Source organism: Hyperolius riggenbachi, chromosome 2, assembly GCF_040937935.1.
Source record: "Hyperolius riggenbachi isolate aHypRig1 chromosome 2, aHypRig1.pri, whole genome shotgun sequence".
Taxonomy (NCBI): Eukaryota; Metazoa; Chordata; class Amphibia; order Anura; family Hyperoliidae; genus Hyperolius; species Hyperolius riggenbachi.
The window spans coordinates 188788657-188860745 of NC_090647.1; positions in this window are offsets into that span (position 1 = coordinate 188788657).

Consider the following 72089-nt stretch of genomic DNA (forward strand, 5'->3'; position numbering starts at 1 on the left):
ACACACACACACACACACACACACACACACACACACACACACACACACACACACACACACACACACACACACACACACACACACACTGTATGCACACACACACACACAGATACACACACACACAGATACACACACACACAGATACACACACACAGATACACACACACCGTATGCACACACACACACACACACACACACACACACAGATACACACACAAACACACTCACACACACTGTATGCACACACACTCACACACACACACTCACACACACACACACACACACACACACACACACACACACACACTGTATGCACACACACACACACTCACACACACACACACACACACACGCACGCACACACACACACACACAGATACACACACAAACACACACACACACACTGTATGCACACACACACACACACACACTGTATACACACACACACACACACACACACACACAGTTCTCAATACTGCAGTGTGTGATTATCTTTCTGCCCTTTCAAAGCCCCCATTCCCCTCACCATACCTGCTTCTTCCCAGGCGACAACAGCTGGGTCTCTGTCCCTCCTGTACATTGATCCATGGGCAGGGTCAGCACTGCTGCCTGAATCCTAGCAGGGGGTCCCTCGTTCAGCTCACAGATTAACACTTGCATAATTATGTTATCCTGAGGCAACTCTGCACGAAGCTGACACCAGTTCCGTTCCAGCAGAAGTCAGCTTCCTGCTGTTGCCTAGCAACCTGATGCACATAGCCGTGCCTGTCATCTCTTTGATTGGAATGAAGTTCAATTCTTGGTAACGGCTGTTACACTTCAGGGCAGGAGGGAGCGCTCTGTTCCACATAGGAGGAGGACAACGAGGGGACTCGGAGAGATTAGTGGCCGGGGAGATTGCAGAGCAGGAGGTGAGAGAGCAAAGGAATGGGGCAGGCAGAGAGTGAAGAGGAATGTGCCCTCTAGGGGAAGCGCTAAGAGGCTTCAGCCTGTCCGGCCTCTGCCTTGGCACGGCCCTGGGCCCTAGACCATGATACATGCACTTGATACATACATAGACATATGACTATGGCAGGAACTAGATTGTGAGCCCCCTCTGCGGGACAGCTAGTGACAAGACAATATACTCTGTACAGCGCTGCATAATATGTTGGTGCTATATAAATACTTAAATAAAATAAATAAATAAAATATGACTTTAAGTCTGTTTCCCCATCAGGTCCACCTGTATTTTGAAGCCGGCTATTTGGGACTGGTTAATTTTTTGCTCGTGAGGGAAACACTGAAAGATGTTTGTTATGCATGTTATGGTTTTAAAAGAAACATATTATCCACTTTATATCCAGACCTTGTTTCCCCCTTATGGACCAGAGCAGTTTTGACATTTTAGCTATGTCTCTATTTAATCAGCAATAACCTTGGCCCTACCTATGACACCTAAATTAAATAGATATCTTTTTTTTTTCAAGACAACCTAAACTTTCATTGTATGGGATATTTTCCCCTAAAACTATTTTGTTTTCAATGCATTTTAATGGGAAAAAGTGAGAAGAATAGAAAAAAAAATATTTCTCAGTTTTACTAATTCCAGTTCATAAATAAAAACGCTAATTTTGTTTGGCTATTCCTCAGTTTATCGCAAATCTTGCATCATGTTCCTGTCACAATTTATGGTTAGGATATTTGATGTTGAAATAATGCTACAGTGTGTATTTTTCACAAAAAAAACTGAAAAAATAAAAATATTTCTTAATGGTGAAAATCAATCTTATTGGCTCAGCGGGCATATATTCCCCTTCCGAAATTAGTTTTGCTGCAGATAGTGCCAGAGGTATGCATGGAAGCAAGCCCCATCATGCACAGCTGTGCTTCTGCTACAAGATGTATATCTACACCCTCATGGCTTAGATGAAGTCAGAGAGGGCGTATACTGTAGCTGACACCAATGTTATTACAAACCAGAACAATCTGTTACACTTTTAATATTGCTTAAGGGTCAGTTCACACTTGTACAGATGCAGAACGGAATTGGTAAGCACATCCGTGTGGCTGATCTGTACCGTCTATTCTACATCCGCATGCAACAAATGTTCCGTCTGTTCCGCATCTTTTCCATGCCCCCACGTGCACAGCACTGATCACGTTGGCCCGTACACATTGTTGCTTGCCTGCCCTGCCGCTCGGTCCCTTCAACAACCTGGAGGCAAGCAGATACATGCAGCTCTTCATAGGCTGCAGCAGGCCTATTCTCCCTAGCAACAGGGAGCATTTTCGCATTGGCCTTTTGCAGCCCAATTGAGATCCTCCAGTCACCAGGCTGTTTTGAAGGGACCGAGAAGTGGCGATTGGCAGCGGGATGCTTGAGTATGACATCACAGTGGCAATAGGATGTGGGTGAAGCGGGTGACGTATATGCGGCGACTAGCCTAGTGAGAATGGACATTATCTGTAGTATCTGTTCTCATAGGCTTTCATTGGGCACGTTTTTTCCATTCGATCTAGGAAACTACGCCAAGTTGGGACCCTGCGTTTAAGCGATATGTTTTTACAGCAAGTGTTAACTGGCCCTTATTTACGTGCAGATCAAATACCTAATTATTTGATAGAAGAATTCTTCATGCAAGCTACCTATTACTGCTAAATCTTCTGGAAACAGCATCCTGTCTAGTCACGATGCACAGACCAGTGGTGGCTTGGTGGAATGTTTCTTGCCTGTGTGGACTCATCATACATCTTCCACATCCTACCATTGCAGGGAAGTGGAGAGGCAGAACTGTAATGCCCTATTAAACAACCGTCAGCACAATATCTGAACATTCACTGGGTTGCATCCCACAAAGCTAAACCCTGGCTGTTGTATAGCTATAAAACAACTTAAAAGAAAGCCTTAATGGCATGTTTACTGCAAGGAGGTCTCATTGAGTTTCTGTATTCTTTTCAGTAGCAATGTCCATAATAAATAAGTCAGTTAGAGGTTCAGAGCTGTCAGATTAGTAATACCCACTGTAAGTGCCAGCTACATAGGAAAAGCGTAATTTACTGTGCATATTAGTCGGGGACAAATATTCCTTTTTTTTTACGCACACGCGCGCGCGCGCACACACACACACACACACACACACACACACACACACACACACACACACACACACACACACACACACACACACACACTTATTTATTTTTTTACTGTGTTTTGTGATACTAGTCCTTAAAGAGAAACCGTTACCAAGAATTGAACTTCATTCCAATCAGTAGCTGATACCCCCTTTTACATGAGAAATATTTTCCTTTTCACAAACGGACCATCAGGAGGCTCTGTATGGCTGATATTGTGGTGAAATCCCTCCCACAGGAAACTATGAGGACCATGGTCCTGGCAGTTTCCTGTCTGTGAACCTCATTGCATTGTGGGAAATAGCTGTTTACAGCTGTTTCCAGCTGCCAAAAAAGCAAGCAGCAGCTACTTCCACTGACATCACCTGACAGCAGTAAAAATGTCATGTGATGTGATATGTGATAAATGTCAGAATGTAGATCAGGGAGAGAAACACTTTTATAAAGGGCAAACACTGACTAAATCATTTATACCAAATTTTTGTAAAAATGCAGCACTTTTTTTATTACATTATTTTCACTGGAGTTTCTCTTTAAGGCTGGGTGCACACATAAAAGAAACATTAGCGTTGCGTAAAACGCTGCATTTTTGCTGCTAATGGAAGTCTATGGGTCACAGGAAAAAATGCATATAAAGATGCATATGCGTTTTGAAACCTGCGCTTTTTCAAAAACGCTGGTTTTGTTGCATAGTATGCAGGAACGCTGCCAAAACGCACATAATGAAAGTCAATGGGAACACAATGGTATGCATATTTTATATGCGTTTTCCATGCTTTTTATATGTGATATATATATATATATATATATATATATATATATATATATATATATATATATATATATATATATATATATATATATATATATATATATTAGCTGTATTTTTGCTTTTTGTTGCTGCATAAATGGAAATATAAAAAACGCATGGAAAATGCATTCAAGACGCATATGTGTTTTGTATATGCAAACAGCAAACGCATTACAACGCATGCAAAAGGCATGAAAAACACATCTGAAACACACCAAAATGCAGTAAAAAGGCACAAAGAATGCACACACCATTAACATAAAACGTAACATAAAACGCAGCCTTTCACGCTATGTCATATGTGAACCGAGCCTTAATCTCTTCACATAATTTATAGGGTCTTACTACTTTGCAATCTAAACATCATGATTAAGAATCTGTGGCAACATTGCCCTTACATCACTCTTTTAGCCTACTAAAGCAGGCCATACACACATCAATTTTTTTGGGCAGTGGGGAAGCAGCGATAGATTAACAGCCATAGCATTGCACTGCATCAAACAGGGCAGCCTTGTGGTTCAATAGATTTTCAATAACTTTCACTATAACTATTGACAATCTATGCGCAGTGTGTGGAATGATTTGTCCCCTCTCCAAAGAGATTCAGGTCAAAAATGTTTGCCACATTGCGTGGTAATCTATGTGTCTGTTGTCACCTTTAGTATGCTGCCTAAGATAAGACTGAGACTTTTAATGCAGAAGGCTTTTTAGTTGCCCAAACCTAATTTTACACACACAGAAAGTATTTGATGTCTTTACTAAGTTATTAGATGGTACATTTAGATTTGTGCTTAGGGTTGGGCTTAAAAATCTGAAATTATTATCAATAAGTTTTATTTAATTTTCATTTTGAAGTGGCGAGTTGCGCTAATTTCTTTAGATGTACAATAAAAACACTGTGAGATGCTGGGGAAATAATTGGTTCCTCTTTTCTTCTCTGGTGTCATCCATCGGTATGGGCAAAACATTAACATTATAGCTTTAAACTCATATCAGATTTCTGTGATTTATCTAAGTGAATTTCGGTCTTCATGTACTTTATATATGGCTTACAGCTCCTAAAGCTTCACAGTAAATGCATTAAATTGATCTGCTTAACATTTCCTTTATTTTCTTCTTATCTTAATTAGGGATGGTCAGAAATTCAGATTTCCGATATTGCAGACATTTTAATTTCTGCCAATGCCAATTTCCAATTTTCTGAATTCTAAGGGCCCGTTTCCATTTGCAAATGGGAGCCGATGCGGCTTCGCATCACTTCTGCTCCCATTTGCGTCACTTCCGCATCTCCAGATGCAGAAGTGTATTGGAGGAGACAGTGGGCAGATGCGGCTGTGCGAGAACCTGCAGCATGCTGCAGATCCTCAGATCACTCTGCACCGCTCTGCAAAAACAGCAGACAGTGGAAACTGTTCCATTGCCCTGCATTGGTTACAATGCAACCGCTGTGTGATGCAGCTACATAGCTTGCAGTGGAAATGTGCCCTAAGGTGTCTTGTTTTGGTCTTTTTTTTTTTGCATTCTATGATTGTCTAAATACTTTTGAGTTGATTCGGAAGTATTGGACCATACACAGAATGCAGATTTTTACCATGTTAATTGGAATACCACACAAATTTTAGGCCAATCACAATACTCAATACTAAGACTGCTTAGTAGTACTTAAGTCTTGTGATTGGTCTAAAAGGACCATGGTAATCCGATAAACTGCATTCTCTGATTGGTCCAATGTTTCCAAGTTCTGTGATTGGGCTAAAATTACCAAGTTGCAGTAAATCGGATTTCCATTTTATGAGCTCCGATCAGAGCTGCCAATTGAGGAATCTAAATTAGCACCTCTAATGTCAATGAGTTCTCTTAATGGCTTTTCTACTGAAAATATGTCTATGTGCATAGAGCTATGGTAAAATATGGTTAAAATATCATTTTAAGTGAAAAGGATCTAATAAAATACATAAAAGGACCTTATTTGTTTCTTAAACAAACACTGCTGAAACCATTGGATAAAAATATGAAATGTAACATTTATGAGTTTTTTTTAATCCCATGTACTTTTGTGCATTCACAATATCGTTTAAAATTATGCTGACATCTTCCGCCTTTGAGGGTGTGTAAAATCGATTTATTTAGACAGAATGACAAGATCTTGAACTAAAGCTAAGACATGAAAACCTCACATTTTTATAGCAATTATGCTCATGTGAATATGTTTTTGTGAAGCTCTTTTCATCTTATCTCGTTCTCGGGTTACAAATATGTGTACAGCTACTTTCATTGTATTGTCTCTTTCTTTGCCTTGAAAGAAGTGATAAAAACATTGCTGACACATTATGCTTGATAGCAGAAAGATATATTTTGATAAGGTAGCCATGGACAACCAGTTTTTAAATCACAAATCATGATGAGGAATTATACAGAAATAGCTAACAAAGTGAGGCAGTGCACAGCCTTGTGGATGTTTGCAGGTACGTGTTCAACAAGACAGTGTAACATGCAGAGACTATCGTAACAATGAGATAACTTACTTGACAGCTCTGGCTTGAAGCCCTACGTGTCACAAAGCCAGTCTTGTCAATCTGCGTTTTCTATGGATAGATTACAGAAACATACAGGTATTGTAGCCTCAAGTCATGTAGCAGTGGTTAGGAAGGGTGTAGAGATTGACTGCATGCACCTCCCCTGCTGCCACGTAATAGCATTATTATATGAAACTGAAGTCTCCTTCTTAACTATCTGGGGACTGCCTAACGCTGATGGGCGTGGCCACGATGGCAGCCCCAGGACCGTCTAACGCCAATCGGCGTCAAGTCCTGGGGCTGCAGTTTGCAGGAGATCGCGCGCAGGCTGCGTGCGCATCTTCTGCTCGGGGGGCGGAGCTCTGCCCCGCCTTCAGTCTCTGAGCAGCGATTGCTGCTCGGGAGACTGTTAGACAGCGTAACCGCCGTCTATTTACAAGTACAGCGCTGCAATGAACAGCACATTGCAAAGCAGAGAAGAACTGACCTCTTGGTACACCTTTTGCAATATTGCAATTTGAAATATATTTACAAGTTTAAGACTAAACTTGGGAAAGGTTCTCTTGTCCTACAGAATAACAGTTTGTGATTGTTATCTGTGGATGGGTGCAATTTGCATTTCCTAACAGTAATAGTGGAATGCTGAGCAAAGTGTTGCAAATTTATAAACAAAAGATAATGATAGCTAATAATAATGGGGGGGTGACTTTGGAGTAGGTGACCAGTTATTAAGTTGACCTTAATAAAAAAAAAGTATTGCAATCTTATTGACAAGTTCTTATTGTTTGGATATAGGTTTGGTATTTGTATGCTGACTTCCAATCTCTTGAACAATCGACTGGAAAATGGAAATGTTGTGATGCTAGATCAGAATGATTGTTTAGGCCCACCAATGGAGGGGAAAATGATAATCCAATCAGACTAAAAGAATTGTTTTAAGATTCAGATCAACAGAATAATGGTTTGTCATCAATTGACACCAATGAATGTACCTGATCCTATCGATTGGACGGTCCATCATTTGAGATAGATTGTACCATTAGTGGGCACCTTACATATGTGGCTGCCTATCAGTGCTATCAGTATAAACAGTCAGTTCTAGTTCAAAAATCAGGTTACAGAAAGAGAGATACATTATGGGTGGATATGTGAAATGCATAAAAAGTTGTTTTTATTTTTCATTTTCTAAAAGATAACAATACAAACAGCTGTTTCTCCTGCCTTCCCATGAGCTGTCCTACACCTCACAGTTCCCGGATCTGCTTTCTCCTCTCCAGATTCGGCTGATGCTTCATAGGAACCGATCCCTCATTCAGAAGCTCAGGCTGACAGGTTATGCTAGTGCCATGAGCTTGAACTCGAAAACGTGGGTCGGCCACATAGGATACTACCCGGTTTACTGTCCACCTACAATGCAGGGGTCAGAGCTTCTTCCCGCTGCCAGGCTGGCTGTCACCTCCCTGCATTGCCACTTGTACAATTATGCGGCAGGGAGGAGAGAGGGCGCAATAGACTGTAGCCGGCAGGAGATGCTGCTGAGCTCCCGTGGTTTAAAGATGAATATTTCATTTTTCAGCACAACCTGGCACCTGCTCACAGTGCCAAAACCACTGGTTAATGGTTTACTGACCATGGTATTACTGTGCCCAATTGGCCTGCCCACTCTCCTGACCTGAACCCCATAGAGAATCTGTGGGATAGTGTGAAGAGAAAGTTGAGAGACGCAAGACCCAACATGCTGGATGAGCTTAAAGGAGTTCTTTCGCGAAAAAAGTAGGCAGTTAAAAAAATGTGACAGATGACAGGTTTTGGGCCAGTCCATCTTTTTTAGGGGGATTCTCAGGGCTTTCTTTGTTTTCAACAGCATTTCCTGAACAGCAGTTTAACTGCCAAAATAGCAAGATACCAGCCGGCCTCCCTAATCACTTGCACACTATTATGTCAGTTAGATTTTGCAACTGTTGTTCAGGAAATGCTGTTGAAAACAAGGAAAGCCCCGAGAATCCCCCTTAAAAAGATGGAATGGCCCAAAACCTGTCATCTGTCACATTTTTTAACTGCCTACTTTTTTCGCGAAAGAACCCCTTTAAGGCCGCTATCGAAGCATCCTGGGCCTCCATAACACCTGAGCAGTACCACAGGCTGATTGCCTCCATGCCACGCCGCATCGAAGCAGTCATTTCTGCAAAAGGATTCCCAACCAAGTATTGAGTGCATAACCGAACATAATTATTTGAAGGTTGACTTTTTCTGTTTTAAAAACACTTTTCTTTTATTGGTCGGATGAAATATGCTAACTTTTTGAGATAGGAATTTTGGGTTTTCATGAGCTGTATGCCAAAATCATCAATATTAAAACAATAAAAGGCTTGAACTACTTCAGTTGTGTGTATTTGAATCTAAAATATATGAAAGTCTAATGTTTATCAGTACATTACAGAAAATAATGAACTTTATCACAATATGCTAATTTTTTGAGAAGATCCTGTACAGTATATTATTGTAATAAAATCATTCTTCAGTTCTAATGGTGTTAGCCCGGTTATTTTCCAAGCGTACCACAAGGTGGTACCGGTTGCTCACAAGTTTAAGTGTTGGTTTAGTTCCTCATTTCTGCTTTTTCCATCAGTATCTTTTCAGCCACTTTGAAAAAATGGGCTGAGCCAAAGATGTAAATTTAATTTATAAAACCCTTCGGGGTCTTAGGGTGGTGCCTAACCCAAATACCCGAAATAAAAAATCTTAAAAAGAATGTAAAATGATAAAAAAATATTAAATTACATTTCAATACGATAATTAAAGTAATTATGATTCTAAAAATTAATGTAAAATTGATTAAAAAAGTACAATATCAAAATACTGAAACATTAAAATAATAATTTAAAAAAAATTATGAGTGTAAAAACAAATTTTATAACGATATTTTCCGTTTTAGTATTGTAAAAACTATAAATAACAATAGGTGCAAAACAGTTTAACCGATATTTAACATTAGAGTCAATGGCGGTGCCCGATTTGTTCACTTCTCATATGCACCCGATTTTCCTGCTTCCCTCTGTATTGAAGAGCATACTCTTCTTAGTTGTAGCTGTATATTGCTCATGCCTGAAACTGTCTCCCTAATGACTGGGTTATAATTACTATGAAAAATTTTATTGTGCCTCTGTACACACTTTTATTTACCTTAGTATAATACCATTTTTTTTTGTTTTTTTAGATAAAGCATACTGCTGGCAGCAATCAACCTAAAGTGACTCACCAATACAGCTGTTTCATGCATTTGTGATTTATTCATTTATTGTACACATTTATTATACAGCAGTGAAACATTCTTTGAAGCACTTTACAGAAAACATTGAACTAATAATGTTATTTACTGTCCCTCAATGAGGTTTACAGTATAATATTCTAACATATACACAACCAATATAGACAGCCAATCTGGAGAAAGTCAATTATCTTATTAGGTCTCTGACTGTTAAAAGAAATCAGGGCACCACTAGAAAAACCTGCACAACCTGTCTTATGTCTTCCTAAGCATGTCTAAAGGTCCATCAGATTCAAACTTTTGATGCAATTTTTATGATCCAATCGTATAGAAAACTACACCATGTGTGGCACACATAGATGTGAAACAATTCTTTGGTCGATTGGAAAAGGAAAAAATATTGATCCAAAAGATGTATTTTATGACCGACTCTGAATATAAAACCTTCTTAAATTGTTGCATTTATGGGAACAATCCATAATTGCCATCCAATTAGTTGCAATCATTAAAAATCACATTGAAATTTCAAATCTAAAGGAAAATTTGTACCATTGATAGGCACCTTAAGAGACGTGGACAGTGCAATACATATGTTATGTAAGTAGAGCAAGTATGTATCTACTATAAATGTGTTTATTTTTTCTGAGATAGTATGGCTGACAGCTCCTCTTTAAAGGGAACCTGAAGAAGCATATGAAGATTGCCATTAGGGATGAGTGAGAATGTCTGTGGTAGTCTCTAGAACGTTTCCTCAAACTTCAGGTGGTTCCACAAATTTTTGCTGAAATAGTATCATGAATTGCATTGAAGTCAATGGTGTCAAATTTGACAATTAATAGCAAAGCCCCCGCTACATACTATAATTACCAAATTTGCTACGTATGTTAAGAAGGATACTAAGAATAATGAAAAAAATGAAAGTTTGCAATAGGAATTTTTTTTTTAAATGCAGTTAAATAACAGATAATATATCTATCCATTGGTATTGAAAATGTACCTTTATCTCTAGAAAGCTGCAGCAGCAAAAGCATCTTTAAAATTACCACTGTGGACATTCCCATTGGTTATTACACTGACCAATGGGATCCCTACATTTGCCTCTGGGGTTTCCCTTTGGTTATTACACTAACAAATGGGATCCTTCCATTTTAAGGGATCCCATTGGTCAGTGTAAACATTAATGAGAAACCCCAGCAGGAAGTTCAAAGATGCTTTGCTAGGGTTTACTTACTAGTGTAGTAGCGGTAAGTGGAAGTGAGCAAATTTGTAAGCAGTGCAGTTGGTTCAGGGGTGCCCATGAGTGATGGGGTATTGTTGGTTTGGGCAGGGAAAGCTTTTGGCAGAGAATGCTATGGGTGCTTTTGTGGAAAGCAGAGGGTGCCAGTGGAGATCATGCTGGGCCTGGGAGGATTGCTTTACTAAAGTTTAGCAAGTCCCAGAAAAGCATCTTTAAATGTCCCACCAGCTCCCAGGGCCTGGTCAGTAATGGCTTCCCGGCGGCTCCCGGTGATACTGGGCCCGAGTGTCGGGCTTCTCTTCCTGAAAGGTGACGTCAGTACTCGTCACCACGCCGGCCGCCTCGCGTCATCACAGCGCCTGGCATGATAGTACTGCGCATGCGCGGTTTAATCGCCCATGCGCCGTACTGTCACGCCGGCCGCCGTGATGACACGAGGCGGCCAGCGTGGTGATGTCACCTTTCAGGAAGAGGAGCCTGACACTCGGGCCCAGTGTCACTTGGAACCGCCGGGGAGCCATTTCTGACCAGGCCCTGGGAGAAGAGCCAGATGGACGTCGAGAGACCTCCAGACCTACGGTGGGCTGGAGAAAGCCCCAGGTAAGTTCAGATTTGGATTTTAATTAGAGCTCGGAACTCCTTTAACAGAAGGGGGTTACCATTGATCTGGGAGCCCCATCAGCACATTTAAATTTGCTTTGCCAGGGTTTGCTATGCTTTAGGATAGTGAGTGCTGGCAGTGGGAGGCTGGGAGCAATATATGTAGCATTGTTTGGCAGAGACCTTTATTCAAGTTCTTAGAGGATACTGGCATGGGACATTTCCAAAGTGAATGATCCCAAAAAGAATTAAAATGTTTTTTTCTCATTTTCCTATATATTTAAAAAGGAACGATTCCCAACTATATTACTACTGAACATTTCCAAAGGGAACAGGCATCTGGGGGTCTCCTTGTTAAAATACTGTACACCCACAGGCATGGGAGTAGATAGCCCTTACACCCACAGGCATGGGAGTAGTTAGCCCTTACACCCACAGGCATTAGAGAGGTTAGCCCTTACACCCACAGGCATGGAACAATTAGCCCTTACACCCACAGGCATGGGAGTAGTTAGCCCTTACACCCACAGGCATGGGAGTAGTTAGCCCTTACACCCACAGGCATGGGAGTAGTTAGCCCTTACACCCACAGGCATGGGAGTAGTTAGCCCTTACACCCACAGGCATGGGAGTAGTTAGCCCTTACAATCACAGTCATGGGAGAAGTTAGCCCTTACACCCACAGGCATTGGAGAGGTTAGCCCTTACACCCACAGGCATTAAACAATTAGCCCTTACACCCACAGGCATGGGAGTAGTTAGCCCTTGCACCCACAGGCATGGGAGAAAGTAGCCTTTACACCCACAGCCATGGAAGAATTAGCACTTACACCCACAGGCATGGAAGTAGATAGCCCTTACACGCACAGGCATTGGAGAGGTTAGCCCTTACACCCACAGGCATGGAAGAATTAGCCCTTACACCCACAGGCATGGATGGGAGTACTTAACCCTTACACCCACAGGCATTGGAGAGGTTAGCTCTTACACCCACAGGCATGAAACAATTAGCCCTTATACCCACAGGCATGGGAGTAGCTAGCCCCCCTCACACCCACAGGAATGGGAATAGCTAGCCCTTACACCCACAGGCATGGGAGAAAGTACCTTTACACCCACAGCCATGGAAGAATTAGCACTTACACCCACAGGCATGGGAGAAGTTAGCCTTTACACCCACAGGCATTGGAGACGTTAGCTCTTACACCCACAGGCATTGGAGACGTTAGCTCTTACACCCACAGGCATTGGAGAGGTTAGCCCTTACACCCACAGGCATGGATGGGAGTACTTAACCCTTACACCTACAGGCATGGAAGAATTAGCCCTTACACCCACAGACATGGGAGAAGTTAGCCCTTACAACCACAGGCATGGGAATAGGTAGCCCTTACACCCAGAGACATAGTAGAAGCTATCCCCATCTTCTCCTGGGAATAGAGATGGGTATGAGCCCCTTGTCCATGTTATTGACAAGGGATTTGGGGAAGAGGGAAAGCTCTGTTGCAAAACTCTTTTAGAGCACCTCCATATCATGACCCATGTGGGCTGGAATAGCTCAAGGTGCGAAAACCCATGTGGTCCAGGCTCCAAATTCTGGCTATAGCAGCCTGCATGGATGGCAAAGGGTTAAAGAAACACAAAGATGGAGACACAGAGATCCCAGTATGCACTGGTAGTATGTACTGGTAGAGTGGATATGTAAGGTAAGTATGCAGATATACTCACAAACATGGGTTACCATCCAGGTAACCACTATATTAGCAGGTGGGAAGATTAGACCTGTCCCCACTCAGGATTAAGAAGTCACTCTCTGTAGATAGGAAATACGGGGCAACAACCCTCCACCAAGGGTGGACACAGGAACTGTATATGCAGACTGAGGCGCCAAAAGAATAAAATGTATTAAAATTGTTAAAATGAAAGGAGGCAGAGGTGGACTTACCTCCTCCAAGCAGACTCACAAAGAGACTGTTGTATATATTCAAAACAACAAGGATTTATTTGTATACTCCAAAAAGTGCAAGTGCAACGTGTTTCACAGGCATCTCCTGCTTCATCAGGCAATACAAAATGGAGCATGTAGTCATACAGGTCTGTGCCTGTAAAACGCATTGCACTTGCACTTTTTGGAGTATACAAATAAACACTTGTTGTTTTGAATATATACAACAGTCTCTTTGTGTGTTTGCTTGGAGGAGGTAAGTCCACCTCTGCCTCATCTCATTTTAACATTTTTAGTAAATTGTATTCTTTTGGCACCTCTGTCTGCATATACAAAAGGTTAAAGAAGCTTTGGAGGGGGTGATCCCACATTTATATATATACTAGACCTAAGGCCTAATGGGTGCTAAGCCTCTCCCCTAACAACCCCTCCTCCCCTCCCACCCCTGTCGATACCGCCGCAGGCCAGCATGCATGCGTGCGCATGGCTGCAATGTGTACCTGTGCACGCCCGCCCCCCTGGCCCTGTCCTCCTGTTGTCCCGACCTCCGCCCGCGTGCCACGCATGCTTTGTAAGGGAAAAGCACGGACACAGGGACAATGGAGGATGCAGGGACATAGGGGGATTATTATAGAGGATTTTTTTTATTATTATTTATTTTACTGGCAATAATTGGTATATTTACCAGGGACCATTATACATCAGTATTGCAGCTGTGCAATGATCCCCGGCAAAAGTGTTGCAACATGGCGCGGGGTCTCCTGCAGGAAATTCTGTGCTGTTTCTGAGTAGTGTTGGGCGAACAGTGTTCGCCACTGTTCGGGTTCTGCAGAACATCACCCTGTTCGGGTGATGTTCGAGTTCGGCCGAACACCTGATGGTGTTCGGCCAAACCGTTCGGCCACATGGCCGAACTAAGAGCGCATGGCCGAACGTTCCCCGAACGTTCGGCTAGCGCTGTGATTGGTCGAACGGGTCACGTGGTTCGGACCCGAACGCGCTCTGATTGGCCGAACTGTCACGTGGTTCGGGTAAATAAATACCCGAACCACATCATATCTCCGCCATTTGTCTGTGGGTTTAGCTTTGGGTAGGCAGGCAGGGTAGTTCGCGCTCCAGCCACGCTAGCCAGGGTCCCCCCAGTCATTGTGTCGCTGCTGGGAATAGTAGTACACCGCTCGCTCAGCCACACTATATAGCATTCTGTTTACTGCCACTCTGTGTACCTCGCTTAGCCACACTATATAGCATTCTGTTTACTGTTCTGTGTCTGCTGGGAATAGTAGTACACCGCTCGCTCAGCAACACTATATAGCATTCTGTTTACTGCCACTCTGTGTACCTCGCTCAGCCACACTATATAGCATTCTGTTTACTGCCACTCTGTGTCTGCTGAGAACAGTAGTACACCGCTCGCTCAGCCACACTATATAGCATTCTGTTTACTGCCACTCTGTGTACCTCGCTCAGCCACACTATATAGCATTGTGTTTACTGCCACTCTGTGTCTGCTGGGAATAGTAGTACACCGCTCACCCGCCACTGTATAGCATTGTGCTCTGTGTCGCTGCTGGGAATAGTGGTACACCGCTCACCCGCCACTGTATAGCATTGTGCTCTGTGTCGCTGCTGGGAATAGTGGTACACCGCTCAGCCACACTATATAGCATTCTGTTTACTGTTCTGTGTCTGCTGGGAATAGTAGTACACCGCTCGCTCAGCCACACTATATAGCATTCTGTTTACTGCCACTCTGTGTACCTCGCTCAGCCACACTATATAGCATTCTGTTTACTGCCACTCTGTGTCTGCTGGGAATAGTAGTACACCGCTCACCCGCCACTGTATAGCATTGTGCTCTGTGTCGCTGCTGGGAATAGTGGTACACCGCTCACCCGCCACTGTATAGCATTGTGCTCTGTGTCGCTGCTGGGAATAGTGGTACACCGCTCAGCCACACTATATAGCATTCTGTTTACTGTTCTGTGTCTGCTGGGAATAGTAGTACACCGCTCGCTCAGCCACACTATATAGCATTCTGTTTACTGCCACTCTGTGTACCTCGCTCAGCCACACTATATAGCATTCTGTTTCCTGCCACTCTGTGTCTGCTGGGAATAGTAGTACACCGCTCACCCGCCACTGTATAGCATTGTGCTCTGTGTTGCTGCTGGGAATAGTGGTACACCGCTCACCCGCCACTGTATAGCATTGTGCTCTGTGTCGCTGCTGGGAATAGTGGTACACCGCTCACCCACCACTGTATAGCATTTCTGTACTGCCACTGTACTGCTGCCAGTCAGCGTGTACTTTAAGGATAAGTGAAATGAGGAAGAAATCCAGTGAAAGAGGGAGGGGCAAGGGAAGAGGTGTTTCCCCTGACGGTTCACGTACAGGCCACAGGGGAGCACCCAAGAAAACCCACTCAATACCGCCCATGTTGTCCAGGACAACAACCCTCACAAATTCAAAAGAACAGGACCAGATAATTACTTGGATGACCTCTCAAGCGTCCAGCAGTGGGTTAAGCAGCACCAGCACATCACGCACGAGGTCCGAGTCCTCAGCCAGTTACAAGGAGCCAGTGGGCACAAAGCTGACACAACCGGCAGCGACACCACGCACACAACTGCCAGATAACCAGTCCGATGAATTACCTCAGGACACAATGGGGTATTCGCAGGAGCTATTCCCAGCCCAACATACTTCCACCTTTCAAAGGTCAATGGAGGAACAGCCAGAAATGTTGTGCCCGGATTCACAACCATTAACTGTGGGAAATGCACCGCGCACTGAAATACAAGGCGAGTCCGAGGAGGACTCGGAAACCCAAATCCCAGAGCAAGTTGGGCAGGAGGGGTTGCAATTGCAGGAGGTCGGCCGACAAGATCTGGAAGACGACGTTGGAGTGAGCTGCGCAGAGGTTGTTCTGGGGAGCTCTACTCCACGGCGGCGGCCCCCCACAATGACATATGACGAGTTTCAGGAGATGGAAGAGGAGGGTATGGACAATGTGGACAGAGACCCAGATTTTGTTTGTGAATGAGAACATCGCCGTCATAGCAGCAGCACAGATGAGTCTGTTGAAGAACTCACTGATGCACGAGTTCGCCTTGTGCCACAAGGTAGGCGGCGCGCAATTTCAGGCACCACAAGCGTGGAAGTTCAAGTGAGAGGCAAAAGAGGCGCAAACAGAAATCGCCAGCAAGGCAGGTGCTCCAAAGTCTGGGCTTTCTTTGAAGACTGAACTGAGGATGGTACTATGGCGATTTGCAAGGTGTGCAAGACCCGCCTGAGCAGGGGGAAAAGTATTAACAACCTCTCCACCACCAGCATGAGCCGCCACATGCTATCCAAACATCCCACTCTGTGGGCAAACGTGGCAGGACAGGGTACCAGCAACACTGCCTCCCTTGGGGTCACCAGACTCACCACCAGACCCGCCTCAGCAGCAGCAGTAGCCCAGCCATTGCGTGGTTCACAACATTCACAAACATCAGACGCTGACACTGTCACTTTCCGGAGTAGTGCTCTTGAGGTCTCCCAGTGTTCATCAAACACAACAACCAACAGCCCTTCAGTGTGCAGCCCTACGATTCAGTTGTCTGTCTCGGAGATGTTTGATCGCAAGAGGAAATTGCCAGCAAATGACCCCCGGGCCGTGGCAGTAACAGCCAGCATAGCCAAGCTTCTGGCCTGCGAAATGCTGCCATATCGAGTGGTGGAGACAAACAGCTTCAAGGGCATGATGTCAGTGGCCATCCCACGTTACGTGGTTCCCAGCCGCAACCACTTTGCGCGCTCTGCAGTGCCTGAGTTGCATGAGCACGTGGTCAGCAAAATAACCCAAAGCTTGAAGAATGCCGTTGCCTGCAAGGTTCACCTCACCACTGACACCTGGACGAGTGCGTTCGGCCAGGGTCGATACATCTCCCTTACCGCGCACTGGGTGAACCTTGTGGAGCCTGGCAGCGATTCCTCACCTGCTACGGCACGGGTGTTGCCCACGCCGCAAACAGCTGCACCGCCGTCCCTCCCACTGGATAACAACAGCAGCACCTACCTCTCTGACTCCTTCTCCTCCAACGCATCTCAAAGCTGTACCTCATCCGGAAACGCTAACCCAGCAGCAGTAGGATCGTGGAAGCAGTGCAGCACAGCTGTTGGCATGCGTCAGCAAACGTTGCTGAAGCTGATCTGCCTTGGGGATAAGCAGCACACAGGGGAGGAAATTTGGAGGGGAATAAAGGAACAGACAGATTTGTGGCTGGCACCGCTGGACCTGAAACCGGGCATGGTTGTGTGTGATAATGGGAGTAATCTCATTCGCGCTTTGAGGTTGGCTAAGCTGACACACATCCCTTGCCTGGCGCACGTGATGAACCTAGTAGTTCAGCGGTTCCTGAGGACATACCCAGGCATGGCCGATCTTCTGTTGAAGGTGCGACTAGTGGCCAAACATTGCAGAAATTCCAGTACTGCTTCGGGGGCACTCGCCAAGATGCAGGAGCGCTTCAATCTCCCCCACCATCGCTTTCTGTGTGATGTCCCTACGCGCTGGCATTCTACGCTGCACATGCTAGCCCGCTTTTGCGAGCAGAAGAGTGCAGTGGTCCAGTACATGACGGCGCAGTACCGAGGCACATCCGGACAGCTGCCAAGCTTCTGTGGATCCGATTGGGCCAACATGTTGAACCTCTGCCAAGTCCTCCAAAATTTTGAGCAATCCACGTTGCTTGTGAGCAGTGACAACTCTTCAGTCAGCATTACCATACCACTGCTGTGTTTACTGAAGAGGTCAATGTTGAAAATCAAGGAAACAGCTGTCATGATGCAACTGGGGGAATCTGAAGGAGAAAACGATTAGCGTGATGGTACCAACATCAGGCCATCCGCATCAGGAAACGCTGGCCCCAGCAGCTATGACGAAGAAGAGGAGGAGGAACAGCTGGAGTTGGAGCAGGAATTTCCTGCCACCACTGATGAGGGCCAGAGCGGTGCACGTTGGACTTCCACAATTCAGCGCGAATGGTCAGCAGAAGCAGACCAGGAAGAAGGTGACGACTATGATGCATCACAACAACTATCACAACGCTCACAAGAGGATGATGAGGATTCTGGCAGGACTCTGGCACACATGGCTCAATTCATGCTAGACTGCATTGAACGCGACCCACGCATTGTGCGCATTCTGGACAACACCAATTACTGGGTTTATACCCTTCTGGATCCACGGTACAAACACAATGTTCCAAAACTGCTTGAAGAAAGAGTCAGACAGGTCAAAATGGAAGAATACCAGCAGGCCCTTGTGGAGACTTTAGAGAGGAGATTGACATCCTCCCTCTCCTCTAGCCAGTTGTACGCCGACAGACTGACTTCCGCAAACCCAGGACGACCAGGAGGGCAGCAAGCAACACAAGCCTCAGCTAGTGCCCAAAAGGGAATGGTATCAGCAGTGTCCTTGGAGTGGGAAAATTTTATGACACCCATGCAGCAGCAGCCCACAGAACAGCAAGCGTGCAGATCCACCTCCAACACCGATCGCCTGGAGCAGATGGTCAAGGACTACATGTCAGATGGCGTAGCTGTGTTGAACAATCCATCGGCACCCTTCAACTATTGGGTATCGAAGCTAGACACCTGGCACAAACTGGCAATGTACGCAATAGAGGTGCTGGCTTGCCCGGCAGCCAACGTTATGTCGGAAAATGCAGACCGTCTGACTCAAATTAAAATGAATCAATCCTGAAATGGAAATGACTACGCAACACTCCTGGACCCCAACCAAGTAACATGAACAATGACCATCTGTGATGGGTTAGCGTTTCCGGTCCCTGTTTATTGAACCTCTCATCTTTATTACATTTATGACTGCATGGCGGCAAAAAGCATTGCTATATCCGCACGCTATTTGTCCTCATGGAAGGCCTGGGATGCTGTGTCTCAAAAAGCGTGGCCTTCTCCTCCTGCGCCTCCTCCTGTTCCATCACGTGTGCTGCTGCTGCTGCTGGGTTAGCGTTTCCGGTCCCTGTTTATTGAACCTCTCATCTTTATTACATTTATGACTGCATGGCGGCAAAAAGCATTGCTATATCCGCACGCTATTTGTCCTCATGCAAGGCCTGGGATGCTGTGTCTCAAAAAGCGCGGCATTCTCCTCCTGCGCCTCCTCCTGTTCCATCACGTGTGCTGCTGCTGCTGCTGCTGCTGGGTTAGCGTTTCCGGTCCCTGTTTATTGAACCTCTCATCTTTATTACATTTATGACTGCATGGCGGCAAAAAGCATTGCTATATCCGCACGCTATTTGTCCTCATGCAAGGCCTGGGATGTTGTGTCTCAAAAAGCGTGGCCTTCTCCTCCTGCGGCTCCTCCTGTTCCCTCACGTGTACTGCTGCTGCTGCTGCTGGGTTAGCGTTTCCGGTCCCTGTTTATTGAACCTCTCATCTTTATTACATTTATGACTGCATGGCGGCAAAAAGCATTGCTATATCCGCACGCTATTTGTCCTCATGCAAGGCCTGGGATGCTGTGTCTCAAAAAGCGTGGCCTTCTCCTCCTGCGCCTCCTCCTGTTCCATCACGTGTGCTGCTGCTGCTGCTGCTGCTGGGTTAGCGTTTCCGGTCCCTGTTTTCTGAACCTCTCATCTTTATTACATTTATGACTGCATGGCGGCAAAAAGCATTGCTATATCCGCACGCTATTTGTCCTCATGCAAGGCCTGGGATGCTGTGTCTCAAAAAGCGTGGCCTTCTCCTCCTGCGCCTCCTCCTGTTCCATCACGTGTGCTGCTGCTGCTGCTGCTGGGTTAGCGTTTCCGGTCCCTGTTTATTGAACCTCTCATCTTTATTACATTTATGACTGCATGGCGGCAAAAAGCATTGCTATCCGCACGCTTCTTGTCCTCATGCAAGGCCTGGGTTGTGTCTTAAAGCGTGGCCTTCTCCTCCTGCGCCGCCCTCCTCCTGTTCCATCACGTGTGCTGCTGCTGGGTTAGCATTACGGTTACCGGTCCCTTTTCCTGGAACCTCTTCTCTGTATTAAATTTATGACTGCATGGCGACAAAAAGCATGTTACCTGTGCAAAGAAACATGACATTTTCCGCATTTAAAAGACAGTTTTTCCTTTGAAACTTTACAATCAATTTTCTCAAAAACTATAAGCTCTTTTTCAAATATTTTTTTTCCTCTTGTACCCACTCCCAAGGTGCACATACCCTGCAAATTTGTGGTATGTAGCATGTAAGGAAGCTTTACAAAGCACGAAAGTTCGGGTCCCCATTGACTTCCATTATGTTCGGAGTTCGGCGCGAACACCCGAACATCGCGGCGATGTTCGGCGAACGTTCGCGAACCCGAACATCTAGGTGTTCGCCCAAAACTATTTCTGAGGAGATATGTAAATTTTCAATATTAATGGGTAGATACCTTTTTTGTCATTTAACCGCATTAAAAAGTGTTTGTGTGCTGCTTGTTCCCTGAACTGTCACCTTGTTGTTTAATCCTTAATTAAGCCTTCATTAAGGACAAAAAAGGTACATTTATATTTTTTGCAAAAAAAAAAAGTCCAATGTGCACGTACAATTTCTGTCTATTACGGAGTTATCATTTTTTACAATAAACACAATGCTGGGTTTGTTTTACAAGCCATGCATGGTATTTGCTATCTTGCCCAGGGGCGTAGGAATAGACCCTGCAGCCCCTGCAGTTGCAGGGGGGCCCCTAGCAAGTCAGGGGCCCGGAGGAGGAAAGGCTGTCACCACCGGCGTACCTACCGGGGATGCGACTCTCTCAGCCGCAGGGGGGCCCGGCCGCCCGGGGCTGCTCTGGGGCCCGCTCACTGTGCGTGGGGGGAGCGCTGCCCTGGACCCCCCAGCAAGGTGCTCAACTGGCCGCAGCGTCTAATAGACGCTGCGCCAGTTCATTCCCCGCAGCCCCGCTCCAGCAGCCTGCATAGTCTCCGGCAGGCAGAGCAGGGCTACGGCAAGATGGCCGCCGAAGAAGCCCTGCACTGGAGACTATTTGTGTCTCTAGTACAGGGCTTCGGCAGCCATCTTGCCGTAGCCCTGCACTCTGCCTGTCAGCGCGGGAGATGTGCTGCAGCAGGACTCGGGGAGCTGCGAGCCAGATGCCGGGAGAGGAGAAGACTTCTGTCAGGTAAGTGAATTGGTTTTTTTTCACAGGTGCATTTTTTTTTCTAGTGTCTGCTGCCTACATTGTGATTTTCAGGTGTCTGCTGCCCACATTGTGATTTTCAGGTGTCTGCTGCCCACATTACGATTTTCTGGTCACTGCTGCCCACATTGTGATGTTCAGGTGTCTGCTGCCCACATTATGATTTTCTGGTCACTGCTGCCCACATTGTGATTTTTAGGTGACTGCTGCCCACATTATGATTTTCTGGTCACTTCTGCCCACATTGTGATGTTCAGGTGTCTGCTGCCCACATTATGATTTTCTGGTCACTGCTGCCCACATTGTGATTTTCAGGTGTCTGCTGCCCACATTGCGATTTTCTGGTGTCTGCTGCCCACATTAGGATTTTCTGGTGTCTGCTGCCCACATTACGATTTTCTGGTCACTGCTGCCCACATTGCGATTTTCTGGTGTCTGCTGCCCACATTGCGATTTTCTGGTGTCTGCTGCCCACATTACGATTTTCTGGTCACTGCTGCCCACATTGCGATTTTCTGGTCACTGCTGCCCACATTGCGATTTTCTGGTGTCTGCTGCCCACATTGCGATTTTCTGGTGTCTGCTGCCCACATTACGATTTTCTGGTCACTGCTGCCCACATTGCGATTTTCTGGTCACTGCTGCCCACATTGCGATTTTCTGGTGTCTGCTGCCCACATTATGATTTTCTGGTGTCTGCTGCCCACATTACGATTTTCAGGTGTCTGCTGCCCACATTGTGATTTTCAGGTGTCTGCTGCCCACATTACGATTTTCTGGTCACTGCTGCCCACATTGCGATTTTCTGGTCACTGCTGCCCACATTGCGATTTTCTGGTGTCTGCTGCCCTCATTACGATTTTCAGGTGTCTGCTGCCCACATTACGATTTTCAGGTGTCTGCTGCCCACATTACGATTTTCAGGTGTCTGCTGCCCACATTGCGATTTTCAGGTGTCTGCTGCCCACATTGCGATTTTCTGGTGTCTGCTGCCCACATTACGATTTTCTGGTGTATGCTGCCCACATTAGGATTTTCTGGTGACTGCTGCCCACATTGCGATTTTCTGGTGACTGCTGCCCACATTGCGATTTTTCTGGTGACTGCTGCCCACATAAGGATTTTCTGGTGACTGCTGCCCACATTAGGATTTTCTGGTGTCTGCTGCCCACATTACGACATTCTGGTGACTGACTGCTGCCCACATTAGGATTTTCTGGTGACTGCTGCCCACATTACGATATTCTGGTGACTGCTGCCCACATTAGGATTTTCTGGTGACTGATGCCCACATTGCAATTTTCTGGTGACTGCTGCCCACATGGCGATTTTCTGGTGACTGCTGCCCACATTGCGATTTTCTGGTGAACTCTGCCCACATTACGATTTTCTGGCCCACATTACGATTTTCTGGTGAACACTGCCCACGTTACGATTGTCTGGTGAATGCTGTCCACGTTACGATTTTCTGGTGAACGCTGCCCACATTACGATTTTCTGGCCCACATTACGAATTTCTGGTGAACACTGCCCAAGTTACGATTGTCTGGTGAATGCTGTCCATGTTACAATTTTCTGGTGAACTCTGCCCACATTACGATTTTCTGTCCCACATTACGATATTCTGGTGAACGCTGCCCACATTACGATTGTCTGGTGAATGCTGCCCACGTTACAATTTTCTGGTGACTGCTGCTCATGTTACTATTTTCTGGTGACTGGTGCCCACATTACGATTTTCTGGTGAACTCTGCCCACATCACGATTTTCTGGCCCACATTACGATTGTCTGGTAAAATGCTGCCCACTTTACAATTAATTTACAGTGAAACGCTGCCCCATTACGATTATTTGGCACCTATGGGGGGGGGCCCCATCCAAATATTCGCAGGGGGGCCCAGTGATTTCTAGTTACGCCCCTGATCTTGCCAGAAACATTTCTGGATTCTGGCAGTTAGCAACGCTACCAACTGATTGGGTCAGGTACTGCTAAACTTGATTAAAAATAACGGAGAAACCTGAAAAGCTAGTATGACACAGTTTTAACAGCAGTATTAATTGTGTTCATAAATGTAACACTCATTCATAATCTTAGATGAAGGCTTAAAGAACAAGCGACACCCATGCTAACCTAATAATAAAAAACACATATATAAGTAGAGAAATACTACTTCTACTTACATAACAGATGTATTGTGCTATCCACGTAATGATTCCTGTGAATTTTTTAAGGAAAAGTAGAAAATCCTATTCTAGTCAGTGGCCATCTTGCCAAGCTAATGCTGACATCATATCCTCCCTGACTCTTGCTTTCCCCCCTCCTTTCTCTTGCTCATTGTGTATTCATTAGCTGCCCTCCTCCCAGAGTCTTTTTTTATTTACACATCCAATCATTGAGTCACCTTAGCCTTGCTTGTAAACACAAGTGAGCAGAGATGTTTCAGATAAGAAAGCTAGGCAGGGAAATAAATGGAAGAGGAGGAATATATTATAGATAAAAAGAACTCCCAGCATTCAACTTTTTGGCACTGTATGGCACTAGGGCCAGTGCTCCTAAAGTATGTGATAACTACAAACCATAACAGCAGAAAAAGTTTTGCAAGTTTTGAATGCATGATTAGCATCTTTATCGCTTAATACACTCAGACCAGTTGCTGTTGAAATTTGATTTTTATGGTGACAATACCGCTTTAATACAGTGCAAACTATATTAAGTACAAACCAAGGTACTTAGTTTTTTTCTTTAGATACCAGGAAAATTGCTTGACTTAAGTATAAACCTAAGGTAGAAACCCAGGTCCCTACTTTTAATATCCCCATCCACATATTGTTTCTCTGGCAGTTTAGTGGCCCCCTCCCTCCCACATACAGCTAGGTTCTAGTGGTCTCCTCTCCCTCTATCTACAGAACCACATTTATTTTAAAATAATAATAGATAAACACTTTATTTCATTGTTTTCCCCAATATAAAATGGATAGGAAATAAAATAATATCTGGGGGGAAAAGCAACAAAGAAATTCTAGTTTATAACCCCCCAAAATGATGAATATATCACCAAGATGCCATAAGTAATGATACAGTTATAGCTGATTAAACAGGGGCATAGCTAAAACATCAAAATTGCTCTAGTCCATAAAGGGAAACGGGTCTGGGTGTGAAGTGGTTAAAAGGGAGAATTCTGCCATCATCACACGTATACTGTATGGGCTCGATTCACAAAGCGGTGCTAACCCAGTAAAAGACTTTAGGCGTGATAACCATTGCACCTTACTGGTGAAAAGCCAGTTTAGGCGTGAAAAGTTTAGGCGTGATAAGTTTAGGCGTGATAAGTTTAGATACATTTAGATCGCGCACAAAGTCCCGCGCGCAAAGCAGCGCCATTGAACTCTATGCAAAGTGCACCAGACTTTGCTAGCGCAAAACCTTTGATCAGCTGTGCACTGCGGTGCTAACCCAGTTGGTGCTTAAACTTATCACGCCTAAACTTATCACGCCTAAACTTATCATGCCTAAACTTATCATGCCTAAACTTATCACACCTAAACTGAGTTTAGGTGTGATAAGGGGCTTTTCACCAAGGTGCTAACTGTTAGCACCGCTTTGTGAATCAAGCCTTATGTTTTAAAAGGCAGTCATATTCTGGTGGTAGCTTGGTTGCATTACTGACCAAAAAAATGTGAGATCCATGCACTTGTATAATTTTAACTGGGAAACCATCTCCAAGCTGATGTACTTTGGGGTAGGTCCACTATGATGTTCCAGGATGATCAGAGTGTGAATATACTACAGAAAAGGGAAACAGAGAAGGGAAAAACAAAAATATGCTTATGTTTAGAAGCACACGAAAAGTTTACATCAATGTCTATCTTAACACATTTACAAATATGTTTTCAGGATCCGCACCATCTAAAATCTTCTTTTATTTATAGCTCATTAAAAGCATCACACAAGGCAGTAAAAATGTGTATCACACCGCCATGACGCACAGCGTTTCAGAGTAGTTCTTCCCTCAGATAGCGTCAACTACAACGTCCGCATGAAGACTGTGTCTGCCACCCACTAATCACTAATTGTGATTGGTGGGTGGCAGACACAGTCTTCAAACGGACGTTGTAGCTACAAACAGGATTGGTTAGAGGTAAGGAAGAGCTTGGCGGACATTGTCGGCTTCAATATGACTGGCTGACCCTGCATTGCTGAGTGGAGTGGAAGAATACAAGGAGAGATACTGATATTGCACTTTTTTGTGTGGTTTATGTATCTGAGTATGTAATACACTCCCATGAGGCTGTAGCTTGAATTATACTCTTTCCTGCTAATGACATTTAGGAATATTTACAAATATGTGTGTCAGTATATAATGTGTTTTTTGTACACTGAATTTCTATTGGTTTGTGGACACTATGAATATGCATATATACTAATGTGAAGTCTTCCATCAGGTCCTCCCTAGGACTATAAGTATGGGGCTTTCTGTTTGTAATGTGAGTGTGTACCTGACGCTATCTGAGGAAAGAACTACTATGAAATGCCGTGCATCATGGCGGTGTGATACACATTTTTACTGCCTTGTGTGATGCTTTTGCACTCCAGGGGTGATCACTGCACATCATCATCCATTGGTGCTGTCCCAATTGAAGTAATCAAGCAATTTTTAGGAGAACTCATGGAGATACATGTGATTAGTTTAACTACTTCCCGACCGCGTCACACCGATGGGCATGGCCAGGGCGGCAGCCGCAGGACCGCCTAGCGCTGATCAGCAAAAGGTCCTTGGGGCGTGGTTTGCGGGTGATCACGCTTGTCTATGCGCATGCATTCCTGCTTGAATGGCAGAGCTCCGCTTTCTGTCTCCCAGTGCTGATCGCCGCTAGGAGACTGTTAGACTGCGAAACCACTGTCTATTTACTAGGTACAACGCTGCAATCTAAGGCAACTCTGTACAGGGGACAGCCATGTGACACATGTCCCCTCGAGAGACAGGGAAGTGATCGGCTTTCATGATAGCTGATCACGCTGATTGGCTGGTGGGGGGAGGGAGGGTGGAACCACAAAAATAAAAAAATACACATTTTTATTTCAAAAATAAACAAATATTTGCAAAAATATATATATAAAAAAAAAAACATTGGAGGAGCGATCAGACCCCACAAACAGAAAGCTCTGTTGGTGTGGAGAAAAGGGGGGGAATCACTTGAATGCTGAGTTGGACAGCCCTGTTGCAAGGCCTTAAAGCTGCAGTGGCCTAATTTGAGAACAATGGCCTGGTCTTTAGGGGGGTTTAACACTGCGGTCCTCAAGTGGGTAATCAGCTTATAGATTTGTAAAATTTTGAGATGCTGTGATTACTTCTGGTTTCACATGATCATGATCAGCAAATCAGAACCTTACATATCTAACAGCTGATCAAACTGATCATGTGCTGCACCATGAGTGCACCTGCATTTTATTGGGGGGGGGGGGGGATTAGTCATATTTGGGGACCTTTGTGTTCTGATGCCTGGATTGTTTGTTTAGTTTAGAAAAACCTCTCTAAAACCCATCTTGCACGTATTAAGTAAGCAGTCTTTCTGCGCACTTCTCAGTGAAGAAATATGAGATTTTGGGGGTGCAGACTAATGCATGGCTACATTATTTGTCCTGCAGTAAAACCTGGTGAGCCATGACACATACAAGCTGGGAAAAGGCTTTTAATTTTACAGATTTTTAATGATTCTGGAGGACTACTGTAAGCAGTATTCTTTCAGATTGCAAAGTAATGTATTGAATATATTGCACAACTGAGGAATTATTCGCTAGGTACATAATGATTAGGATCATAGGTCACAAAAAAAAAAAAAAACAGGAAGACCTTTAACATGAAAACATCTCAAAACATTGTATTACTAAGGACACTAAGGAACATCTAGTCTTGCTTCCAAAGCAATTCGAAATAAATAAAAAAAAAATCTACAAAACCATGATAATTTCTCACAAGAGATTTTAGTTACAAAACACTCCATACCATGTATAATATATGTATGTATAATATATGTATGTATACTATGTGGTAAAGTCTACAGCTTTGTTCTTATGGCTTCTGTAGAAAAAAAAAATGCATTTTCAGACTGCATTTGGTAAAGGTCCACACATGGGTTAGATTTCCATAGCTTTCGTTATTAAAGTGCACAAAATAAAGGTAAATAAAGGTGCACAAAAATTGCAGACAGAGACTGCACAAGTTCAACTTGTATGGGACAAAAAGAATGATGTTGGATAAGCAGCAACTCAAGTAGTAACTACTTGAAACACTATGCCGGTGCCTTGCCTCAGCTGGATTGCTCATACAGCTTGTATCCCATCAAACGTAAAGAAAGAGACGGCACTCCACTGGCTGCAATCAAGATGCTGTGTATTCACGAACAAGAACACCTCAACTTGTATGGGAGCTGTGCGAGAAGGAAAGTTTTGCTCTCTAAGAAACCCCCCAATCACTCAGACTGAATTTTGCCAGAGACAACAGTCAATCAGTCAGTCAATTCTGTCAGTCAGTCCAAGGCTCCAGTTCGTCCTCAGTAAATTCAGTCACCACTACTACCTTCCAGTCCATCCTTCTAGTCCTACCTTTCAATTCACACTGCCAATGTTACTGGCCAGTCCTACCTTTCAGTCTGTCCTGTCACTCTTACCTTCCATTGCCATTCCTACCTTCCAGTCCACTCTGTCAGTCCCTACTTTCCAGTCAGGTTTGCCAGCCCTACCTGTCAGCTACTTCTGCTAGTTTTCTCTGCCCTTCATCCCCCCACACAGGGGGCTTCACCCTCCTGTTTTTCATGTCATGACCTGGTGGCCACTAAGCAGCAAAGTAGACTGTCACCTGCTAGGGTTGATGGCCCATTATCCCTTGCAGGGTACTCTAGTGAAGACCCATGGTTACTTAGTCCCCACACCCTGGGGGTACCCATGACAACCACTGGTATAAGATCAACAAGGCCCTGACATGGTGCCAGGGAGTGGATCAAAAAGTCTGACACGATGTAGAAACCTAGCCCCTTCTTTTAGAGGTAAAATCATGTGATGTCCACCACATGGGATATTTGAAAATTTGGTGACATTCAGAGATTAAACACTCTCTGCATGCTCTGTATGGAGGACTTTGCACTGTAAATCCCCCCTTCCCCAATCACTTACATTTGTATAGCCCCTTTACCTGTTTGGCTTATAGGCACATATTTACAAACATTTTTGCCTTTAAAACAAGAAATTTCGGCAAACAGTGATGCAATCAAAATGGCCACTGGGAAATCCTCGATCACTGGAGGCCACACTAGAGTGGTGAAACCAGTGATTATTCACATAGATGGTGGGTCCAAGTGACCAGAGCAGGAGGTTCCCTAATCCCCCGGACCCACCCATTCATGTGAAATAACGCATATTTTGACACTCTGAGGTGGCCTCCAGGGAACGAGGATTCCCCAGCAGCCATTTTGTTTATGACACTGTTTGCCGAAAATTCTTGTTTTAGCAAACAATTTTCGTGTTTCTAGCTTATGCAATACAGATTGCAGAGGCTGTCTACAGCCATTCATCCCCAGGAGTTCTGCAGGATCGGCAGGTGCGCGGGACCTCCTAAGAGGATAGAGGGGGGCACAGCGCAGGAAGGTGGGAAAGTGGGCACAGAGCGGCGGGGAGGGGGGGGGTGAAGCCTCCCCTCCCTCACCTAGGGCCCCCCTTGCGCACTCCCCCCCACCTCCAGAATTCCAGCCAGCCAGCGGAACGGCTTACCGAGAGCGATAGCTCTGTGTGCCGCTGGTCTGGTATTCTGCACTGACACTGTCCAATCACGCTCTCGCAGTACTTCCTGTAAGAGCGTAATTGGACAATGCAATGCAGGAGACCAGACCAGCAGCGGCACACAGAGCTCTTCTCTCGGTAAGTGATTCCCGCTCGCTGCCGCTGCTGGCTGCAATTTTGGAGGGGGAGCACGGAAGGGGGACCCTAGGTGAGGGAGGGGGGAAGGCTTCCACTCCTCCCCGCCACTCTGTGCCCACTGCCCCCCCTTCCAGCATGGGGGCCCCCACTAACTGGTGACCTGCCTACCTAAACTGGGGACACCTATAGACCTGGGTATATCTATACTGGGGACACCTATATACCTGCCTACCTACACTTGGAAACTTGGCAGCGAGCGGGAATCACTTACCGAGATAAGAGCTCTGTGTGCCACTGCTGGTCTGGTCTCCTGCATTGCATTGTCCAATTACGCTCTCACAGGAAGTACTGCGAGAGCGTGATTGGACAGTGTCAGTGCAGAATACCAGACCAGCGGCACACAGAGCTATCGCTCTCGGTAAGCCATTCCGCTGGCTGGCTGGAATTCTGGAGGTGGGGGGGGGGGGAGTGCGCAAGGGGGGGCCCTAGGTGAGGGAGGGGAGGCTTCCCCCTCTCCCCGCCGCTCTGTGCCCACTTTCCCACCTTCCTGCGCTGTGCCCCCCTCTATCCTCTTAGGAGGTCCCGCGCACCTGCCGATCCTGTAGAACTCCTGGGGATGAATGGCTGTAGACAGCCTCTGCAATCTGTATTGCATAAGCTAGAAACACGAAAATTGTTTGCTAAAACAAGAATTTTCGGCAAACAGTGTCATAAACAAAATGGCTGCTGGGGAATCCCCGTTCCCTGGAGGCCACCTCAGAGTGTCAGAATATGCGTTATTTCACATGAATGGGTGGGTCCAGGGGATTAGGGAACCTCCTGCTCTGGTCACCTGGACCCACCATCTATGTGAAAAATCACTGGTTTCGCCACTCTAGTGTGGCCTCCAGCGATCGGGGATTTCCCAGTGGCTATTTTGATTGCATCACTGTTTGCCGAAATTTCTTGTTTTAAAGGCAAAATTTTCGTGTTCTCAGCCTCTGCTATACAGATGCAGAGGCTGACTGTGACCATTCAGTGGTGGGAGTTCGTCAGTGTGGGAGGGAGGTGGGATGTCATAAGAGGATACTGGCGTGGGACCACTCCTGAGGTTACTGGCATGAGATTATCCCAAGGTAAGTATCCCTGGTTAATTTAGAACAATAAAGGACTTTTTTCATTGTCCTGTTTTTATTTCTTTTTTTTAACTCTGCTGAAATGGGTAAGGGGTACTGTGTACCCCTATACTTATTTCTCCTGGGGCCGCTTGTTAAAGGGGAACCCTGGATGGCACCATGAACCCCCCAGGACGTCGGCGGCCCCCACCTCCTTCTGGGGCACCGGAGGTGGGGAAGAGCCCCTTGTCCATGGATTGGACAAGGGCTCTGGGGGAGAGGGGGAGGTTGGCCGCCCCTCTCCTCCAGAGCCCCCCCCCATACCATGGACCATGCGGGCTGGTATAGCTCAGGGTGCGAAGTCCTACGTGGCCGGGACTCCGCATTCTGGCTATCCCAGCCTGAATGGGGGACAAGGGATTAAGGAGGCTTGGGAGGGGGGACCCCGCGCTGTCTGTTTTCATGAAATGTATACAATATGTATACAGAACTCGGAATGCAGTAACCTGTTCTGCAGCAGTGTCATTTTACACAGTTTAAAAAACATTTTTCTTATGAAACTTTGAAATCGATTTGCTCAAAAACTATAAGCTCTTTTCACAATTTTTTTTTTTACCATGTTCCTTCTCATCTGCTTAATAAACATGGCAAATTTGGTAATGATGCTCCCGTGCTCCCCCTCCAAAATTGCAGCCAGCAGCGGCAGCGAGCGGGAATCACTTACCGAGAGAAGAGCTCTGTGTGCCACTGCTGGTCTGGTCTCCTGCATTGCATTGTCCAATTACGCTCTCACAGGAAGTACTGCGAGAACGTGATTGGACAGTGTCAGTGCAGAATACCAGACCAGCTGCACACAGAGCTATCGCTCTCGGTAAGCCGTTCCGCTGGCTGGCTGGAATTCTGGAGGTGGGGGGGAGTGCGCAAGGGGGGGCCCTAGGTGAGGGAGGGGAGGCTTCCCCCTCTCCCCGCCGCTCTGTGCCCACTTTCCCACCTTCCTGCGCTGTGCCCCCCTCTATCCTCTTAGGAGGTCCCGCGCACCTGCCGATCCTGCAGAACTCCTGGGGATGAATGGCTGTAGACAGCCTCTGCAATCTGTATTGCATAAGCTAGAAACACGAAAATTGTTTGCTAAAACAAGAATTTTCGGCAAACAGTGTCATAAACAAAATGGCTGCTGGGGAATCCTCGTTCCCTGGAGGCCACCTCAGAGTGTCAAAATATGCGTTATTTCACATGAATGGGTGGGTCCAGGGGATTAGGGAACCTCCTGCTCTGGTCACCTGGACCCACCATCTATGTGAAAAATCACTGGTTTCGCCACTCTAGTGTGGCCTCCAGCGATCGGGGATTTCCCAGTGGCTATTTTGATTGCATCACTGTTTGCCGAAATTTCTTGTTTTAAAGGCAAAATTTTCGTGTTCTCAGCCTCTGCTATACAGATGCAGAGGCTGACTGTGACCATTCAGTGGTGGGAGTTCGTCAGTGTGGGAGGGAGGTGGGATGTCATAAGAGGATACTGGCGTGGGACCACTCCTGAGGTTACTGGCGTGAGATTATCCCAAGGTAAGTATCCCTGGTTAATTTAGAACAATAAAGGACTTTTTTCGTTGTCCTGTTTTTATTTCTTTTTTTTAACTCTGCTGAAATGGGTATGGGGTACCGTGTACCCCTATACTCATTTCTCCTGGGGAGGGGGCAGCTTCCGGGGTCCGCGTGTTAAAGGGGAACCCCGGATGGCACCATGAACCCCCCAGGACGTCGGCGGCCCCCACCTCCTCCTGGGGCACCGGAGGTGGGGAAGAGCCCCTTGTCCATGGATTGGACAAGGGCTCTGGAGGAGAGGGGGAGGTTGGCCGCCCCTCTCCTCCAGAGCCCCTCCATACCATGGACCATGCGGGCTGGGATAGCTCAGGGTGCGAAGCCCCACGTGGCCGGGACTCCGCATTCTGGCTATCCCAGCCTGCATGGGGGACAAGGGGTTAAGGAGGCTTGGGAGGGGGGACCCCACGCTGTCTGTTTTCATGAAATGTATACAATATGTATACAGAACTCGGAATGCAGTAACCTGTTCTGCAGCAGTGTCATTTTACACAGTTTAAAAAACATTTTTCTTATGAAACTTTGAAATCGATTTGCTCAAAAACTATAAGCTCTTTTCACAATTTTTTTTTTACTATGTTCCTACTCATCTGCTTAACATACATGCCAAATTTGGTGATGATAGCATGTAAGGGGGCTTTACAATTAACCATGGAATTTAGCACTATTGACTTCAATGTAAACGCGAATTCGGTACTCGGAATTGCCGAATTTTCGGGTTTTGAGAGCCAAATTCCGATGGCAATCTCGAAATTCGGAATCCGAGAGCTCAGCCCTAAATAGGACTGATCGGAACAGCTGAATTCCGATTTCGTCGAAATTTCGTGTACCGCATGCGAAAATCGAGTTTCGTGTTCCGAATTTTCGTGTTCCGAGTGCATTTCTATTGAATTAAATAGTGTTAACTTCTGCGGTTAATTGTAAAGCCCCCTTACATGCTATCATTACCAAATTTGCCATGTTTATTAAGCAGATGAGTAGGAACATGGGAAAACATTTTTTTGCGAAAAGAGCTTATAGTTTTTGAGCAAATCGATTTCAAAGTTTCATAAGAAAAATGTTTTTTAAACTGTGTAAAATGACACTGCTGCAGAACAGGTTACTGCATTCCGAGTTCTGTGTACATATTGTATACATTTCATGAAAACAGACAGCGTGGGGTCCCCCCTCCCAAGCCTCCTTAACCCCTTGTCCCCCATGCAGGCTGGGATAGCCAGAATGCGGAGTCCCGGCCACGTGGGGCTTCGCACCCTGAGCTATACCAGCCCGCATGGTCCATGGTATGGGGGGAGGGCTCTGGAGGAGAGGGGCGGCCTACCTCCCCCCCTCCCTAGAGCCCTTGTCCAATCCATGTAAGGGGGCTTTACAATTAACCATGGAATTTAGCACTATTGACTTCAATGTAAACGCGAATTCGGTACTCGGAATTGCCGAATTTTTGGATTTTGAGAGCTTACTCGGAACTGCCAAATCCCGATGGCAAACTCGAAATTCGGAATCCGAGAGCTCAGCTGGGTGACTGGGAATAATATTCAGAAAAGTGGGTGGAACCTACAAAAACCAATCACAATTCACCTATTGATTTTCAAGGCAAATATTTAATTGCTGCCATTTTTGCACTGTTAATGGCACAAGCCTCAAACCTGGTACAGTTGATCATTGGGTGACTGGGGTTAAATATTTAGAAAAGGGGTGGGGCCACAAACAGCAAATCAGATGTGTTTCATTTCAATGAATATTATTAATGCCAAAGACCACAATTCTCACAAACTTGGTCATTGACTATTGACAATTGTGTGTTAAGGTTAGAAAAAGTGGCCACAGCCAACAGCAGCCAAATACATACCCGGGACACATTAGGACATCAGTGGGTGGAGAAAAATACAAATTTCACTGCTAGAATGTAAATTGAAATTTGGCACACACATAGTACATTACCTGGAATAAAGTATAGGATACTTTTTATTGCCATAACCAAAAAGGGGGCGGAGACAAATGCAAATTTCACTGGAAAATGTAAACTGCAGCCATTCTTACACTGTTACACTGGAGGTGTGTTTAGATTCTACGGACACAATGGTTAATTTGCATATATTCAGCAGTGATGCCCTGGGAGACATCTCAAGCTCACTCCAACCTGAATTATTGCAAATTCTTTCTGTTTTAAGAAAGCAAACTTTTGTTTTTCTTAACATCTTAGTAAAGGGGCTTTTAGGACCATTGTAGTCCCTTACACACTCCAATGAGTTCTGGGTCACCATGAGCTGGCTGGTTAGTCTGTACCTCTCGGTGTTACAAGCCCTACTGCATAGAGCCAAATTAATCCATGCCATGCACTGATGAGGATCAAACAATCCAAAACAGTCTGTATGAGGATCAAACAATCCAAAACAGTCTGTATGCATGTTGGATTATCATGGCTCTATACAAATTAACAAAATGACACATAATTGCATTCTAGCAGTTCTGGAGGTGTGTTTAGCTTTTAAGGGTAACAATGGTTCATTTGCATATATTCAACAGTGATGCGCTGGGCGACATTTTGAGCTCACTCCGATCTGAATTATCACAAATTCTTTCTGTTTTAAGAAAGCAAACTTTTGTTTTTCTTACACTGTCAATGGCAGGGTTCTTAAACTTTGCACAGTTGGTCACTGGGTGACTGGGATTAATATTCAGAAAAGTGGGTGGAGCCTACAAAAGCTAATCAAAATTCATCTTTTGATTTTCAAAGGAGTGGAGCCACAGCCAATTAGATTTATTTCATTTCAATGTCAATTATTGATGCCAAAGACCTCAAAGCTCACAAACTAGGTCATCCTTGAGTAATTGTGTGTTAGGATTAGAAAAAGTGGGCAGAGCTAACACTAGCCAATTACATACCCGGGCAACGCCGGGCGACCAGCTGGTATATATATATATATATATATATATATATATATATATATATATATATATATAAATATAATACTTTTTAACCCTTGAAAAGTCAGGGGCATTTTGATGCCGGGTGATACGCCCTATCCTGTTACCGACTCTCAGATCTTCCTGCTGAGGACTGTAGTGAAGCGGCGCAGGTGCACATGTGTGAGATCTGAGAGGCACAGGAGATGGTTAATAGGATACAAGGGCGTGCCAGAAGGGTGAAAGAGGTGGGTTTTATGGGCACAGCACAATCTATTCTTCCATACCACCCTGATAAACAGGTAGACAAGGAGAGCTGACCAATCCACTTAGGGAGAGGGAGAGTTGACCAATCCAACCAGTTAATCGCCTATATGCAGTTATATACTGAGTACCACATACAGTACAGCACCAGTATCTGTTGATACATAGCACCAGTATATGATGTTTTTTTTTATTTTTATTTGGTGTGCATTGGAAGAGGGGGTAGTCTTTTACGGCAAGTATATCCCAAACTCTATATTTTACCTGGAAAAGTTGTGGGGTCCTCTTATATGCCCAGTCGTCTTATACGCCGGAATATACAGGTACTTATATCAGTAGGACGAGGTTTCCCCGATCCTGCTTGACCCCTTCTCTGCCAGCCAGGACCCTATGTCCCCACCCTGCTCCCCTCCATGTACAAGCATGGCTGCACTGCACAAGTGCTAGTGGGTTTGCACCTGTGCAGTAGCATGGAGCTGTTTGTGCACAGGGTTGCTCGTAAACTACGCCAGCGTGAATCTAAGCATCGTAGTACGCAACTACGCATCGTAGTTCGTAGGCAAAGTTTAAGAACTACACGTACGCATTTCCGCGTAGTCGTAGTCCCGCTATGCGTAGCTTCGCCCGCTATGCGTAGTTGACGTATGTATTGCAAAGTCAACTACGCGTGCGGTAACTGCATTTATATGGGTCATTGCGCATGCGCAGAAATTTTATTGCCCTTTATACGCATACAATTCCGCATTGGATGTTGGAATGTATGCTTATAATAGTTTGTGTATGCGCATAGTTAGCAGATTATTGCGGAAATTTTTCCGCATAAGGGCATAAGTGGTCGCATCAACTACGCTACGCAATACGTGAAGCTTGCGTATTTTAATGCGTAGTCTACGGTATGCTAACGTAGCAAAGTGGCTGATTTCGGAGCCGTAGATTGCGAAGCGTATTTGCGTAAAAATACGCGTAGTTCCAGCTTAGCGAAGTTGGCTTACTACGACCATCCCTGTTTGTGCACAAAGAAAAAGCTGTGCTTGAGCAGCTCCACACTAATGCACAGATGAGGAGCTGTACTTTGTGCTGTCACTGTGTGGCCTTGATTGTGCATGGAGGGGAGCATGGCCAAAAGCAGTCTTTGACTTTAATGCTTAAGATTGTTCAGAGGGTTCCAGCACAATGCAAGAGGGGAGTAGGCAGACGGGGGAAGCCTTTGAACCACTCCGGTTTTTCATCCTACTGAGATAAGTATTTAACTTTTTTTTTAAAGGTTACAGGTACGGTACCCTTTAATATTACAAGGATTACAGAGCTGGGGGGAAGCGAGGGTGTAATGCAACACATGTACTTGGGCCTGTGGCTCTGGAGCACTGCCACAGATGTGACAGTCTGTGCTCCATATGAGTAATGATGCCTGCAGCTGCATGTACAGAAATCTATCCCAAAAATAGTAGCAAGCAGAAAAGAGACATTTTGAATGTTGCTGCAGACTGACTTTTTACGAAACACACTGGCTCGTTTCTGTTTATGTACAACATCTTAGCTTAGTAACAGAAGATATTAGCGCAATGTAGAAAAGCACTTGGCATGGATAAAGGAAAGTAATAGTGGCATATTTCAAGAAGCCTTCTACTTTTGATTGTAAATTAGTACTCAAATGTGTGCCTTCTAAAACAGATACTAAACTGTTTAATATGCAGACAGAAAGTGAAGCAAATTGCAATTGAGTTTATTTTAAAATCTGCTCCTATTTTAGGATTTCCATCAGCTATCCATCCTTCGATGTGTGAAGATGAATACTTTGCTGCCCTCCTCAGGAATTTTGAATTTTTACAAGCAAAGTTTATTTTATTTTTTTATAGACCAAAACATGAACTAACATTCACAATTAAAAGAAGGATTCCAGCTTACTTCTGTCGCTTTCATAATTTTGAATACGTTATGATGATTACACAGATGTCTAGAAAACCCTGAATCACATGTTCATGCTTAGTAAAATGTATTAAGTGCAACATGTGTGCAAGGAAAACTGAATAATGATTAGCTCATTTAAAATGCTACTTATAATTATTTGTCATTCACAAATACAATTGTTAATAGGTTTATGCATAATTGTTTGATATTCAAATGTCTCCAGCTCCGCAGCAATGCAGTTTGTATGCAGAGTATAGATTATGATTTTATTTTTAGGGTAAAAACATTTGTATGTATTTTAGCTAGAGTTGGGCCGAACCTCCGATTTTAAGTTCGCGAACCCTGTTCGCGAACTTTCGCAAAAGGTTCGGTTCGCGAAAAAGTTCGCGAACCGCAATAGACTTCAATGGGGAGGCGAACTTTCAAAGTTTAAAAGTTTCTATCAGCTGGAAAAATGATAGAAAACATGTTTCAAAAGCTCTAATACCTGGAGCCACACCTAATTGAGTGAAATACACATCTCTGCTGGAGGACCCACCCCTCTCCCTCCTCCAAGCAAGGTCCTTTATACCATTTGCCTATCTACACTAATTAGTTATGGGACAGCTGCTACACACTCTGCTAGGAAGATTTTAACCTCCCTCCTCCCTCCTCCCTCCTCCCTCCTCCCTCCTCCCTCCTCCCTCCTCCCTCCTCCCTCCTCCCTCCTCCCTCCTCCCTCCTCCCTCCAACCCTTCAACCCTTCAACCCTTCAACCTATACCCTCCTCCCTCCTACCTACCGGAGGGAGGAGGGTCTCTTCTGGCAGGGAATTATACTACTTTAAAAGCCAGTATACATCATACCATAGCTCGGAATCGAACCCAGATCTCACTGTGTAGTGGACACGTCACCCTAAGCACTGTACCACTACAGTAGTAAGTGAAGCTAGCCGAAAATGTACCACCTGAACCAGCAATTTCAGGCCAGCAATTCCAGGCCAGCCATTTCAGGCCAGCAATTTCAGGCCAGCAATTTCAGGCCAGCAATTTCAGGCCAGCAATTTCAGGCCAGCAATTTCAGGCCAGCAATTTCAGGCCAGCTTCAGTTGGTATAGTGGATAGTGTGCTTGTCCACCATACATTGAGACCCAGGTTCAAATCCCAGCCAATGTGAGTTGGCTTTTATGCTACAAATCCTTAAAGGGAACCTAAAAGGAGAAGGATATGGATTTTTCCTTTTAAAATAATACCAGTTGCCTGAATCGCCTGCTGATCCTGTGTCTCTAATACTTTTAGCCACAGCCCCTGTACAAGCATGCAGATCAGGTGCTCTGACTGAAGTCAGACTGGATTAGCTGCATGCTTGTTTCAGGGTGTGATTCAGCCACTATTGCAGTCACAAAGATCAGCTGGACTGCCAGGCAACTGGTATTGTTTACAGGAAACAGCCATATCACTCTCAGTTAAGGTTCCCTTTAAAGGAGAACTGTAGTGAAAGGTATATGGAGGCTACCATATTGATTTCCTTTTAAGCAATACCAGTTACCTGGCTATCCTGCAGATCCTCTGCCTCCAATACTTTTAGCCCTAGACCCTGAACAAACAACAGTTTGACATTTTTGTAAGATCTGACAAGATTAGCTGCATGCTTGTTTCTGGTGGGATTCACACTACAGTGGCTGGATAGTGTACTGGTTAAGGCCTCTGCCTTTGACATGGGAGACCAGGGTTCGAATCCTGGCTAGGTCAAGTACCTATTCAGTAAGGAGTTCAAGGCAAGACTCCCTAACACTGCAGGGTGGCCTCTTGAGCGTGTCCCTGTGGCTGCAGCTCTTGAGCGCTTTGAGTCTGACAGGAGAAAAGTGCTATACAAATGTTTGGATTATTATTATTATTATTATTACTGCAGCCAAATAGATCAGCAGGGCTGCCAGGCAACTGGTATAGCTTAAAAGGAAATCAATATGGCAGCCTCCATATACCTCTCACTACAGTTCTCCTTTAAGCAACCTAATGGTTCTATTGCATTGAGCATTAATGGTACATTTTCGGCTAGCTTCACTTACTACTGTAGTGGTACAGTGCTTAGGGTGACGTGTCCACTACACAGTGAGATCTGGGTTCGATTCCCAGCTATGGTATGATGTATACTGGCTTTTAAAGTAGTATAATTCCCTGCCAGAAGAGACCCTCCTCCCTCCGGTAGGAGGGAGGAGGGAATAGGTTGAAAGGTTGAAGGGAGGTGGGAGGAATTAAAACTCTCTAGCAGAGTGTGTACCAGCTGTCCCATAATTAGTGTAGGCAGACAACTGAGTCAAATGGTATAAAGTACCTAGCTTGAAGGGAGGGTGGGCGGGTCCTCAAGCAGTGTGTTTGACCATAACATGGCTGCTGACAGTGAAATGGAGGGTAAAAATTTTGTTTTTTGATGCGAACTGGGCGAAGCGAACTTCCGCAAACATTTGCCTGCGGGTGGCGAACGCGAATCACCGAAGTTCGCCGGGAACCGTTCGGCCCAACTCTAATTTTAGCATGTCACTGATCAGGAAAATATACATTGGAATGTATACTTTAAAGATTTGTATATTTTGGAATGTATACTTCTAAGATGTGTGAACTAAGTTGAAATAAGTTGAATTTTGCCTATTTATTATACTTCAAAAACAAAAATTGCGTATAAAGCAGGACCTGGCAGTACCTCTATGTCTGTTTTATGCTATGTGTATTTTACATATGTGTGTTTACATTGTGTTTATTAATGCCTCCCTCTCCCAAAATCAAGGTTTGTACATTATGGGGCTGAATCATGAAGCTGCATAGTAACTATGTTAAATAACACAGTAGCGGCTACGCTAGTGAAGTAATGCAGATGCAATAATTTACAGTAGAGATGGCCAGAACCTCCGATTTTTGGTTTGCGAACCGCAAAAAGTTTGGTTCGCGCGAACTTCCGCGAACCGCAATAGACTTCAATGAGGAGGCGAACGTGGAAAATTAGAAAAATTTATGCTGGCCACAAAAGTTATGGAAAAGATTTTTCCAGGAGTCTTACATCTGAGTTTTTGCATGGAGGAGTGGGATAGATGCCAAAAGTCCCGGGGAAAAAAAAATCTGGATTTGACGCAAAGCAGCGTTTTAAGGGCAGAAATTACATTGAATGCTAAATTGCAGGCCTAAAGGGCTTTAAAACATCTTGCATGTGTATACATCAATCAGGGAGTGTAATTAAAGTACTGCTTCATACTGAATGCTAAATTGCAGGCCTAAAGGGCTTTAAAACATCTTGCATGTGTATACATCAATCAGGGAGTGTAATTAAAGTACTGCTTCATACTGACACACCAAACTCACTGTGTAACGCACCGCAAACAGCTGTCTGTGTTGTGACGGCCGTGCTGGACTGGTGCGCACCATGGCCAGAGTGCAGGTGATTGCGGTTTTCAAGCCCATATGGTTTCCAGCTGATCGAATTTGGTCTGTCCACAATGAAGCAACGACCTTTGTATCTTGGGTGTGCCTCCCCCTGAGACACTCATATAGCTGGCGGTCATTGCTTCATTGTGATACGCAAGCCTCTTCACCGCGGCAAGGTAATGAACACGAAGGGGAATTGGCACATGTACATGCCTTTTGTTTTGTTGTTCCAGCCGCAGTGCAGCCAGAAAAATTAGGCAGGCATGCACACGCACCAGAAAAATTAGTATAGTGGCCGCTGCTAGCAGCGGCCTTAAAAATTCAGGAATCTGCCTGGAGTCCTGGACCCTGTTGGTGGTGGCAGAGAAGGCAGTCAAGCGGCCTGCAGGCAGAGATGCTGTGTGGGGAGCGACTTAGTCTTGGGGCAGGCAGTCACACAGCGTGCAGGCAGAGATGCTGTGTGTGGGGACTGACTTAGTCTTCGGGCAGGCCTGACCGTGTTTTGCAGACCACGTGGCGACACCACTTGCCTTTCAACATCACGATACAGTTTGGGTATCACCTTTGTTGAGAAATAATTGCATATCTTCCACTGCGGTGTGTGGATTTGCTTTTGTGTGCTGCTTTCCCTCAGGTGGTTATCCCATTGCAGTTTGTGCTTTGTAATCATGTGCCTTCGTAAGGTAGTTGTCCCTACATGGGTCTTGGTCTTTCCACGGCTCAATTTTTGGTGGCAGAGAGTACAGATGGCATTGCTCTCATCTGAGGCAGACACAAAAAAAAATGTCCACACCGCTGAGCCCTGGGGTGATGGCACTTTGGTGGTGGCGGCCGACTGAGTGTTAAGCGGGGTGCCAGAATCAGAGCAGGAGGAGGAAGATATGTCACGCTTCCATGCGGAATCTGAGAAAGATGATGTGTTCTGTGTTAAATAGTCAACTACGTCCAGACAATATTTGGGGTTGATGGCACGTGTATTCTTCTGAACACTATACTTTGGTCGCGGGCTGCATTAAATCACGACAGCACAACCTCAAACAGACCTGCCAGGTGGCCTGCCTCTGCCTTTTGTTTTGTCCATATTGGGTGGGATGAAGTGAAAGGTATGCACTGACTTGACCAATACAATGTGCAGTCAGTCACACAGGTGCAGTTAACAGGTATGCACGGAGTGGCATATCACACTGCATGCGCTCACGTAGGTAGGTGGGTGCACTGTGAACAACAGGTAGTAGGTATATGCAGTACTGGGTATTACAATGTGCACCTGTCACACACACGGGTAGTCACTGAATTTGCTGGGCCTGGCCATGGCACACACACAGATTATCAAGGCTGTCTATGCAACACAAGTGTCAGTGTGACACACAGAAAAAAAAATAGATCACAAGAACAAGATTAGCTCTCAAAAGAGCTGTTGTAGGGTGCTATTTTAGCAATAAGAATCAGCAAGGAGCAAGCTAACAAGCCTACAAGAGCCTAACTAATATTCCCCTATGAGAGAGTCTGCACTGCAGCAGCTGTCCCTTCTCTAGTTACTGCAGGCACATGAGTGAGTATAACGGCCGGTGGGTCCTGCCTTTTATAAGGGGGGAGTGGTTCCAGGAGGGAGTGTAGCCTGATTGGCTACAATGTGCCTGCTGACTGTAATGTAGAGGGTCAAAGTTGACCCTAATGGTGCACTATGGGGGCGAACCAAACTTCCGGAAAAGTTCCAGGTTCGCCACGATTGCAAACCACGGAAGTTCGCCAGGAACCATTTGCCGGTGAACCGTTCAAGCCATCTCTACGTTACAGCAGCGGCTGGCATTTAAAGGAGTGTGCATTGCTATGTAAGCATGTAACTAAGGAAGGCACGCTACACTGCACGACCGTGAGTATTGTGCCTCTCTGAATTTAGCTTGTGATGCTGTCATGTAGCTCGCGTTGCTATAGCAGTGCAGCTTCATGAAACAGCCCCGTTGTCTGAGGTGAATCCAGTGGTGGCTCCAGAACTTTGTTTTGGGGGAGTGCTATGCAGGTGCTGGACCAATTTCTGGGGTAGCTGATGGCCCTGTGGCTGTGGCTATAACCTGCGGCATGTGAAAAAATGGGCGTGGCCATTACCGGATGAGAGTGGAGCTAACTGTAATTTAAAAGTGGAACGCAAAGACAGTGGGTCCAAGTTTTGGTGACCCTTTCCCCAGAAAATTCACATAATTGTGCAGATTTTCTCAAGAAAATACAAGTAGTGTGAGCAGATTTGCCCAGAAAATACGTTCAATCATGTTGGCAGATTTGACCAGAAAATATTTTCAATCATGTGGCAAATTTGCCCAGAAAACACGTTTAATCATGACGGCAGATTTGCCCAAAAACATGTTCAATCATGTTGGCAAATTTGCCCAGAAAATACAGTCAATTACAGTATGTGGCAGATTTGACCAGAAAACATGTTCAATCATATTAGCAGATTTGCCCAGAAAATACATTCAATCATGTCTGCAAATTTTCCCAGAAAGCACATTTAATTCTGTCGGCAGATTTGCCCAAAAAACATGTTCAATCATGTCGGCAGATTTGCCCAGAAAATACGTTCAATCATGTCGGCAGAGTTGCCTAGAAAATACATTCAATCATGTGGCAGCTTTGACCAGAAAACAGTCATTTCGGCAGATTTGCCCAGAAAATACGTTCAATCATGTCGGCAGATTTAACCAAAAGACAATCAAGTGGCAGACTTGCCCAGAAAATACACAATGTTGGCAGATTTGCCCAGAAAATACACCTGTTAATAAAAAAAAAACTCACCTGCAGAAGACCTTCTGTCCCGGCCTCCGTCCGGTGTGTGATCCTCTGCAGCCAGCCAGCAACATCCCTGACTTCCTGAACTGAAACTCCCGCACTGAGAGCAGGGCTAAGGGAAAATGGCGCCAGAAGCCCTGCACTGCAGACTCGAAGTCTCCAGAGCAGGGCTTTGGACGCCATTTTACCATTGCCCTGCTCTGCCGCTGCCGGAGCTGTGGGCTGCTGCTGCCGGTGAACTGACGTGGCGTCTATTAGACGCCAAAAGTCAGTTCTTGCTGGGGGTTGCTTTAGGGGTGCTTGGACAATTTTAGGGGGTGCTTCAGCACCCCAAAGCACCCCCCTGGCACCGCTCATGGGTAAATCCAAAGTTTGCCTTGGGATGACCTCTGGAGGAAAACAATGCAATAGGTGAAGATTCTGTACTTCTGAGTAGGCAATATTAGGAATTTGTATAGGGTAGAATACTGCACAGTATGCATTGTTTATTAGGGATAAACTGACAACGTTTTTTCACCATGAAAATGTTATCGGTTGGACAACAGGGGTGGAGTTTGCCACAGTGACCAGGTTTGCAAACCTGCACTTGCATAACTGGCTTGTTCATAAATGCCAATAGCTAGCAGCTTTCAGGTTAGATGTCATGCTAGGCATTATGAAGTAATAATTCACTGTTTGTGAATCCATGTTCCACGGTGACTTTCATCCATATTTCCTACTCACTGCACTTTATACAGCGTGGGAAATAATAATGTGATCCACTGCTATAACTTTCCCTCCATGAATATTTTATTTTACAGCGTCACATAGTTTTATTATATCACTACAAAGTAAATATTAGAGCAGCTTAAGTTTTCCATTAGGTTAGAGCTAAATTAGAGTGAAGATGTCCCCTCTGTACTAATAGTTTATTATTATTGATTGGATTTACATAGCGCCAACATATTACGCAGCGCTGTACAATAAATAGGATTACAGACAATGATAATAGGGGTGACAGCACAATACAGGTAATAGACAATAGATACAACAATACCGGTAATAAGCAATAAGGTACACAACACAATGCAGATAGTAGTACAATGCAGATAGTAGTACAATGCCAGATCATACACTGGAGTGGTAGTGGTACAAATACAAGTTCCAAATTCTGGGTAAAGTGCACACAGTCAAGTAGGATACACAAGGGGAGAGGGCCCTGCCAAAGGCTTACAATCTAGTCACACCTTGATTTTTTTAAAAATACTACTTTTACTGTTTCTACTGAAACTTTATCATAAGAACAGGGACTGTGTGGCACCATTCTCTCCCTGCTGTGAACATATTTTCTTGTGATATAAAAAATTACTATTGTAAAGGTACTTTAATTTCTGATGAAAAAAACATACCCTGCTGGAGACTGTCTCTTGATCACTGTTAAGGGATGCCTTATTGGAAGCCCCTTATTTGCCAATTGCCAGTTAGACTGCTTGACCATATGAATTATTCTTGCAATAAAATGTACACATTAGATAGAATGTTCCTAAAATAACTAAGAAGTCAGATCTCATCTAGGCAGTAGTGACACAGTGCTGTATTAAAGCGGTATAAAACCCTGACATAATATTCAATAAAAACATGTTTTCCTACTTTTTATATTCCATACAGTTATCATATTTGCATATGTGCATAAGTATTATTATTCATTTAGAAGTTATAGGTTCCCAAAAGTACAGTTTTTTTGCTTTGTGAGCTGACCTTGCATTTTATTAATAACTGGTTTTAATCATTCATTCATTCAGGCAGACGTGCTTTGACTCTCTGGCCCATATGCAATTCACTTTTTCTCCTGAGTTTTCTCCTAGGAGATAATTTTTCATCTTCAATTTAAATTTTTTTTTGCATTTTGCAATGGAAAAACTACCAAAAATACAGTGAAAAAGTACTGACAAAATTATTTTGAGTATTTGTTTGCTTGCTGATGGTGTAAAAGGCATTTTATTTACAAGTTGGGAAATTATCACCTGGGAGAAAACTCAGGTGAAAAACTGAATTGCATATGGCCCTCTGTCTGTGTTGAGCAGCTTCTTCACAGTCAGATAATGTGTCACATTCCTCACTTGATACATTTAAGTAAACACAAGATAACATTATCTAAAGTTCGGATGTGTCTACATTTCACTGCACTGAACGTTCAAGCTCTGTGTGTAACTCTTCCAATGCTGGTCTAGTAAAACAAAATGCTGGATGCAATAATGTTTTAGAGCAAAGATGAAATGCAGGGTTATATTCCGCTTTAAGAATTGTACAGAAGTGGACTACCAAGTATGTCATTATCCATGAAGGGGCAAGCTGACTTTTTTGCCAATTCCCTGGGCCCCTGGTTGTCATGCGAATCAGTGTTTGTGATTTTAAATTTTTTTTGCAGCTTCCAGGATGTGGTTGACAGGTGAGTGGTTAGGGAGGGGACTGTGTGGGAGATGCCTACACGCGGCGGTCCCTGTAAAAGATGTAATCAACGATTACGTCAAACCGAGCCTCCCACCTGAATGCTAATTTATGCAATTCCTGCTAGATTTGGTATGGCAGGCAAAGGGTGTATGACCGTACACCTGATTGGCCGACTGGCGCCTGCTGACCAGATAGAGGTAGGAAATTGTTTGAACTGGTAGTGAGCAATTGTGTGTGTTGCAGTGGGTATTCCGTTTAGAGGTAATGGGGTTAAGTACCTGGAAGTGAGAGAGCCAGGGCTCGCCTGCATTTCCCTCTAGGTATGCATGGTGGTTTGGGGGCCCCAGCTAGTGAGAGTGACTGGGGCCCCTGGCTGTCGTGCGAACCAGTGTTTGTGATTTTTTGCCAATTCGCTAGTTGACTGAGCTATTGATACTTCTGTAATTGTGTGAAGGAGGAGAGTGGATTCCACATTGACCAATTAAATAGTGAAAGATTGTGATATTTTCTTTTGTTAGAAGCACTATCACACTATAAGTTCCCACAGACCAAAAAAAAAAAGACAAATTGGACATGAAAGTCAAGTACTGCTAGCAAGTCAGTTTGGTTGAAGGCCATCTCTGTGCTCAACTCACTAAAATAGAGATACGGTCAAAGCTTCAAACAGCAGTTATGGCATGCTTAGAAAACCTTGAAAAACAATTGTGAAGAAACAATGTAAGAATCCTTTACAATTAGTATGCGCCAAGAAAATCTGCTCATTTGCCATGCCTTAGAACTTAAAGGACTTTTCCATTCATGTGAAAAACTGCTTTTTCTATCACTAGCTCTACCGTGGCTGCCAGGGACCAGGAAATCCACCGTGGCCATCTTGATGACATCACAGTCCTTAAAAAAGACATTTAGTGGTGAGAGTTTATCAGGTGTGTCATGGCAGCCGTTCCTTAGAGGTCATTGACATTTGATCATTAATTAAGGGTAAGTATTCATCTTTAAAGTGGATCTGAGATAAACTTTTACTCATTGCATAATTGTGTTCCTTTCATATAGTTTATAGGGCATTCCTCAAGCCACATATTTTGTTTTGTTTTGTTTTAATACTTTAATTGCCTATAAACTAAACAAGCCTCACCCACAGCTCCTTTTGTGCCTTGGCACTGTAGCAAGGGCTTATGGGAGCTCAGTCTGGGCTGGAGGAGGTTACTAGCCATTGATTTCAGAGGCAGAGGGCAGGAGGGAGGAGGAGAGGGGACTGGATTTACACACAGGCAAGCTGATAGCATCTCCAGCCCTCAGCCTGTGACAATGTGACAAACAGAACATTGCTGCCCTCATTGTATCACAGGAATAAATAATCATAAACTTTTGAAGCTGTTTGCCGCTAGATATGCTGTGTATGCTGTGTAAACTATCTAAACTTTAGATAAGATATATAGACAAGTTACTTGTTATAGTTTGTTTTTTTATATTGGATTCGCTTTAATTAAGATTATTAAAATACAATTTTTGTGGTTGTTTCCACTTTTTTCCAAATTTAACTTGTTGTGGATTCAGGTGACATGGGGAGTTCTGGAAGAGGGGGGGTGGCAGAGCCTCCTCCTTTTTGCTTAACCAGCCGGGCGGTATGGACGAGCTCAGCTCGTCCATCACCGCCGGAGGCTGCCGCTCAGGCCCTGCTGGGCCGATTTTCATCAAATAAAGAGTAGCACACGCAGCCGGCACTTTGCCAGCCGCGTGTGCTGCCCGATCGCCGCCGCTCTGCGGCGATCCGCCGCAAGCAGCGGCGAAAGAGGGTCCCCCCAGCCGCCTGAGCCCAGCGTAGCCGGAACAAAAAGTTCCGGCCAGCGCTAAGGGCTGGATCGGAGGCGGCTGACGTCAGGACGTCGGCTGACGTCCATGACGTCACTCCGCTCGTCGATATGGCGACGATGTAAGCAAAACAAGGAAGGCCGCTCATTGCGGCCTTCCTTGTTTATTCTGGGCGCCGGAGGCGATCGGAAGAACGCCTCCGGAGCGCCTTCTAGTGGGCTTTCATGCAGCCAACTTTGAGTTGGCTGCATGAAATAGTTTTTTTTTAATTTAAAAAAACCCCTCCCGCAGCCGCCCTGGCGATCTTAATAGAACGCCAGGGTGGTTAAAGCCCTTGTGCATACCATGAAAAATGGGCTCATTCCTAGCTCTGGTGCCCAGGAGGAAGTGGGGGTAACTACCCCATGCCTATGGGTGCAGGAACTGTGGGATTCATGATGGCAGCTGTGGGTTTCATATAACAAGGAGATTCCAAGATGCCTGCTCTCCCAGGTAAAATTGGTACATGTGTGCTGAAATATCCACAGTGTGCATATATAACAGCCAAACCCTGGCACTACTTGTTTGCAGTACTTACTTTTCTGTACATTTTATGGTGGGAAAACCAGGGAAAAATGAAAAATACATTATGTCTCCAATTTCATTCCCTATAGTTTTAAAATAAACAATGCTACTACAGATAAAACCCACACATTGTATTGGCCCATTTGTCCTGGCTGTCAAAACATTTAAATTATGTTCCTAGTACAAAGTATAGCGACATTATACAACTTAAAAATAAATATATATGTTTTCTGTTTTGTTACTTTTGGACCCTGTCAATAATAGCAAGCCCTTCTTTTCTCAAATAACATATATATATATATATATATATATATATATATATATATATATATATATATATATATATATATATATATATATATATATCTGAGAGGTATCTATATAAAAAAAACCTGTCACTTTTATTTACAAGTGTTTCTGTCTGGTAAGTTAAGATTTTTATTTTTTAGCCACAAGATAGTGCTATACGCTATCCTGGGTTAGTAGAAGGTGTTTGATCATTGTTTAACATTACTTTTTGTTTTTACTTTTATGAATGAGCTCCTGATTTGAGTCATGTTCAAACATTTCCAGGTACAGCGATTGGCTTGGGAAACACAAGTTCCCCTTCAACAATCCCCGAAGTGTAAACTCCACCACAAACAAGCAGCGGGAGCATGTGCGCACACCTGCCACGGATTGACAGGACAGATCTGTAAGTACTCGCTAGAGCCACACCATCCGTACATAGTTAAATAACAAAAAGTAAGAGAATATTACAGAGAAAACCACGTCTTAAATATATACATGGGGCTCGATTCACAAAGCGGTGCTAACCCAGTTAGAGACTTTAGGCATGATAACCATTGCACCACGCTGGTGAAAAGCCAGTTTAGACGTGATAAGTTTAGGCGTGATAAGTTTAGATAAGTTTAGATCGCGCACAAAGTCCCGCACGCAAAGCAGCGCCATTAAACTTTATGCAAAGTGCAACAGACTTTGCTAGCGCAAAACTTTTGATCAGCAGTGCACTGCGGTGCTAACCCAGTTGGTGCTATAGTTATCACGAGAAAACTTATCACACCTAAACTTATCACACCTAAACTTATCACGCCTAAACTTATCACACCTAAACTTATCACGCCTAAACCAAGTTTAGGCATGATAAAGGGCTTTTCACCAGCGTGCTAACTGTTAGCACCGCTTTGTGAATCAAGTCCCTGGTGTGTATATTCCATTAAATATTTACCACATGAAATCATACAACCCTAGAATCAGTTGCTGCCCAAAGTATGGAATCAATTCACCAGATCCGAGCAATCTTTTTGGTGATCCACTGTTTATGGAGGACAATCATTCCAAGACTATGCAGGAGAACAGAGGCACCAAAAGGATAGAAGGAAGCTAAATGAGCTGAAACTACCAAATTCTTGGTAAATAGAGGAGGTAGTGTTGGACCTACCTCCTCCAAGTAGACACACAATGACTGTAGTTAAGACAGTCAATAAATTTTATTTATGAACTCCAAATATGCAACACGTTTCACAGGTTTGATCCCGCTTCATCAGGCAATAACAAAGGAGCAATAGCATATGTGGTCAGTAGAAGAGCCAGGCACCTCTTCTACTGACCACATATGCTATTGCTCCGTTGTTATTGCCTGATGAAGCGGGATCAAACTTGTGAAACGCGTTGCATATTTGGAGTTCATAAATAAAATATATTGACTGTCTTTACTATAGTCATTGTGTGTCTACTTGGAGGAGGTAAGTCCACCACTACCTTCTCTATTTACCAAGAATTTGTTTTTTCAAGCTCATTTAGCTTTCTTTTATCCTTTTGGCACCTCTGTTCTCCTGCATAATATTGAGTCCACCCTGGGTGGAGGGTTGAACCCCCCTTTTCTCATCTACAGAGAGCGACTTCTTATTCCTGAGTGGGGTCAGAAAAATCTCCCCACCTGCCTTTACAGTGGTTGCCTAATGGTAACCCTGGTTTGTGAGTATTAATATTTACTCTATCTAGTAACCATTTACCAGTACATTTTACACTATTGGGGCTCTTGGTGTTCCTTGTTTTTATAATCATTTCAATACACTTAACATAATCTTATGTTTCTGTACAAATTATAGCCAACAATATGTGGCAAAAGTAAGAAAATACTTATTATATAATTGTGAACATTAAATCAGGGTTTGGTGTTTTTTAGTCAATGGTATCACAATCAAGTGTGAGGAAAATACCATGTTTTATTTAAAGAACAGTGATCCAGCAAAACCTGATTACACAAATAACACATTTGTCAATGTGTATTATGATTCAAACAAAGGAGGTGTCCAAAGACCTAAAAAAGAAGTGTTCTTGGTGTCCATAAAGCTGGAACAATTTACAAAACTATCTATGAAGAGCTTGTACTAATGAACAGTAAACAGTATTTTATTTTGTACAAATTTAGAAAATTCAAACTGTTCTCACCCTACCTAGAAGTGGTTGACCAACACAGATTACTTCAACTGCAACTTTTACCTTAAACTGTTAATAAGTCCAGCAGCAGGAGAAGACAGAGCAGCAATGGAATATATGGCAGGGCACTGCTCACCATCAAAAATATTGCTGACCATCTACAGTTTGCTTAAATTCAAGTGGACAACCAAGAAGGATCTGGAAGAATGTTTTTGGATGGATGAAGCCAAAATAAAAGTTTTTGGTTTAAATGAGGAGCATTACATGAGAAAGAAAAACATTGGATATCAGTATAAGAACATTATGCCATCTGTGAAAAATATTGGAGGGAGAGTTCTGTTTTGGGCCTGTTTTTTTTTTCACAACTGAGCCTAAATGTCTTGCCATAATTTGTGGAACCATGCATTTTGAACTTTACTAGAGAATTCTAATGGAAAATGTCTATTATCTATCACATGATTAAGGCCGGAAGCGGCCGATACGCGTGGTGAAAGGTGTACTACTCCAAGCACCCATGGTCCACACATCCTGCTGAAGCCTACAACGGAGCCTGGCACCGGCTGACCACATGGACAGAAAGGACATGGTGGATAGTAGCTAGCTACTACAGGGACACTCTTGCACATGCTCACGCTGACTGGCACCTCACTGGAGGGACTCCAATTGTGCTGCACCTAACTATGCGAGCGAACAATCCATGCGGCAAGTGCACTTTGATCACAGCTTGCTCTGTCACAGCAGCAGGAGGACCAGCAATCTCGGATATAAACGGCCCTGGATCAAACTCCTAAATAGTGAGAGCCTCAGTGAGGCAGCATCCGTTGATTACGTTTATACGTTTAGTGTCAAGTGCATACATATGCAACTGCTGGAAGTACTGTGAAGTTTACTGCATTGCACTAGTGACTTGGCCTGGATGTTCAATTGCTCTGTTTATAGAAGTGGATAATCTGTTGCATACAGTATCTGCTCTTAACCATACATTGATGCATGCTAGCATTTAGTATCAGGTTATGCAGCTGCTACTTATTGGGATCCCAGGTGTGAGTGGCGTGTTTGAGATGTGCAGGTTTGAGTGAGCCCAGGTGGCTGTGCTATTTTTGCTATCATGTAGTTTTTATGGTTTTATGCGATGTGTTAGTGTGTATACAGTGTTTTTCTAATTTTCTGAATAAAGTCAATACTGGTGAAGTTGATGCAGAGTCTGATTCCCATTGTTCCTGTTGTTTTGTAACTGTTCAGACTTGTGCTCCCCCACAACTATTGGGGTATCACCGAGACACGAATGCCTGTGTGTTTAAGGATCCCTTTTTTGTTTTAATAGAAAATGTCAACACATCTGCCCATGAACTGCATCTTGAAAGTCAGTGTGTCATGCAGCAAGATAAATATCCTAAACTCACAACATTTTACCAAAGAATGGTTAAAGGTTAATAAAGTGAAGGTTCTGAAAAGGCCAAGTCAAAGTTCTGATTTTAATCCAATTCAATAGTGAAATGTTGTGGAAAGACTTTTTTAAAGCTGGGTGGTTCATGTGAGTAGACTGACCAAAACGGACCACAAGGTGAAGGGATTGTGTATGTAGGAATGAGCTGTAATCCATCTGAGTTGATTTGCGGGACTGATCGGCAGTTTCCATGAACATTTAATTGAAGCTATTGCTGCACAATGGAGTCACACCAAATAATAAAAGTGCAATTCACTTACTTTTGCCACACATAGCTTTTTGGGGGGATTTTTTTTTCAATTTAAAATGTATTGAATTATTTTTATAAACATTACAAAATGTGAGAATATGTCATTCAGATGAAACATGCACAAAATATACATAGAAATCACTTGTATATAACAGCCATATGCATAGAACATTTAGATATTTAGTATGTAATGAAGGTCAGGATATAGAAGTAAATAATATAATCTATACTCATCTTCATGGGTTATAGTTATATCTAGTCAAATAGAGTTCTTCGAAAGTATGACTTTCTCAGTATAAAAGCTTTAGATATGTATTACTTTGTATCCGATGGGCAGAACCATCAGATAGAACATCAGTTAAATATACTGATTGGAAGCATGTAATTATTGAAACAAACTCTAATTTCAGAATTCTGACGTATAGGGAGCATTTGCAGTGCCAAGAAGGCGTGGTCTCCAGGAATATGTACATTTGTTCCATTATATTAGGATGGTATTTTATTTGTAAAGAACAAAATAAGTCTAAATTAAGGCTCTATCACTGTGTAGAATAGGGATGGTCGGAAATGTCAATTTCCGATTCTGCAGAAATCCCAATTTCCGCCAATACCGATTACCATTTTCACGGATTTCCGATAAGTTTCTGATTTCCAAATTTAGATTTCCGATTTCAGAGTAGTGGGGTTTTTTTGGTCATTATTTGCATCCTCTGGTTGGCCAAATACTTCTGAGTTGACTCTGCATTCTCTGATTGGTCCAGTGCTTCCAAGTTCTGTGATTGGGCTAAAATTACTGAGTTGGGCTAATGCAGTATTTCTATAGAAATCCAATTTCCGATCAATTTCCTATTTCCAAGTAGTTTTTTTTTTTTTTTTTTTTACATTTTTTTGCATCCTCTGATTAGCCAAATACTTTCAAGTTGTTTCTGCATTCTCTGATTGGTCCATTGATTTCGAGTTCTGTGATTGAGCTAAAATTACCGAATTGCAGTAATACAGTATTTCTGAGGATATCTGATTTAGGAGTTCTGTTTTCTGATTTCCAATTGAAAATTCAGATTTCTGATCGGACATTCGGAAATTTCAATTCCGAGAAACCCGAATGAGCATCCCTAGTGTAGAATAACATGGGGGATTTTTTTTTATCTGTCAGTAAATACATGACCAAATATAGCAATTCTTGTTGCATTTACTTAAGTAGGTTTTAGGTTTTTCTCACTAGCTTTTAGGACTTCTTTGAAAAACAGATTATATTTTAGGTCAGATTCATGTAAGAAATGTAAAAGAATTCACAAACTTCCATGCACCACTTTCTTGGATACATTGGATCACAGAATATGTGATTCAAACATTAATTTAGTAACTTACATTAATGCAATAACAGAGACATACTAGCACAAACAACAATGTACGTGTGGAAGATGGAGAGGCATTGCACTTGTACAAAGAATGTCAAGTATAGTTGTTTTTATCTGGAACATTAATAAGAAAGAGAATAGCATGCAGACATTTCAGAATGGATGAGGTACAATAAAGACAGTATTGTCTGAGGTCACCGATGGTAGAACCAAGGATACAGCAGACACAATGTTCACAGACAGGTGACAGGAATAATAAGTGATTTACAAAACAGGATATAGGATGCCCAGACAGATGTCATGAAGTATTAACAGTCAAAAACAGAGGGTTCATGACTTGCCGTTCGGACAGGTGGATTAGTATTCTATATTCCAGCAAAAAGTCAAGTCGGGGAGGCAGCATAAAATGATTCAAGCAAATTAGAAAATGCAGAAATTAAATAGTTTGAAATGACTCTCATTATTGCAACTGATGCTATTTTTGTCAAAAAAGTACCATTACAGACATCGAGGTAATTTGGTAATTTTTTTGTGTGCAGATAGCACAAATGTAAGATATACCAATCTGACTGCAATCAATATCTGTTCATTGAATTGGTACAATTGCTGCTTCCTCTTGCAAAAATCTGCTTTACAATCTGACTTTAAAAAAAGAAAAAAAAAGAAAATACTCAATATAATTTGGGTACTTTTATTTACCAACTACGGGGTACTTTTTGAATTGTAAAATGCAGAATATAAGTTTAAAGAGAAGATGAAAACGATCACCTAGGAGATAACTCAGGTGAAAAAAAAATATTGCATATGGGCCAGAGATGTGAACATACTGGATGAGTTGCAATGGAAACAGATGTGCCTGCAGAGTAAAAATGGATCATATGTAAAAACAGATAAAAGTTGGGGGGCAAGGGTGGACTTACCTCCCTAAAACCAAACACAACCACTATGTATGGTTTAAACAAGATTTAACTCGTACTCCAGAACAAATGCAACGCGTTTCGCGGGTCTCTAGCCCGCTTCCTCAGGAAATAATGAAGATAGGAGTAACTCAGAAGTTGTGTAGCCAATTACAGCACCTCTGGTGGATGGATGAACAGCCCTTCTTTCCTTCTACAGAGAGCAATTTTTAGCCTGAGTTGGGACAGGCCCAATATCCCCATAAGTGTTTTAAGTGGTTGCCTGAACTCGGCAACCCATACTTTTGAGTATATTTGTAATTGCTGCTACCTTGGCATTCCTTTATCATCAATAATACACTATTGGGGCTCTCGATTGTGTTTTTCTTTTCTTTTACATACTGGATGAGTTGTATGGGTGGTGTATTTGTGTGCACTACTGCATTGTGTTGTCCAAATTCATGTGTGTTTTCTTTCATATGACATTCTAATATTAAGTAATGCAAGCCTTAAAACAGATAAAGTGTAACAATTATCGGGAGATAAAACATCACTTTGCTTACAATAAGACAGTATTGTGCTGAAAACAGATAGGAGAAAAATTGGATCAAAAGAACACAATGAGTTTGATTCACTAAACCGTGATAAATGTGTTTTGTGTGTGTTATAATGTGCGTAATGTTTTGCGTGTGCAAACGTGAATTTTTGGGCGAAAACGGTAGTGTTAAAACGTTACGTGCGTTATTATGCGTGCAAAACGCTAGCGCAACCGTTATATCAGTTATCACAGTTTAGTGAATCAAGAGCCTTGTGTGATGGAAATTACATGAAACTTAAACTTTAAATCCAGATGTATTGTCTCTAAAGACCCGAGCAATCAGTGGGGATAAACCTGTGTTGATCAGAACACAGAAGCCAAACTAACATGCTCCAAAGGCAGGTGATTGGAACAATGATCATATGCTCAAACACACCCAGTTGTGTGACAGGCAACTATGCTAGACTCTACAGAGCCCTCACTTGTGACTTTGAAAATGGTATCTAGTTGTATAGGGACATCATATTTACTTGCATGTCCACCAAAGAATCCATATCAACATTAACAATCAGTCAGTGTCACTCGACGTGTCTTAAAAAGGGACTGCTGTTTTTGTAACTAGCAAATTGCATGGATCCCACATAGTTAGTAACATACAGTAGTTAGTTTGGTTGAAAAAAGACATCCGTCCATCAAGTTCAACCAGAAATGGGCAAGGATGAAGAAGTGTGCTAACCGTAACCTTGCACCGTGCCTAAATCCAACCCAATACACATCTCAGAAGAGAAAAGTGTGGTATATGCAGTGAAGGGTTGGGGTGCTGGTCAGAAAGATAGCTGTTCACCCCAATTTGACAAAGTCAAGAAGTCACAGCAAAAAGTAGAAGCCATTACCTGTAGAGATGGAAAAATCATGCTTCACTTAGAAAATAGACCTACCTTATGCAGTGGGGGAAAATATATAGTACAGATGGTTTCTGTGACAAATGATATCAGAGAAAATAAGATTCATAAGATATATCTGCATATTTTGATATGCAGCATCAGCATTGCCAGCTGTTTGTGGATAATGACTCTGGCCATCACTAGGAAAATAGCAATGGCCAGCATAATTCACTGCCTGTCAGCTCCTCCCATTCACCAGTCGGGTGATTAGTAGTGGGCGGTGGACAGGTGGCCCTCCTGTGGAAATTACTCATCGGGTAATACCACCACATCAAACAGGACATGCGGGGTATTAACCAAATGTTGTCATTCGGCTGAATATAATTTGCTGACAAATGAGCAGTTCAGCCATCCATGGAAAAGATTACTTAATGTGCAGTTCTGGCTAACTTTTTACTACATCCATAGTAGCGGATTTACACCTCTTCAATAAATAAGCAACAATCTATCTTTATAATTAAAATATTTAAAGCTAAATAAGTATGGAAATTTTTTTTTTTTTTTTATTATTGAAACACATCTTGCTGTTTTTCTCATGTATTGAGATAACTGATACAAACAGTCCAAACTCACTAAGGGAAAGCAGAAAGGAAGGTAGTAAAAGGGGAAGAAGAGAGGAGAATGGAAAAGGGGAATAGTGAATAGAATGCAGAAAAAGGGGAGTTCAATCTACCAGGTTTAAGTCCAATTGTTTATGTATCTGTCAGCAAATTACTATTTATTTTTAAAACAATTGAATCAAAGTAAATAATTGGAGCATAATGTATAAAGAGCCAAGGACCTCATCTACTTTTATTTCAGTTCTATTATTATACATCTGGCATCCATGAAGGTAAAGTCAGTGATGGAAGAATGATCAAGACCAAGCTGCCTTGCTAGCTCTTTATCATTCTCCCATCACCGACTTAGCCTTTATGAGCCAGACAGCTCCTGCTGTGGTGGCTCTAGATGAGCCTGGTGACTCCATCTTCATAAAAACCTCCATATGCGCAGTATACAGTCTTAAAAGCAACCTGAAGTGAAAGGAATATGGAGGATGCCATATTTATTTCCTTTTAACCTCTTTTCGTCCGCGTAACACCAATTGACGTGAATGTGGCCGCAGCGGGTGTGTGTACAGTCTGTCGTTCAGCTGATAAGACTGGACTTGAACAAGAGGATCGTTCAAGTCTAGTCTAATCAGCTGAACGACAGACTGTTAACACGCCAGATTTGACGGCCAAATGACCAGTCGTTCAAACGTTCAAGCGACGGGTCATTTGCGAAAATTCCAAGTGTGTATGTACCTTAGAACTCCAAAAAAATAAAGCTTTCAGATGCCTTAAAATAGCTGATGCTACCTCCTGTAGCAACTTCCTGTTGAAAACAAGTCTACACTTCCCATGGTCCCCATTTCCCTAATATATGTATCCCAAATTATACAGATTATAGATTGTCACTCTTTTTTTCATGTGTTTTAAATGTTAGTTTGCATATTAAGATTGCCATAATTATATATGATAATTGACTACGGTGGGACTTAATTTCTTAATCACCTACCATAGTACCTTAAAGTGGTGATCCAAAGATTCTTTCACATGCACAGACCTCAGACTACCACTGGCTTCTACATATATTGTGGCTGTGTATCACCAGCTTTAAAAGCAGTGATCTCCTCTAAAAGTGGAAAATGTAACCATTCAAGGGGTACTATGGCAAAAAAAATTTAAAATATGTGCAAACATAAACAAATAAGAAGTACATTTTTTTCCAGAGTAAAATGGGCCATAAATTACTTTTCTGTTATGTTGCTGTCACTTACAGTAGATAGTAGAAATCTGACAGAAGCGACAGGTTTTGGACTAGTCCATCTCTTCATAGGGGATTCTCAGCAAGGCTTTTATTCTTCATAAAGATGTTCCCTAAAAAGGATTTAAACAATGATGCTAACCAGCATCCCTGCTCGCTACACAGTGTTTTGGCAGTTGGAAAGAGTAACTGCCATTCACTAAATGCTTTTGAAAATAAATAAATCCCTGAGAATCCCCCATAAAGAGATGGACTAGTCCAAAACCTGTTACTTCTGTCAGATTTCTACTACCTACTGTAAGTGACAGCAACATATGAGAAAAGTAATTTTTGGCCCATTTTACTCTGGAAAAAAACATACTTCTTATGTGTTTATGTTTGCACATATATTAAATTTTACAAATTGTCGCTATAGTGCCCCTTTAATCCTCTTTTCCACTTTTACAGTGACAAATATTATTTGGTGATTTACAAGTTTATGCTCATACTAACTACCACTTTAGAAACACTGTATGTCTTCACTTATTGGCAATAATTATTGCAGTACACTGATGAACACTTATAGGAAGGGCAAATATTTAATATGATCACTACTTCTGTAAAATGAAGAGATTGGCTAATTGCCCGAATAAATGGCTGCTAAAAAAAAATAATCATTCACTACAAGGCTATGGATTTCAGGTTGATTAACCCTTGACTGCAAGAAATGACATCTATAATTGTATAATTGACACTAGCAATGTGTCTAAGCAGATGTTTTGCATACAGATTAACATAATAAATACTATGTAAGATGCTATATTTTTGAGGGCAAGCCTTTCAGTTGTTCAACGTAAAACCAACAGGATATTTTCATGTCCCAAATATTCACCTAGTCTCTGCAAAGAGCTACACGAGGAGGCATAGTGTTCAGATTTAACAAAAGAAAACTATTGAAGCTTATAGCTCTGAAATAAAAGGCCTTGTTGCTAAGCAACAGAAAAGCTGAATATTGTAAGGAATGCAAAAAGCTCAATATATTTTTCAAAAGGAAAATATATATATATATATTGTTACATGTCAACAATAGTACTTACCACTGTTTCCTGAATATGAGACAGTTTGGATGTATTTAAAAAAAGTGTTGATGTTGAATATTGCAAATTATATTGCATCTAAAAAGATCATAAAATACTGACTGCATTGTATGTTTCATTGACAGCAAAAACGTGCTTTGAAGGCCATTTTAAATTCTCGTGCATTTAAATGGTTTTAAAAAGAATGATAAACCAAAGTCATGCATTCAATGTAAAATGATTTCACCAGGCATTTGTTCCCCCAGTCTTTATTACAGTCAGATGTTTACAGATTATTTTAACAAAGCTACTGCTTGATCAAAGTATTCTGCAGTTGTGACTAGGCAGAGAGCTTCCCATGTAGTCAGAGACCCCGATTTTTAGAGAATAACCCGTTTAGGTTGCCAGAGACCCTGTGTAGTCAGAGAGCCCTCTGTTGTCAGAGAGGCCTGTGTTTATTCAGAGAGCCCCCTATATAGCCAAAGAGCCTTCCAAGTTTATATAAAGAGCCCCCATTTAGCCATAGCCCCCATTTAGGTAGCCAGAGAGCATCCCATTTAGCCAGAGAACCACCTGTCTAGGTAGCCAGAGAGCCCCCATGTAGTCAGAGAGTGCCCTGTTTAGCCAGAGAGCCCTATATTTAGCCAAAGAGCCCCCCATATGGCCAAAGAGCCCCCAAGTTTATCTAGAGAAACCCCATTTTGCCAGAGATCCCCCTCTTAGATAGCCAGAGAGTCCCCCCATTTAGCCAGAGCCCCCCATTTAGGTAGCCAGAGAGCATCCCATGTAGTCATAAATCCCCCATCTAGCCAGAGAGGCATCCATAAAGCCAATATGCAAAGGAAGAAAATTTGGATGCATGCAGCGCCAAAATTTACCTTCTTTACATCAAATTGCGGCTTTTACAATGGCCGCAATATGTGGCAAGGAAGGTTAATCTCAGCGCCGGACATCATCGGACGTCCTCCGGGCTGTACTGCGCAGGCGCAGAACTACTGCGCCTGCGCAGTACAGCCCGGAGGACGTCCGATGACGTCAGCGCGCCTGCGTGGGACGCAGAAGTGCCAGGCCTTGGAGCGCAGAAGAGCCCGACCTGGCAGCCAGCCTGGCCAGGTCGGGTCGGCCACCAGAGACCACCGGGAGCCTGCGGAGCGGTGGCGAGGGCACCTTCTGCCTGCCACGGGCTGGAGGAAGCCCCAGGTAAGTGGAAATTGATTTTTATTTTTTTACTCCCCTCCCTGAACCTTCCCTTTAAGTGCTGTAGCCCAGCTCTGCCAGCCAGCCCAGGGGGCTGGAGCTAAGGTTAGCAAGTGATTGGCTGCCTAGGTCAGCTGGTCGTCGGATCAGCTGACCTGCCTCCTTAAGGAATAAAGCTCCTGCCATCTCGCACGCGTGCGCAGGGCGCTCTGCCTCCTTGAGAGGCCAGGTCCTTGCTCCATGTCCGCCCGCACACGGAAGGCCGCCGGCTGAGCAGCGGAACCTGGCGCCACCCTGTCAGCCGCGGCGGTGCCTGTCCTGCTCTGCGCCGGCGGCTCCGTGTAAGTTACGGGAACCGCCGGCTGGGACGCGGAAGCCGCCGCCACGCTGCCCTGCGCGGCGGCGGCTCCGTTATTGCTCACATATATCTTGCCAAAATAATACAAATAAAAGAATAAGGATAAGAAGTGTCATTGAACAATATAAAGAAACTATACTCTATATTAGACAGTTGAGCAACAATTCACAAATGAAGAAAATACAACAAATATCAAGCTGTCCACATTAATCTTAGTTATACCCATGAATACACACAGGCATAAATAACAAATTATGATCTGTACTGACACTTTAACTATAAGAGGATCAAACTGCAGGGCAGGAGCCCTCAAACTCTATGGCCTGGGGATGCAGATAAATCGAGGAACAACAACCAGAGGGAAGAGGAGGGTAGAAAGAGATAGGGAAAGGCTTTCATATTCTTGTGGAAGAAGATCCTATAAGGGAGAGAAGGAAAGGGGCACACAAAGTGCCTCTTGTCCATTGAAGTAGGGATAAGCAACCTCTTACCTAGAGGATTCAGAAAACAATACCAACCAAAAATAAACACAAAACAGTACAATGAAAGTGAACCAATGTTGCCCACATTATCTTTAAGTGGGGAGAAATGGTGACCTCTCGGTAAGAGCAACAAAACTGTCACCATCTGTAAAACTGAGAAGAAATATTGTGGAACCTCAGAAATTTCCTTCAAGTGGCAAGGTGCCAATCATGATGTACTTTAGAAGAGGAGGGTGGCCATTGGAGTTTTGCTGTAGCCTCACTTGGTTGGATACCCCACAATGCCAAAAGCTTAAAACCATCACCAGCGGCAGAAATAGAGTAGAATTTCCCTGCTTTAGATATAAAGATTTTAATAGAGAATCCCCATCGGTAAGCTATGTTGTGCCTTAGTAATAGGCCAAAGTGATCTCCTCTTTGCTCAAGTAGCTTGTGATAAATCAGAATACAGGGTTATACCATTGTATGGATCAGGAAGAGACTCATGTCGTCTAGCATGCATATATGTTCTTTCTTTGTGTGATAAAACTGAAAATTACAGATAAAATCCCTTGTGGTAGAATCTGGCAGATGAGCAGGTCTCGGCAGTCTAAGTGCCCTTTATAGAGAACGTTCAATATCAGAGAGATGCAGGAGTGCTGTGGGCACCAATTTCTTTATGAAATCTTTCAGCTGCATAGGAAGTACTGATTCAGCAATACCACAAATTTACAGATTGGATCGCCTGTTCCTATCTTCTAGATCTGCGTCTTTCACCTTCAGCCATGCTATATCATTTTGATTCTTATTAATACAATCAACTGTTTTGTTGAACTCAATAGTGAAGGATGACACAGTGGTTTCAACTATAGATATTCTATCCCCAAGTAAACTGATAGATTGCTGCAAATGGTTAGTTATCTGTAAAATCTCAGAAGATAGAGATGCTTTTAAAAACACCATAAGATCTTTCATATAAGTTTATGAATTGATCAGAGGCAAGAAACTGTTCAAGCATGATCTGTGGTGCTCCTAACACTGCAGGAACTAAAATGGCCCCCTGGGCCTACCTGATCTTCTGAATTAGTCAGCCTTTGCCTGGACTTTGTGGGGCTTCTTAACGCTGGGGAGCCACTATCTGGAGAGGAATCTCCCTGTGATGGTCTGCAAGAGTCAGCAAGTGAGTTGGCTGCAGTGCTGGGATCACCGTCATCTCTCCCCTCACCAGTGTCATCTTTAGCCACAGCGCACACCTGGATCCCTGTGAACATCTCTGGGAGTTTTGGGTTTTTTTTTCAAGGCATCTACCTCCATACCATCCTCGGACATGCCAGTGGAGATTAGCAGAGGTAATTAGCATTCTTGAAAGTTGCTTTCTCTAAGGTTCAGCATGGAGCTCCAGCTTCAGACGTCCAGCATATAGTGATATCGCGAACCTCCGATTTTTGATTCGCGAACCCCGTTCGTGAACCTTCGCGGAAGGTTCGGGGAAAAGTTTGCGAACCGCAATAGACTTTAATGGGGATGTGATCTTTGAAAAATAGAAAAAAATATAATGGCCACAAAAGTGATGGAAAAGATGTTTCAACGGGTCTAACACCTGGAGGGGGGCATGGCGGAGTGGGATACATGCCCAAAGTCCTGAGGAAAAATCTGAATTTGACGCAAAGCAGCATTTTAAGGGCAGAAATCACATTGAATGCTAAATTGCAGGCCTAACGTGCTTTCAAACATCTTGCATGTGTATACATCAATCAGGGAGTGTAATTAGAGTACTGCTTCACACTGACACACCAAACTCACTGTGTAACGCACCGCAAACAGCTGTTTGCGTAGTGACGGCCGTGCTGGACTGATGCTCAAAATGGCCAGAGTGCAGGCCGTGGCAGTTTCCCAGCCCATATGGTCGCTGGGCTGTGGTAGCTCAATGATAGAACAACAGTGACTGTCCAGCTGATCAAATTTGGTCTGACCACAATGAAGCAACGACCTTATTATCTTCTTGTATGTAGGTAGGCATAGGTAGGAGTCCCAGTATAGGTAGGTAGGCATAGGTAGGAGTCCCGGTATAGGTAGGTAGGCATAGGTAGGTGCCTCAGTAGTTTGCTAGGCATAGGTAGGAGTCCCAGTATAGGTAGGTAGGCATAGGTAGGTGTCCCAGTAGTTAGCTAGGCATAGGTAGGAGACCCAGTATAGGTAGGTAGGCATAGGTAGGTGTCCCATTAGTTAGCTAGGCATAGGTAGGAGACCCAGTATAGGTAGGTAGGCATAGGTAGGTGTCCCAGTAGTTAGCTAGGCATAGGTAGGAGTCCCAGTATAGGTAGGTAGGCATAGGTAGGAGTCCCAGTATAGGTAGGTAGGCATAGGTAGGTGCCTCAGTAGTTAGCTAGACATAGGTAGGAGACCCAGTAGTTAGCTAGGCATAGGTAGGAGACCCAGCATAGGTAGGTAGGCATAGGTAGGTCCCCTAGTATAGGTAGGTAGGTAGGTGTCCCTGTATAGGTAAGTAGGTGCCCCAGTAGTTAGGTAGGAATAGGTAGGTGTCCCAGTAGTTAGCTAGACATAGGTAGGAGTCCCAGTATAGGTAGGTAGGCATAGGTAGGAGTCCCAGTATAGGTAGGTAGGCATAGGTAGGTGCCTCAGTATTTAGCTAGACATAGGTAGGAGACCCAGTATTTAGCTAGGCATAGGTAGGAGACCCAGTATAGGTAGGTAGGCATAGGTAGGTCCCCTAGTATAGGTAGGTAGATAGGTGTCCCCGTATAGGTAAGTAGGTTCCCCAGTAGTTAGGTAGGCATAGGTAGGTGTCCCAGTATAGATAGTTAGACAGGGCCTGGCTGGCACAGTAATAACAATTACCAAGGTCCAGCTGCAACAGATAGGGCTGTATAATGTCAGTGAGCAACACACACAAAAAAACACATCAGGAAAACATTAGCTCTCAAAAGAGCTGTTGAGGGGTGCTATTTTAGCAATAACAATCAGCCAGGAGCAAGCCAGGAGCATAACTAATCTTTCCCTAGGAGAACAAGTCTGCAGCAGCTGTCCCTAGTCTGTCTCTAGCAGGCACACGAGTGAGTGTAATGGCCGGCAAGCCTGCCTTATATAAGGGGGGGGGGTGGGGCTCCAGGGCTTAGTGTAGCCTGAATGGCTACAATGTGCCTGCTGACTGTGATGCAGAGGGTCAAAGTTGACCCTTATAGTGCATTATGGGGCAAATCGAACTTCTGCAAAAGTTCGCCTGGTCCAGGCGAATGCGAACCACCAAAATTCGTCTGGAACCGTTCGCTACATCTCTACCAGCATACATGCATGTCGGACATGCCCCCCCCCTCCCCCCATGGAACTGCAATTCTAATATTCATTATTATCCAACAAAAAATATCTGAAAAACAGAAATGAACAGTGCAAAAGCATTTTATCTAAAACAACATTTGTTTCTATTGATGTAATGAAACCCTGTAGGCGGAATATTTATTAGAATGTAGTGCACATAAGATAATCTAGCTTAATCAGAGGAGTGGTATTCCACACTGTTAAGCCACACTTACCATGAGAGCAAGATATGTTTAAAGGAAGAAAGCAATTCACGTGAGAGTATCTATTGCTTCTGCATAGTTTTCTTGATAAAGATGATAGTCCTTACAAGAATGCATACAAAAAGCTTATGCTCATGTTAACAACCACTAGTGTCCATGTTATTTATAGAAATCCCATATATCTCAGTAGTCCTGAACTGTGTTCAGACTCTCATTAGGATGTTAAGTGGAGCTTCATGTGTAACACAACAGGGTATAATATATTTGTATAAGAGATTAGTGCAGCAATAACACAGCTACACTGTATATGTGTGCCTTAAGGCTTTGACCGCATAACATTAACACTGAGAGACTTGCTGATCTTGCTTAAACCCCAGTGGTAGAGCCTTATGACCTTGACACTGTGAAATATCACCCTTTGCTTAAGGCACAAATAATAAAGGTAAAAAATGTATATTAAAGAGAAACTCCAACCAAGAATTGAACTTTATCCCAATCAGTAGCTGATACCCCCTTTTACATGAGAAATAGAATGATTTTCACAAACAGACCATCAGGGGGCGCTGTGTGACTGATTTTGTGCTGAAACCACTCCCACTAGAGGCTCTGAATACCGCGGTACTCCTGGCAACTGTAACAATGTTCACACACAGGAAATGGCTGTTTACAACTGTCTAACAGCCAGAACAGCTAGAAACAGATACATAACATGCCCACAGTAACAATGTCACCATGTAATAAATGTCAGAATGTGAATCTGGGAGAGGAAAGATTTTACAATGGGCAAACACTGACTAAATCATTTATACATAATTATGGTAAAAATGAAGCACTTTTTTTATTACATTATTTTCACTGGAGTTCCTCTTTAAGCTGTGAAAACATACCAGCGGAATGATAACATACATTCAGCACTGACACATTTTCTTCAATGATTTAGAGTACATTAGACAATTCATCACAATGACTATGTATCTCAGCAGGGCTCACAAGCTAATGTTCCTATGCAATTCCATGGCCAATTCCTAGAGAGATGCTAGTTAACTTACGAGTAAGTTTTTTGGCTATAGGAGAAACCTGGAGTGCAAATGTGAAGGCCGGCCCGGCATAGACAAACAGCAACAAAATAAGTATTACAAACAGAAAGTTTTATCATGGCTGGAATTCTGGCCTGACTCTAAAATAAGCACCCTTGACATTTCAGTTCTTTAAATAATGGTGTCTTATACAATGGTACTTGAGTTTTGGGACAATTGCTGGATTGTCTGTGTGATTTCTCCATATTGGCAATTGCTTTGCATTATACAGTAACTTACTGAAATTGTTATTTTTTAATACATGAATTTCCTTGCCAGAAACTGTAATTTTAATTGTCTATAATGACATTTGTGCCTCTCTATAATCCTGTTTAAGAAAGTGATTTTCCAGACACATAACAGCCCGTGAACCAACTCTGTGAACTGTGATGTGAGTAAGTAAGCCAGGAACCTACAATTGGTTGGTGGAGCTGTTTTAAATTTAGCTTTTATAGTTTAATAAAATTCTATATAATATATATGTTTCCTTTTATGCTGTTATATTAGTATCGTTTAAAGCAAACTGAGGTGGCAGAAAAAGTTAGACACTTACCAAAGAAGTAGTAAGCCTCTTGCTCATGCAGAGGTTTCCTGTGTCCTCCTTAACCCCACTGCCACTGGCCAGGACCCTCTTTGAGTCCACAGATGTGCTCCCCTTTGTGTACGAGCCTTGCTGTACTGCACCTGTGCAAACACAGTGGGCACCTGCGCAGTAGCATGGTGCCACTTGTAGGTGAAGGGCTTTGGGATTGCACAGATATGGCCATATTTATGCAGGCACAGTAGGACCATGCTCATGAATGGGAGGAGGGGAGCCCAGCTAGGAGAACATGTGCTTGTTGAATATGTTTAGAGGGTCCATGCAGGGCAATGGTGGGCGTGAGTAGGACACGGAAGCATTTATTTCTTATTTTACTTTAATGCCTCATTTTATCTAATGAATTCCTTTTTTCAATATCATAAACTAAGAAACACCATGGAGGCACTTGTCACTGAGAGTTATTCATGTGTCTTAAAATAATTTTTCCCTTATGCTAAAATATTTTGAGTGTACTGGTATCATGTCTACCTTTGTCACCTTTCCCCCACAGTTTATTTTAGCATGTCATTACCTAAAAGATTCTATAGTCCTATAGAAGAAATTTCTATGGTGTGATCTGACCAAATTAATTTTTTGGTCAAAAGAGTAAACATAATTTTTGAAGTAAATCATCACTGCATATTATCATGTAAGCATAAAATCCTAATTGTGAAGATTGTGATGACTGTGTCATTATGTGTAGGCTTGAATGCAACAATCCCTGAATGATGAGGGCAAAGAAGAATAAATGCCGCAAGATTTATTAAATCCTGGGAAATTAAGCCTGATGTAATCTACAAGAAACCTGAGCCTTGGGAAAAGATTTGTTTGTTGGGAAGACAACAACTTAACAAGATAAGAGATACTGGCTTAAAATAAAATAATGTTAATGTCCTAGGGTGGCAAAATCAAAGTCCATAACGCAGTGCAGTTTCTAGGCTAAAATGTACGCACGGCGAGAGTGTAAAAATTGCGCCCCCGCCCCCCCCCCGAGGAAGGTATGGGTGCCCGCAGTATAGGTTAGCCAGGTCTAGTTGCACTTAGTATAGGTCCCCCCAGTACAGGTAGCCAAGAATAGGTACCCCAGTATAGGTAGCCAGGCATAGGTGAGCCAGTATAGTTGCCCCCGCTATAGGTTAGCCAGGTAGGTGCCTCCAGTATAGGTAGCCAGTATAGTTGCCCCAGTATAGGTTAGATAGGCAGGCGCCCCCGGTATAAGTTAGATAGGTAGGTGCCTCAGTACAGGTTAGCTAGTTGGGTGCCTCTAATATAGGTAACCAGAATAGTTGCCCCAGCATAGGTTAGATTGGTAGATGCCCCCAGTATAGGATAGTTAGGTAGGTGCCTGCAATATAGGTAGCCAGTATAGTTGCCACCTGTATAGGCTAGCTAGGTAGGTAGGTGCCCCCAATACAGGTTAGATAAGTGCCCCCAGTATAGGTTAGATAGGCAGCTGCCCCCCAGTATAGGTTAGATTAGGTAGCTGCCCCCCAGTATAGGTTAGATTAGGTAGCTTCCCCCCAGTGTAGGTTAGATAGGTAGCTGCCCCCCAGTGTAGGTTAGATTAGGTAGCTGCCCCCCAGTATAGGTTAGATAGGTAGCTGCCCCCCAGTGTAGGTTAGATTAGGTAGGTGCCCCACAGTATAGGTTAGATAGGTAGCTGCCCCCCAGTGTAGGTTAGATAGGTAGCTGCCCCCCAGTGTAGGTTAGATCAGGTAGATGCCCCCTAGTGTAGGTTAGATTAGGTAGGTGCCCCCCATCATAGGTTAGATTAGGTAGCTGCCCCCCAGCGTAGGTTAGATTAAGTAGCTGCCCCCCAGTATAGATTAGATAGGTAGCTGCCCCCCAGTGTAGGTTAGATTAGGTAGCTGCCCCCAAGTGTAGGTTAGATTAGGTAGCTGCCCCCCAGTATAGATTAGATAGGTAGCTGCCCCCCAGTGTAGGTTAGATTAGGTAGGTGCCCCCCAGTGTAGGTTAGATTAGGTAGCTGCCCCTTCAGTATAGATTAGATAGGTAGCTGCCCCCCCAGTATAGGTTAGATTAGGTAGCTGCCCTCCAGTATATATTAGATAGGTAGCTGCCCCCCAGTGTAGGTTAGATGAGGTAGGTGCCCCCAGTGTAGGTTAGATTAGGTAGATGCCCCCCCAGTGTAGGTTAGATTAGGTAGCTGCCCCCCAGTGTAGGTTAGATAGGTAGCTGCCCCCCAGTGTAGGTTAGATAGGTAGCTGCCCCCCAGTATAGATTAGATAGGTAGCTGCCCCCCAGTATAGGTTAGATTAGGTAGCTGCCCCCCAGTGTGGGTTAGATTAGGTAGATGCCCCCCAGTATAGGTTAGATTAGGTAGCTGCCCTCCAGTATATATTAGATAGGTAGCTGCCCCCCAGTGTAGGTTAGATGAGGTAGGTGCCCCCCAGTGTAGGTTAGATTAGGTAGATGCCCACCAGTGTAGGTTAGATAGGTAGCTGCCCCCCAGTGTAGGTTAGATGAGGTAGGTGCCCCCCAGTGTAGGTTAGATTAGGTAGATGCCCCCCAGTGTAGGTTAGATTAGGTAGCTGCCCCCCAGTGTAGGTTAGATTAGGTAGCTGCCCCCCAGTGTAGGTTAGATTAGGTAGCTGCCCCCCAGTGTAGGTTAGATAGGTAGCTGACCCCAAGTGTAGGTTAGATAGGTAGCTGCCCCCAAGTGTAGGTTAGATAGGTAGCTGCCGGGTGGAGGGGGCAGAAATGGAGCAAGTTCTAATGTGGGGGACTGTGTCGAGGCTGTGGGGGACTCGGGGGGCAGAAGAAGGAGTTTTATGGCGGAGGAGGAGACCCTCCTCCCTCCCTGCATACCAGCAGCAGCGGCGGAGGAGACTCACATCTAGAAGACCGGCGACGGCGGCAGGCTGTCATGCTGCTTACTATTAGTGGCGGTATCCTCCAGTTCTTCTTCTGCAGCAGCGAGCGGCTCCATGATGACGTCACTCATCAGCGCCCCCTGCGTCCTCTCCATGGTTACACGCAGAGTCAGGCGCTGTACCCATGTAGAGGACGCAGGGGGCGCTGCTGGGTGAAGTCATAGAGCTGCTGCAGAAGAACTGGAGGATACCGCCAATAATAGTAACCGTGACAGCCTGCCGCCGCCGATTTTCTAGATCCGGGTCTCCTCCAGTCAATGCTGCTGGTATGCAGGGAGGGAGGGAGAAAGGGAATGCCCGCCTCTCACAAACGTGCCTAGTTTATTTAATGGTAAATCCGGCCCTGGGCTCCCCCCTCCATTATAGCGCCCCCCTCTCAACAGCGCCCCGGGCGGCGGCACGCCCCGCGCGGCCCTAGAAACGGGCCTGCCATAACGCAATCCATTAAAGGATTAGTAGGAATTTAGAAAGGTTTCTTTTCAGTCTGGAGAGAACCATTCTCCAATGCTGTTGTATTGCAACTTATTCTGATTAGTGTGTTTTTTGTACTGTGAACTGATCCTTGTAACTGCCTGTTCCAGGTATGTTGACCCTGGCATTTATAATTGGCTGCTCTATTGCCGACCTTTGACTTGCCTGACTGACGGCTCAGTTGCCAAGTCCTAGCCATCTGATTACCCAATCTGCTAACAACTTCTTTCTCTGTAGCATACTTCTACCTGTGTAGGAACCGTCTCGGTTTCCAGTACCAACTCCTGGACTCTCCAAGAACCTGCCTTACTGCCACATCCTACTTGCCAGAAGACCTGCTCAGTTGCTGGCATCCGGTCTCATCCTGGTTGACAAGTCATTGCGGACCTGGACTCAGCCAGTGGAAATGCTCCAGTACTATCCAAGTCATGAACTTGGTAGTCACACTGATTAATTCATTAGCAATTCCCCCTTGCCCCCAAGCTTACCTTTGTAACAATCCAAAGTTGCTGGATAGTTAGCCACAAAAGCTGCTGTCCTCCACACATCAGTCTTCTAAAACCACAGGTATGTGGTCTGCCTTGTCACACTAGAGTTTTAATATCTAAAAGGTGGCCAACCTTGATGAGGAAGCTGTAATTAATAATGATTATAGTGGCACTACTCCCGCTTCACTATATTTACAAGTAATGTGGCACTATCAGTGATATAGACTTTCTATTTACCTTGAAACAGTGGTGACCATCCTGCAAGAGAATTTTGCAGGCATTGACAGTTGAGTTAAAGAAAATGACAGCTCTCAAGCTGCGACTGTGATTACAGTATTTCTGTAATGAAAAGTTAGGGGAAACCTTTTTTTAAATGTTGTTTTTTCTATTTCAAACTTGTGCCAATTTTCCATGAATGTACAGTTCATGGATTAAATCAGCATTTACCTGGGATCACTGTTTTGTCTTTACCGTGCCATCCCTCCAGCCTTTGTAAAGCACTTAGCATACTGTGTCAATTTTCTCTGCACCGCTTTTCCTCTGGGCCAGTCCACAACAGACAGAATGGGTTTCCTAAACTTGGTTTTGAATGTAGAAATTGGCTTTAATTACAAAATGTTTATGATACTGTAAAAAAGTGTAATTACATACATAGCTCAGCAAAAGAACATGTAGTTCAGCTTTAGTCTATTATTTGTTCTTTTTAATTCCTGCTTATTTTAAAGTCTTTACATATGAATTTGGAGTAGAAGAAAACCTAAATGCATATGTAATCACTGATGACGCTGTAGATTTGCAAGAAAAGAAAGAAAAGAAGAGTGTTTACTATTATCTATTTAATCTGTACAGCACAAATGGAAAGTGGATTATAGGTTTTCCTGAAAGCTCTCTAAAATGCCCATAGTGATGGAACTTTGACAGCGGATGGTTTCAGCCAGGTAGTACTATGTAGGGAAAAAAATACAGATGCTCTTTACTGTTTTATTTATAATATGTAAATTCATGATCAGGAGTCAATCACGACATACACTCAGTACTAAGGCATATCATTTTGCCACTGAAGCTTGAGTGGTTCTTCCAGCCAAATGTGTTTATAAATTATTTTAGTATATTCATGTTGTTTATTTTAATTGCAGCCAGCACATTTTCATTTGGTGACACATGCTGAGATAACATCTATTCATAGAAGTCCAAAATGTGTTTCACTCCATCTCTTTGTCCTGCAGACAGAAGCTTTATTCAAAGTAAAATGTGAATTCAATTATGCATTCATCTGTTGTTTCCACTCACCTATTTAAGATTCAGCATTTCAGTGCCATTTCTATTATTTCTGTTGTTGTTATTTTTTTAAAATACAATACAAAATAGTAGTTAGCTAGCTATAGACCATTACCACTATGCATATTTTTCTCCCATCTAGATATCATTATTGCATTCCATCAAATTACGTATGAGAAATGACAATGCAACATGCATGCAAATAGCAATTGTTGCTCCATGGCGCAGTTAATTCCAGGAGGGGCAACTAGAGAAATAGAAATATGAAATGATTTGCAAAAGGAGTTTGAATATAATCTCGCTCTTTCTGAAAACAGGAAACATTCTGAAGATATAGTTAGGTAGTGGAGCAGCCCTCTATTTTCTCCAGTTGGATGCGCCCAAGTCGGTCTGGCAGCACACCAGATCAAATCGTATCAGGACTGCTGTATGTGTATTCATATGCAATAAGAGAGCAAGAAATTGAAAAGAAGCAGATGGTGTCAGTCTATCTTTATCTGAAGACTTATTTTAATGAAATATGATCTTAAAATGAAAAAAAAATGAAGCAATACTGAAGTTATGTAAATAGAAATACATACATACAGTACTTACCTAAGAAGAGGGAAGGCTCTGGATCCCATAGAGCCTTTCCAGTACTCTCTTCATGCTGTCGTTCCACCTCTGTTGCCCAGTGAAGTTAGGCAATCAACCAGC